Source organism: Lupinus angustifolius, chromosome LG12, assembly GCF_001865875.1.
Source record: "Lupinus angustifolius cultivar Tanjil chromosome LG12, LupAngTanjil_v1.0, whole genome shotgun sequence".
Lineage (NCBI taxonomy): Eukaryota > Viridiplantae > Streptophyta > Magnoliopsida > Fabales > Fabaceae > Lupinus > Lupinus angustifolius.
This window is the reverse complement of record NC_032020.1, coordinates 10,737,029-10,800,164: the sequence shown is the minus strand read 5'-3', so window position 1 is coordinate 10,800,164 and position 63,136 is coordinate 10,737,029. Positions and strand designations below refer to the sequence as shown.

The window sequence follows — 63,136 nt, the reverse complement described above, 5'->3', positions numbered from 1 at the left end:
CTTGTTGCTCTGGCAGATGATGATTGAGCATTAGATGTCTCAAATCCATCATTGCTTACCATTCTTTCTTCTTCTATCACTGACTGCATTCTTGATTCATCAAGTTGCATCATTGTCTTTGCTTCTGAACTCACACTTTATGTGTTCCAATTCCAGCTTTGTTTTTCATCAAACCTCAGATTTTTGCATATCATGAAGTTCTGAGTTATAGGGTTGAATACTCTATATGCTCCAGTGGTGTGATAGCCTAAGAAGATGAGCTTTTCTCCTCTATCATCAAGCTTACTCCTCTTAATGTCAAGTACATGAGCATAGCAAATTGAGTCAAATATCCTTAGGTGTTTTATGCTTGGTTTGATACCTGACCAAGCCTCCTTTGGTGTCTTCTTGCCTAGTCTTTTTGTTGGACATCTATTGATGATGTATGCTGCAGTTGATGCAGCAATTTCTTTGGCAAATTCTTGGTTCTCAACATGCTTCTTGTCATATTCATTATAGTTTCGTTTTCTCTTTCTGCGGCACCATTGTGTTGAGGTGTGTATGGAGCTATAACTTCATGAACTATTCCTTCCTTGCTGCAGAAAACATCAAACTCAGAGGACTTGTACTCACCTCCACCATCTGATCTAAGTTGCTTAAGTTTGAAGCCACTTTTCTTCTCAACTTGATTTTCTTCTCAACTTGAGCCTTGTATTTTCTGAAGTTTTCAAACACTTCACTCTTCTTCTTTAGTAGATAAATCCAAACCTTTCTTGTAAAGTCATCAATAAAGGTTAGGAAGTATCTGTTTCCACCAATTGAGTCCACTTCAAATGGACCACACACATCACTATACACCAGCTCAAGAGGATTCTTTGTTCTTGTAGGAATTATTGACTTAAATGTGCTTCTTGTTAACTTGCTAGCTAAGCAATCATCACACAAGGTTTCTGGAATTTTAATAGAGGGCAGCCCTGCAACAATTTCACCTTTGCTTAGCAACTCTAAACTTTTGAAATTTAAGTGTCCATACCTTAAATGCCACAACCAAGTTTCTTGATCTATCTCAGCATTGAGACTTGTTTGCTCATCCACTTGAATCTTGATCTTGAATGTTCTGTTTGATGAGAGAGGTGCTTTCAAGACCTTCTGTTCTGTTTTATCATACAAGATCAGTTCACCATCTTGCATGATCACCTTGTATCCCTTCTCCAAGAGCTGACCAAGACTCAATAGGTTGTTCTTCATTTTTGGTACATAGAGAACATTTGAAATTGATGCACTTTTTCCATCCAATCTTTGAATCAAGATTCTTCCAACTCCTTCTACAGAAATGGCATTGTGGTCTGCAAATTTCACCTTGCTCTTCACTGATTCATCAAGCTGTGCAAACCATTCTCTCCTAACAGTCATATGGTTTGAGCACCCAGTGTCAAGGTACCAGAACTCATTGCAATCTCCACTTCCTTGCTCAGTCACAGTAGTAGCCATCAGCAAGCAATGTTCTTCATCAGAACTGTTTGTGCTTTCTTCTTTTGCAAGTCTTGCCTCTTCTTCTCTTGAACTTTTCCACTTGTTGGATTTACACTCTGATGCAAAGTGGCCATAGTTCCTACAATTGTAACATTGTAGCTTTTTCTTATCTAATTTCTTTCTGCCATCAGAGTTTCTGTGAGAATGTTTTCCTTGCTCAAGATCACCATTTCTTGCACCCTTATGATCAAATTTTCTTGATGATTCTGATTCATTGGCTCTCCATCTACCGTTCTGACCTCTGCCTTTGGTTTTCTGATTCCATTTCTCAGAATTCTTCTTGGTATGTCTTGACATCAAAGCTTGATCACTGCCTCTACTCGAACTCTTTCCTTTTAGCCTCAATTCATGAGCATGCAGTGAGGCCTGCAACTCCTCAATATTTAATTCTTCTAGGTTCTTGGACTCCTCAATTGCAACTACTATATGATCATACTTGCAAGTGAGGGTCCTTAACACTTTTTCAACTATTGACTTCTCCTTCATTGCTTTGCCACATGACCTCATCTGGTTTGCAAGTGTTAGAATCTTGGTCATGTAGTCAGCAATTGAATCATTTTCTTCCATCTGCAAGACCTCATATTCCCTTTTAAGGTTCTGCAATTTTACCTTCTTGATTTTGTCAGCACCTTCATAGCTTTTCTCAAGATCTCCCAAGCTTGTTTTGCAGTCTCAACTCTATTTATTTTCTCATAGTTTGCTGCATCAACACCTTGGTAAATCAAGAATAGAGCCTTGCAATCCTTCTTCTTTGCTTCATTGTATATTGCTCTTTGAGCTTCAGTTGCACCATCTCCAATCTCCTGATAGCCTTTCTGCACTATCTCAAACACTTCTTGGAATACAAATATAGCCTTCATATGCTTCCTCCATCTATCATAATTCTTGCTATCTAAAATGGGAAGTGTCATAGAGAAACCACTGTTGTTTGCCATCTTCTAATTCCTTCTGTTTACCTTTGTCCCTTCCTTCCTTTCTTGTTCTCGAGTGCACTCACACACACACACAGGTCCCTACTTTGATTCACATTTAGAATCAAGCTTCACCAATGAGCTCTTGATACCACTGTCAGCTTTTGTTCTTCAACAAAGCAGTATGCACACCAAGTGCATATGCTTCAGCAGCAAGAAAGAAAGAATAGAAAAAGTAGAGTAATGAGAGTGAAGAAATGAGAAGTTTGAAGAATGTTTTGAAAAAAGAAGAAGAGAATAATGATTCAATGAATATGCATCAAGATTGTATTAAAAGATCAATAGAATTCTTCTTACAAAATACATCTCTTTAACTCAATACACAAAACTTACTATTTATAGCTATTCATCCTAACTAACTAGCTATATTAGGAAACTTAACTAATTACATCACAAAGCTGAATTATACTTCAATACTTTCATTCTTCAACTTTCAACAACATATGAACTAAAATCAACATGAACTATCAATATAGAAATGAAAGTCATAGTTAGGACTATTTAAAGCTGCTGGAATATAAGTCGGGCAGCAATTATTTCTTCCTAGCAGGATGAAGTGATGATTAAATCGTGGACTTATCTATGATCAAAACATAATAGTGTGGTTGTGATAATTTTTGGAACTGTAATTACTATAATTATAATGATACCGAATCACAATAATGTTATCACATCAAATTAAAAGTAGCTATATTAAACCTATTGAATCAAATTAATTCATATTAATTGACATCAAATTCAAAAATATTTTTTATCATAAAAATGTATCACTAACCTGCAATTTAAATTACTCATTACCACTCACAAGCGAAGTCCATCAAGTTTTTTTCCAGGTGTTGATGTGATCACCATAAGAATAGAATATAACGTACTTTATTTACAATGGTTACTAAATCATCTTATATCAAATGTCAACAAAATAAAGTTCTAGAAGGACATTGATTTGGTCATGAAATGGTTTAAAATCTTAAACTTGCCAGTTTTTTTTTATTTATCATTATTAGGTATAAAATGTTTTTTTAATGTGCAATGTCTACATGTTTTTAAATGTGGATATTCCTATTTGAGCCCTGTTTATGTCTATGTCAAGTTCAATGTGGCGTTTAAACATTAGAAGAATAATATTATGACGACGATGATTTACCATAAACCTTCACTAAGTCATGTTTAAAAAAAATCCAGAAAAGGACGTTCGACCTATCGTCAAACATTATGAACAATTGATAATAATAAAATATAGAACTATGTCATTCAAGGAAAGTGGAGAATAAGCTCTTAAAAAATCATTAATTTAGTAAAAGTATGATTAAACATCTAACTAAGTCTGTTACAGCTAATAAAACATGCATATTCAACATCAAAGGTATGGGGCCACCTGAGCGCGTAATCCTTGTTTATTTCTCACTAGTGATACCAATGCTTTCACACCATTATTAGTAATTTTAGTATAAACTAAGAATATAATTTAGAGAAATGTCTTACCAGTAAATAGCAATGATCTAAGATTGATGATGATCACAAATTAAAATTAAAATTAAAAAAAATGATAATGATGATATTTAGTTGGTGATTTTTTTAATCCAACGGGACAAAACGCCCAAGGAACGAGAAAAGAAATTACATTAAAGCAACATGTCTAGGTAAAGGTACCATACTGAAATCATTAAACAAAAAAGTGTTCCTCACATCAGGGTTTGCTTACATTTGAGAGTGAGTAACGATATATCATCCTATAAATCTTTCTACTAAAATGATACATTTCATTTATAAATTAATTATTAATAAATGTTTTATCATTTAATAACACGTGTCATTTTGTTTTAAGTATATAGCTACAAATGTTTTTGAAACAAAACATAATAATGGTCATATGTTCATGCATGAATGAGCTGATACGACTTTTGATTATGGACAGAGTCACTCTCAAGTCTCAACTATAATTTTCCCATAGCCATTTTCTTATTCAATTTTCAACCTAGTGAAAATTTCACATTGTTATGCCGTGAAGACATTAGTTTAATAGTGCAAAGTCTCATTAGATCTTTAAAGTTGTGAGTTTAATTTCTGTAAGTGACACTTGCTGGAAGAGGCAATCATAAACCTCAAAATGATTAGTTCTTTACCCAAAAAAGTGAGAAATACATTTGGTAATAAAAAAAAATGCATTTGTTTGATAAGCTAAAAATGGTTGTAGATTATAAGTTATAAAAATATTTTTACGGTCAAACTTATCTCTCAGTCTACCACGAAATGAATATTATTAATGTATTATAAAAATAATTTATATACGTTTTAGTAATTTAGGTAAAGTCATTTTTTTACACATCCAACAAATAACACTTAAAAGTACTTTTTAGCAAACCTGCCTAAATATTCGATTTATAAATATAATTTTTACTACTATACTAAATACATAATTTTAATATAAGATGGGATTTTTATTTTGTATAAGGATTAAAAAGTCAATTACAAACTAAAGATGAGTTTGGTTTTTAAAATGCGTTGTTCCCAATAATTATAAGTATGTTTTTATTCTATTTTTTCCTTTCATATATTTATACCAAAATAGTAAGAGAAACATAAAATTAATTTTGCATTGTTTTATGCACAAATATTTGTCAACAATAAATATGATTGAATTGTTTAATACAACATCAAGGGTTCAAATCCTACATATTTATAAATATGGAATGAGAAACGATTTATTATCAGATACAAAACTCACTTTTCTAATCTTTATACATTAAACAAAAATTAGTCTAAATATCAACTCGAGAACATTTTATCCTTTTACACACAAAAATTGTAAGAATTTTGCAAGAAAATACTCTTCAAAGAAAAGATAATGAGGTCAATTCAACTTGGTCCACGAATTGCAAATTACATAGGCCCAATATCTTATTTTTTTGTGAGAAACACCAGAAGAGTAACGGGCCTAGCCCAGAACGGAGAACGTTCACTTACAAAAAACTATCCAATATTCTAACGCCACGTATACACATTACATAGTTTTGACCAATCGCGAAGAACCCGTGACGTTAATTTTGTATTAACCCGAAATAGCCTATTTCTTAAAATAATTATAAATAAAAAAGTTCAACAATTCAGAGAGACTCGAAAATAAATAAGGTTGGGGAAGCAGTGCCGGAAAGGAACACATTATCATTTTCGTATTTTTTCCGGCGATCTTTTATTTCTCAATCACTTTTCCGGCGACCTATTCCGATCTCTCTGCAACAATGGTACTACATGTTTATCTTCACTTTCACTCTCGATTTAGATCTAATAGCTTCGTATTTTGTTTTTTTAGCTGCTGTTTATTTTTTTGTTCTTTATTGCGTGATTTTAAAATCTGATTTGTTGTGTTTGAAATTACTTTTATAGTATGTAGAATTGATTTCATTTAGAATTTGAATCTACTCGGATTTCACCTGATCTGTGCATAATTAAATCTAGACATGTCTCAACAAAATTAACTTAATTCTTATTTATAAATCAATGTGATTCATAGATTTCTTGTTTCTAAAAGGTGATAATTGTGAAATCTTTTATATATTATGGATCATTTGTTCTATGGCTCAATCTATGTTTTCGGATCTGATCCGGGTACCTTACAGTTCTTGTTTTTCAATTGTGTTAGCGGTTAGGGAAATGTTGCATTTACCTCAGTTTTCTATGACAAACAATTGTTGGAAAATTTGGTCAATGTGGCTGCAATTTGAGACTACGAAGTCCACAATATTGCAATTTCACTTTAAAATCCTGATATCATTCAATTATGCATTTGTGTCCTTCCTTTGCTATGCCAATACACCATGCACCTTGATTGTTTCATCACATTTATTGATTGATTGATTTAACTTTTATTTGCAATGTGAATTGAAATGAAAATGTGCAATATGGTGTATTGTTTAGACTACATCAAGGCGACTTGCGGACAGGAAGATAGTGAAGTTTGAGAAGAACATCACGAAAAGAGGACTTGTTCCAGAAACAACAGCTAAAAAAGGGAAAGACTACCCTGTTGGTCCCATACTGCTCGGTTTCTTCGTCTTCGTTGTCATTGGATCATGTAAGACTATCGTATCAATCCATCATCATCATTCTGATTCGTTTTACTGATTTTTGTATCTGTTTATCGCATCATTATTGTGTTGCTTCCCTGATTGAAATATTAGTACATTACATGCCTTTTTGTCTTCCCCGAAACATTGGTGCTCAACAAGAACATTCATATGCCTCCATAATATACGAGTGCATAATTTATGGCTGGATCTGCGGGTTGAAGAAGGAAAATTCGGTTGACCTCTGCAAATATGTGGAAATTATTTGGAGTGCAATACTTATTGTGATTCAAATGATCTTGTAGCCATAACTAAAATACTTGTGTTTTTTTAAAGGATTAGACATTGCATAGGGAGGGAAAGGGTTTGGTATGCCAAAGTGGGATTTCATCTTGGATTAAGCTATCACCAAAAGGACTTGGTGTCACTTGAGCTAAGGCTTTTTGAAGCATTTGTGGTTTTTAAACATCTTAAGGACTAAGATGACATTTGCTTTTGGATGTTCTAGATTGTATTTTTATGTTATCATGGCCTTTGATTTCAAGTTTCATTGACATATTTGTTTCATTTCCTTGCACAGCTCTCTTTCAGATAATCAGGACAGCAACTAGTGGAGGCTGGGCATAATTGGAGCTTTGCTTTGTGGATCATGTCGACTTATGTTTCATAGCCCTGGAGAACATGTCAATACTTTTCTACTCATACTTGTACTAGACCTAGTTCATGTTCATGTTTTGACAAACTTTAAGAAGTTTTAATTTAATTAAAAATATAACTATCGTGTTTCTTCTGTTTTATATATTTCTCATATGGGATTTTGCTCACTAAAGAATGATACTCATGAATTTGGAGTGACAATTGATTTAAAACAATGACAATAAACAATCCATCATTATGGATTTAATAGTGCATGTAGTAATAAATCAATTCGTCAACTCAAAACTGATATTTGAAGCAGTGTAGCTGTGGTTATAAGGAATTGATGTAGTTAAGACTTAAGAGAACGTTGCAGGCAAGGGTTAGGAGAGTTGTAAGCTCTCAAATTATAAAAAATGTCCATCGAGTGCACGGAGCTCTCCATTCACCTAGTAAGGATTTGAGGAGTGTAGATGTACAAAGACCAATGTTGAAGCTCACCTAATGGGTCTCTCACTCAGTCATAGCTGGAGAGGGCAGATCTATACACCCTTACCTTCTTTAACAAACAAGTTTTTCAATGTTTTCAAATTATAGTGCCAAAAAAGTCATTTTCTTAAGAAGTTGCTACATACATGATTTTGTTGGTTATCAATTGTAATGTTGTGATCCATGGTTTAGACCTTCATATGTAAGAGGAGCAGCAGTGAAAGGAAAGGGTGAAAATCAAGCGATATATTTTGGAAAGGCCTTCATGCTTCCAACATGAAACATGTTTTTGAAAGAATCTACCCATCGTTTAACTAGAAGACGTGGCTCTTTTTCCAAAACACCAAACTAAATAATTCGTAAAACAAGAGATTATTTGTTTCTATTACTTAAGAGTGATGAGATGACTTCGGCAAACTGAAATATGAAAACGGACTTATAAAGTACAACATTAATGAGTACTAGAGGCATCAAGATTGGAATCCAAACTTCTCCCTAGGATCAGGAACTGAGAACAGCCTTTGATGAAATCTACAGTTTGCAGACAGAAAAAGTATCCAACTAACATCACGTTTTCTGATGTTGGAAGGGCAGGGATTCAGAATGTGTAACACCACAGCAACTCCATATTTGTAGTTCCTATTGTTAAGGGAGAGGCCTAGTTAACAATGCTTATGGCTCTTAATTTGCCACTATCTTAGCTCAGGCAGCTTCAGTGTTGAATGAATCCCCAATTTGGAAATTCCAGCTTGAAAACATGAATGGACACTACCAGGACCTAAACAATAGTGACATCCTCGTAACATATAGAGAAAGAAAAGTCGTCAGAGCAAGACAATCGTGATCCATGCTTCATAGCATGGAGAAACAGAAATCACTAGAAACCCATGTCATTTTTCATCTACTTGGTTAAACCAGAAACAAACATCGTTATTACATCAGCACCAATAGCCAGCAGATTGAAAGAATTGGACGAGAAGTGTAAGGCCATTGTTGTATCATATAAGCTAAATCAAGCCGTTGAAGTTAGGGATGGATAGAATGCAGTACCATATGATACCCATTGCCTTTTTCTTCCACCTGGCACCTTACATGTAGGAACCTGCAGCCATTCCCTACTTGCCATGTTGTAACTAACCAAGCGATTCACTAATACTGATGTCATGGAGAATGTTGATCGCAAGGACAACATGAGCAAGCCACCTTTGTTCCCCAAGCACTTCATCATAACGGCCTTCCCATAAAAATCCAAGCACCATTCATTTGGCATTCTGTCAACCTCCTTCCACAAGAGTGTCATCTGCTGCAGCTCCCATATGCAAACACATGTGGCTGCATTCTTCCCAAGCAACCCCACGAGCATAATCCGGCCATTATACTCAGCCAGCGCGTGGTCAATCACATGAGATGGCAATGGGGTTATGTTCTGTTTCCAAACCTCAGTTGCCATATCATAGGATATAATCGCTTCTGGGTATGAACGTGTGAAGTAAATTGTGCTGTCAATCGAAACACGTGAACCAAAGTTGACTGTCATCGGGCGCTTGATACTAGCAGGCATGTTTCCTTGATGGCTCCAAGACTTTCTCAACGAGTCATAAATTTCATAATCTCCATTAGCATTTACCAATAGGATCTTGTAGCCTGCATCAGTTGAGTTCCCATTTACTGTCATCCCTACAGCACGGCAACACTGGGAATGGGACTTAATTGGCCGAATTGGTAACTCTGTGAATGATTGAGTTAATGGGTTACAGACACAGTAGTCTCGATGATCAAAGCCAGTAAAGCAAATGAGACCACCAGCAGAAGCCACTGGTATATCATACAATACAGGCCTGGTTGAAAAAGTGTGATGATGCCATTTTTTCACAGAAGGGTCATACATGACTCCAGAATTCAAACATTCACGAGTTACTGTGTAAAACCATGGGTTTTCTTGTGGGACTTCAGCACAGTGCTGGGAAAAACTTTTAGATGTCAGCAAGGAATTCCATCGCTGGCATACAGCGCGGAAACGAAAAAATGTGGCAATGGGAAGGCGTGCAATCACAGCCTCAAATAAATCTTCCGGAAAATCTTTCCATACTTGTTGATCCATAAACGGCCTACTAGATGATTTTCCTCTGCTCTGATTTCTTCGAGACTTCTTAGTAGATGGATGCTTTGGCAGCTCCATTACTCTGAAACTTCCAGCTGTCATTGATAGGTCACTGCAGCTATCTACAGAGTTATTATCAATGTCCAGGAAGAACTGCCTGTGAAAACATGACCAAAGATATTCATATACGGATATACCTCCTACTATGAAGGAGTACAACAAATATGCATACAAAGACCAGCAGGAAAAAAATGAAAAGTCAGATAGCATTAAGCAGACCATACATGATACACATATTGCAATCTAAATTTAAACCGAGCCTACGTGATGTTTCAAGGATCAAGAATATATTTCATTCTTCCAACTTGAATACATATGCAATGTAATTAAGGTGATAAGTTGCGAATAGTTTAATACAAAGCTTTTCCTTTGCATAGATCAAATGACACCATTATGTTTGGTCATAAACCAGTCTTCATAAATGTCGTATATATATCAAAGTCATATTTGAAAGGTTTGGTTCCTGTCCTAGTCTCCTTCTACCTGTAACTATTGAGATATCCTCCACAGCCCCATCTAATAAATGTTCCTTATTGGGATGTATGTTGATATTTTTCTCACGTGGCTGAGCCAACTTGGGTGAGATTCTACCATCTTTACATGAATAGGTATGACCCTTACTTTCTCTCTAGTAATTAATCCACTATAACATCATATCACAAAGTATCGCGGGTGTTATAGCTGTGTGATAAAATTTTCGTATAAGCTCAAGAGTCATCTTTCAATCACAAATAACACTTGAAACATTTGCCATGACTCCATTAATTCGTCCATGAAAATATATGGTTTGCATCCCCTCTATTTCTCCAACCCTACTATAACCCATCAAAAAAGAAAAACACACACACATCCAGATAATGTATTGTTTATCCAATAGTGACAGTCACAACACGCAGACACAAACACGCACTATAAACATTTGTCATGCATGTGTGTCGTGTGATAATAAAACCAAACAATTATATGGATGAACTTTAAGACATGTTTGCGAGTTGGTTTTTGAAGGGGAAGGGGAAGGCTTGGGAACCATGAAACAATAATACACTTGCTAGAGGGTTTCCAAGCCTTCGGTTTTCATTTCTTCCCCGGAAAAAAACCAACGTGCAGGAGGACAAGATTCTGAGTAGGCAGTGACTTTTGTAAGGATGATCCTTACTGCCAAGTTTGACGCACAGTCGATCAAGTCACTGATCCAGCTGCCATACATTGTACAAATATATAACCAAGATGATCCTTCCCTTCTTAAGGAACAATGAATAAAACTAAAATAAATAAATAAAAAGAAAACAAACAACAAATAGAGAATTAGATTATATAGCAAAAAGAACTAAAAACGCCTCAGGCATATCAGTTGGTACAATGAAGGGTAAAGACAAATGCATCCACAACTTATGCTCAAATAAATCTGAAGGCAGAGAATTATAACAACAACACACAAGGCAACCAAACCAACAGAAACGTTATATATATATATATATATATATATATATTATATATATAGGTTTTTATTTTGCAATTTGGGTTATGCTTCCACAAAGCATGATCAGAAACATGCCAAATTTTGTTTTGTTTTGCTGCAGTTTCAGAGCCCAAAAAAATGGGAAAAGGGTGATTTAAAAGGATAGTCAACAGAAATTGAAATAAAAAAAAATAAAAATAAAAGATGGATGAGAGAGAGGACCTGGGATGAAAGTGAGTGAGCAATGGCATATGTTGTTGTTGTTGTTCCATTGCCAAATTCAAACTCAACTAGTTTGCTTTGTTTGACCGATTCTTCTTCACTTCTCTCTCTCTCTCTCTCCCTCTCTCTCTCTCTCTCTCTCTGCAAAAAAGTCTTTAACTTTTGCTCTTAGCTTACAAACGTGTATTGATAGATGCCTAGATATCGTTGGACGCAGCAACTCCTTCACCCGTGGGCCACTTTTTCCAACCAAATCAATTCACCAATTTTCATTTTATAAATATCTTCAACTAAATATATCGGTTAAGATTATGGATTAATTTAAATTTAATATTAATTTATTTAATTTATTATATTCTAACATAATAAATGGATTTCAATATTCCATTAGTCCATTTTACTTGATGGATTGTCTAATGTTTTTCTTTTAATTGTAACCTAAAGGACTTTAAAAAGTCATATTTTTTTTCAAAAATTACTCGATAGTAGGTCTTTGCTGAAATTTTTTGAAGTCTCTTTTTTTAAAAATTATTTTTTTCACAAAATCACTTTTCTCTAAATCCTTTACTTTAAAAAATCAATTTTTAGAAAATCACTTTTTTGAATATTTTTTCTTAAATTCACTTTTTTTCTCAGAAAAAATCAGCTTTTCCCAAAAAAATTACTATTTACCAAAAGTTGCACAGATGTATGCACATTGCAGTTTATTCATACTTATGATTAACCATACATCTTAGAAGTGTATCTAGATGAAGGTTTATGCATACTTATGATGAATGACCGTACATCTTGATGTAAGTAATTACTTGTTAATTATCCGGCAAAAACACTTATTTCAATAAGTTCCAAGTTTCATTCTCACATTTGAATTTATAAGGTTTGGGCTTATTTCATTTATACCTATAATTGGTTTATTAGCTGATTTTATCAATTTGTTCTTACTTAATTAACTAGCTTATCAAGTTTAGGTTTTTGATATTATTGTTGTTGGCGAGTCAATTTGGTAAGTGGTAACAAAAGTGTGACTTAGAAGTAGGGTATTTAAAGGTACAGTCATCATCAAATGAGCTGGTAAGTATTTGCAGTATTCACAAGCTAACATGCATGTATACACTAGCATGATATTCCCAACTGTGTGGTGATGTATTTGTTTTAGAGTGTAATATTTATACATATATTATTCACTATTCATTTGTATTACTTTTATTGAAAATAAATAATGAAGTGATGCAAAGACATGCAAAAAAAACATTTTCAGGATAAGTGCATTAATATTTTTCTCTTGTTCTATCCTACATTTATCTTTTAGTATTGGACACTTTTTCTTAAAGAGAAAGGGAATGTGAATATGTAGTGATGAAAGATAGACTTAAAAGTGAGGAGGGAGTAATAGAAGGGGTTATAGTGGGGTGGGTTTGAATAGAATGATTAGGTTTGTGTGTACCAAAGGAAGATAGAATGCACATTTGCTGTGGGGTAATGATTTCATTTGCAGGGGAGGAAGAAAATATAAGTGGATTTGGTTAATGGTTATGCATTTTTCACCTTTGGTCATGATGATTATTATCATGGATTTCCTTCAATCACCCACGTGTCTTTGTGCGCACACAAATGCACCCATATCACCCATCTTGTTCGAAAGATTCCATGACGCTCAAAAGCAAGCAAATTTTTTTCCAATGACTAATACAACACATCACTTTTAAAAACAACTAATAGAATAATAACAACTCGTAAAAAAACTAAATTAATTAAATTTTAATGTGAAATAGATAAATAAAAACAAGTATTAATTTATAATCTCATAATATTCTCCCCACTTATCTCTTCCTTATCTGCCTTTCTTTTATGCAGCAACTCAGGTTTCATCTCCTTTTCTGTTTTTGTTTATCATCTTTTCTCATTTCAAATTCTCTTCTTTCTTCTTCTCCATGTATTTCTTCTTTCTTATAACTTAAAGTATAATATGGAGCATAATGAATCTCAATCACTAAAAAATGATGAACGCAAAGATATTTTTGTTGGTCAAATTGTAAATAATATGAATGAAGCTTACAATTTATATCAAGCACACACTTTCAAAATGGATTTCAGTGTAAGGAAAGGTTAGCAACAATTTTATGATAATGAAAGAAAGAATATGCAAATGAAGGAATATTACTTTTCTAAACAAGGGTTTAAGAATAATGAATTTCAAGGTGTTTTGGTTTTAGAGAGCAGATTCGAGAACAGGATGCCAAACTATGGTGCAATTTAATATGAGCAAGGAAGGACAATGGAAAATTACAAAACTAGTATTGAATCACAACCATGAGTTTGTCAAGCCCCATCAAAGACATTTGTTATGTTCTATGAAAAATATATCTGCTGCTAAAGATGTGATAAAGTCACTAGTAAATGCTGGTATGAGTGTTATAAATGCATGAAGCTATATTGGGGAAGAGGTCAGTAGATTTGATAAGGCTGATTCAACGGTGAAAGATATGCAAAATTTTGTCTACACTCAAAAGGTGAAATCCATTGAAGTCGGTGATGCTCAATCTTTAGTGAATCAATTACAAAAAACACAATCAGAAGATCCCATGTTCTACTACATAGTTCAATTTGACCAAGAGTCTCATTTAACCAATGTCTTCTAGAGAGATGGTAAATCGAAAGTTAATTATGATTGTTTTGGGGATGTTATGGTTTTTTATATCACTTATCGTACTAATAGATTTAATTTGATTTATGCACCCTTTGTTGGTGTAAATCATCATTGGCAAAATGTGATGTTTGATTGTGCCTTGCTAGCTGATGAAACAATAGTTTCTTTTAGGTGGTTGTTTAAAGTATTTTTGCAGAGCATGAGAAACCAACAACCACAAACAATCTTCACTGATCAAGGTGTAGACTAGAGATATATTTTCTGTATCAATGAGATTGGCTTTTGCCTCCTAAATTAGTAATGAGAATGAATGAATGGTATTTTAATCTAATGTTAAATGTTCAAGAAATAAAAATTTAGTCTGTTTAACAACAAAGCCTAATATAGATTGATAAATTGATGAATTTTTAAGTTGTTGGAGATTGATAATGTATACACATCATTCTCATTTACTTATTTTATTACATAGTTTTCTTTTTCTGTTTTCTAACATTTTCATAGTCATTCATATTCTCTAAAACATGATAATTTAAACATGTTTCAAGAATTGATGATCAACTTATACAACTATTTAGATGGAGGAAGAAAACCAAATACTACAATTTTAATATTGTAATCATTTTACAATAACATTATACCAATTCTGCTCTCCTATCTTGCTTGAATTTTTGTTAAACTTACATAATTGATGGAGAATAATCTATCACTTATGTGAGAGGATTCTATATCCAACATAACCTGCCTTTGAATGAAAGTTGGCTTTGGAGAATAATCTTAATTTTTGTTTATAAGAATTTCACATTGAGTACGTGGGAACCTATGAAGCACGGATTCGCCAAATACCCTCGTGTGTCGGGGTCCGACACGTATCCGACACGGATACGCTCAGATTCACGAAGGATACGTGTCCATAGAGTATCCAAAAATAAAAAAAAATAAAAAAATAAAAAATAAATATCAAGACACGTATCAAATTCGTTTTCAATAAAATATAGGATATATAGATTCGTTTTCAATAAAATATAAGATATATAGATTTGTTTTTATGATAAGATAGATTTGTTTTCAATAAATACTCACTTTCACATCATACCAACTTACCATCATACCACATTGACCATTGAATAGCTGGTATTTTCCGATCCATAACGTCGCCAGCAGGTGCTTAGTGTTACTGCCTCTACCGCTATAGGGTATGTTGTGAAGAGCAAACAGAAAAATGGGATACTAAGATGTGGGACATTGTTGGAGATGCGTGAGAAGACTTTGATAGTGCTGGAACTCTTCAAGTGGCCACACTATCTCTAGATGAACCAGAAATAGAAGTTGTCCTCTTTATAGATGATAGTCACGTAGGAGATGAAATTGATACTATTTCTGTTTCTAGGACTAGACAATAAGCAATTTTATGAATTATTCTACTATATTTTCTAGTTTTGATACTTTGAATTTTGGAGGACAATGATTTTCAATTTCCATTATATTTTTTACTTTGAATATTTTGATTTATACTTATAATTTTATCATATTTTATGTATTTTTTATTAATTTATACACGTATCTCTGAACGTATCGTATCCTACATTTTAGAAAAAATGCGTGTCGAGTATCGAATACGTATCGTATCCAATACACGTATCCGTATCTGTGCTTCATAGGTGGGAACTGATATATAGTATTCTCTAGCATACACTAGGACCTTCACATTAGCTTCTTTTCCCTCAATCTCATGTTCAATTGTGTTGTTCTTTCTTATCTCCATAATCAATTTTGTACATACATGCTATATTTAGTGTGGAACTGGAGTGTTCATTTTTGAATAATCTAACTTAATAATTAATAATATACACATGAAAGAACTCAAGTACTCAATAGATTGTGCACATTTGAAAAGCCATGTAACTTTAGTTTTCTTATATTGTAACATAAACTAAAAGTATAAAAACAAACACATCTTGCATATTTCAGAAGCCAAGTTACTTTAGTATTTTTATACTCCAACACAAATTAAGAAAAACATACGAAGAGAAGAATATATGAACAAATAATTGAGAAAAAAAAGAAATGCAAAAGGAAAGGAAGAATGAAGACGAAGAAAGAAGAAATATATGGAGAAGAAGAAAGAAGAAAATTTGAAATGAGAAAGGATGAAAAACAGGAATAGAAAAGGAAATGAAACGTGAGTTGCTGCAGAAAAGAATGGACAAATAAGGAAGATAGAAGTGAGAAGAAGATTAAGTGAGTTGCTGCGTAAAAATGATTTTTAGTTGGAGTAGGTTAGTGCACCAAGACTTTTGGACAAAATTAACCCTCCTATTTTAATTGTGATAAATTTAGTAATAGAGTTAGTAATAAAGGTAGTTTTATAATTTCCATTTAAAACAAATTATCCCTCATCCCTAACATGCTTTCTCCTCCCCCATTAACATAGTTATCTCAAAACACAAAAAACGCCTCCACCACCAGAACCGCTACACACTAACTGCCAGTATTGTGCCCCATCCCGAACTCACACCGTCGCACCACCTAGTACTTCCCCACATTGTTTCTTAAATTGATGAAATGATGCTATATTTTAAGTTGTACATTTGCCATTTTTTGTGCAAGTGGATCTTGGCCTTATGAAGAAAATTCCAATATGTCATCATAGATTATTTCAATCTCTGTGTGAAGGAGATGTTGGGCATACAACAGTGCAACAGTTCTTATAGTGGAGGTGTTTTCTGTGTTTCAGGGTTAAGAAACAACATGTGGCAGTCATGGGCGATCTAGTGGCGTGGGCTTGGGGTGGGACGCGATGCCAGCAATTGGTGTATGGCAGCCGCCAATGGATGGTTTTTTGTGTTTTGGGACAACTAGGTAAATAGGAGAAGGGAAGAAGGTTAGAGATGAGGGGTAATTTTTTGAAATGGAAATTATAAAACTATCCTTGTTACTAAATCCATTGCAATTTTGAATAGATGAGTTAATTTTGTCGAAAAGTCTTAGTGCATAATGCTAACCTACTCCAACTGAAAATTCTCTTTACCTAGGTTAGCAAAACCCATAAATTAATATTTATTTTTATTTATCTATTTCATATTAAAATTTAATTAATTTAGTTTTTGTGAGTTGTGATTATTTTATTGACTATCTTTAAAAGTGATGTGTTATGTTAGTCTCTAAAAAAGTTTTTCCCAAAAGAAATTAATTCAATTCTTTATTTATAGAAAGATGGAATAGAATAATTATGATGGAGCCTAATTTTTTGATTTCATTCTATTCAATTTAGGGTCCATGATGGTTTGGTTCAATTTTTCCAGTAGTTACTTACTTATGGTTCACACTTTGTGATATTATGAGTACTGAAAATTGGGGCTCAAAAACTAGTACTAGATATTAAATAATTCCACCAATGACACCACCACTTCTTCCCTTCATTCTTTTGTGTTATTGCCTCTTAACCATACAACTGCTTACACGACAAGCTTAATATCAAATGAGTTCCTTCCAGTTACCAATTGGACTGAGAAGCTCAATAATGCGTGAAACTTTATGTGGGTTGCTGTTCCACCAACTGCAGGCAAGAGACTCATTTATTTCATACATTAATATATCTTCATATAATTTCTATTGCATTTCATTATTATTTTTTCCTCAAATGAATATAGATTATATGGGATGAAGTTGGAGAAGATAAGTTTGAGAGGAAGAAGGTTATGTTGGATTTGGATTGGGAAGATTCTCAAAGTCATAATATTTCCTCAAATAGACATATATTATATAGATTTTTCCAGAACCAATTGTCACATTGTGAAGACTCAAACTCTAAATCATAATAGTGAGACAAACATTTTAATTATGGATAGATTTAAATTTGAATTGGGACATGCTTCCCACAGTTCTGTACCGTTCAATCAGATTATGACATTTATTAAAAAATTAAGTTGTAAACAGTAAAGTTTAAATTGTATATTATATTTAATTATATGTCAAAATCTAATTGGATGAATAAAATTAAGGAAATAATTTGATAAAAGTTGATCTGCATTCAATAACATCATACAAATAAGTTCACTTTAACTTTTCTTATCTTGTGTAAGTAAAATATAGTTATTTTTATATTAAAATAACGTGTATATATCATCAAATAATTAGTCTACTGATATTACCTACTCAAATCTTAAATAGGCAAAATAAAAATATGAATATGTTTATTTGGATGAGCAACAACATATCCTATAATCTATAATATTATTACTTATACAAAAAACGAATAAATTTTATTCTTAAAAAAAGTTATTATTATAATTATAAATTATTAAATAAATTAAAATTAAAGTATAAAATAAAAAACCCTATAACAACAGACTGAGGGTGACACTGGTAACTCCTAACCTAAAACCTCATTCTCCCACCGCCACCGTGCGCCGCTCTGCATCACAACCCATAATCCACACCCATCTCAATTCTGAAGGAGTAATAAATAATCAGAAGACATGACTCGAGGCATAAAACACCGTATGAAAGCCAAGAGAAAGAACAAGGTTGGTACTTTCCAATATTCTCTTTTAGCACTTCACTCCTAATAATTTCGTGGGCACCTCTCAAAATTTATTTTTTATTTATGGGGAATTAATAATTCAGGTATCGAAGAAAGGGGAAGGGTCTTCTTCTTTGGGGCCACAAGTTCCAGTGAAAGTGTGGCAACCAGGTGTTGATAAGTTGGAAGAAGGTGAAGAGCTTCAATGTGATCCTTCTGCTTATAACTCTCTTCATGCCTTCCATATTGGATGGCCATGCCTCAGGTTACTTCCCTTTTACTTATTTTGTTTTTGGTGTTGGTGCTTTTTACGAGTTTAATATCTATACATTGTCGGTATCCAAGATTTATACACAGTCAATACAACACCCCTAACTCATTTGTATTACTTTTTGGACGAGTCAATGATTATTAAAAATGAATAGTGAATGTCTGTTTCATACACTGATAGTATATAAAACAACTCATGTCAGTGCTTACATATTTTTTTCCCTCTTTTTTATATATATATTTTTTGGGTATAATCTGTTTAGCAACATAGAAGGACAAAAAATCTGTTTCTTTGTTAGTAGGAAAGAGGAATTGTTAATAATTCAATAATGTATGGTCATATAGTTGTTAAGTAGATTTCCTTCGATATTAACCAACATTGCAATTCAAGAATCTTGAATACTTTTTTTGGGGGTACTAGTTTTAATTTCTGCTTAGTTCCGGTGATCTTAAGTAAGAAATGTGTTTTTGACAGCTTCGATATTGTTCGTGACACTTTGGGCTTAGTTCGAACAGAGTTTCCCCACACGGTGTATTTCATGGCAGGGACTCAGGTTAGCTTTTACTTATAATGTTTGTTTTGTTTTTCTGGAGGTTGTTACTTTTCATTAGTGACAGGGAAGTTGATATTAGGCTTTCTTTGACAAATCACTGTGAGAAACTCCCCATTAAAGGACTTTTGATATTTGAATGCTGACTTTTGTTTTTCAAAATATTATAAAATATAAAAGCAACTATACCACTTAGCAGCTCATAATTTTTTCTTCCACTCATGCATTTTTCATGTTTTCGTTGTATTATTAACAATGTCGTATTGTTGTTATGGTGTGTGTGCTGCAGGCAGAGAAAGCTTCCTGGAATTCAATTGGAATTTTTAAAGTAACAAATATTTCTGGGAAGAAACGTGAACCGGTGCCTAAAATTCAAGGTGATGAATCTGGAATGGATGATGAGAGTGATAGTGAGGATGATAGTGAAGATGAAGATGAAAATGGTGCCAAGGGTCCCACTTTGCAGGCAATATCCTCTTCATCTGAATTGTTTATTTCACTTCTTAGCTGTTTTAGGTTTGATCTTACTCACATTGACATTCTTTTCACACCTGCAGCTGCGAAAGGTAACTCATGAGGGATGTGTCAATCGTATACGCTCCATGACACAAAATCCTCATATTTGTGCAGCTTGGTCAGATACTGGTTATGTACAGGTCAGAACCATATGATTTTGTTTTTAATTTGAGTTAAATTAAACTAAAAGAAACATTCCTATATCTTTAGAAATAAAAACCAGCGCAGATTCATGTTATATGGCAGTGTTCATTATGATAAAGTAAATTGAAGTGAAACTGGGTGGGTGATGGGAAATATTTAGTTAATGTCTAGTTTGTTCTGGGAGAAAATGTTTCTGGTAGATGTTCATGATACTATCTGTTTGAGCATGATGTGGTTAGTGTATTAATTAAATGATAGAAATTTAGGATTTTAATTAAGTTTTGTTTAGTCATTTAAAGTTTCAAGTGTTCCCTTTTTTTGCTACGGGGGAGGTTGTTAGAGGTTTCTAGGATTGGGAGGTTGTGCTTAACAAAGCAAAACAGGACAATGATCTTTTCATTTTGACTTGAGAAAAGCATTTAGATAAATACAACATGGTGCGGGCTTCAATTCACCTGTTTTAAAACTGGTGTTTGCATGCAAAATAATATTATCACCTCTAGTTAAATCACATAACATCTTCTCTTGAGTGTTTTTGGTGTGATGTACTTAAGCATGCACTGTACAACACAAAGACTGGACTTCACTGTTCTGGGTACAGTCTACAGTCATGCTCTTACACACCATGCAGACATAATTTTAAAACATGGAATCATAAAACTTTTGCTTGGCTTCATAAATCAATATTTGAAATAATAAGGCCCTAAGTTTGTTTACTATTTTTTTGGTTAGTGAGCCTATAACAATTCAGGGTGTAATTGTAATAAATAAATTAATAAGTACTTTTGGCAAACTTCGAAGGTAGTTAATAGTAGGATTGAATATGATAAATTTTAGCGCCATGTATAGTTTACTGGGGTACGAGTTGTTGGTCCCAAGTCCTGTAAAATATTTGAAAACTTAATTTGTTTTTTTCCAATTACTAGCAGCAAGCAGCAGCTAAGGTTAAATGGTGCATTTCTAATTTTCTACATCTCTCAATTAGAAAGTTTCCACTTCATTTTCTACCATCTTTTTAGTAGAGTCTGATACTCGATTAATCAACTTGTAGGTGTGGGACTTAAGCACTCATCTGAATGGCCTAGCTGAGTCAGAAACAGATGGTGCCCAAGGAGCTGCTGCAGTTTTTAATCAAGACCCGCTATTTAAATTTAAGCACAAAGATGAAGGCTTTGCTATAGACTGGAGTCCTCTTGTTCCTGGAAGGCTTGTATCTGGTAATCTTTGTTTATACCCTTTTCAGTTTAGCTTCATTTTTCTCTTGCACGCCTTCATATTTAGTTAGCACATAGATACAAGGATTGATTATGATCTTAATGTTTTCAGGGGATTGCAAGAATTGTATTTATCTGTGGGAGCCTACATCTGCTGCAACATGGAATGTTGACAATACTCCATTTATTGGACATACTGCTAGTGTTGAAGATATACAAGTATGTACTAATGCACAACACAGTAGTTGCTCTTGCGGTTAGAGTATATATTTGGTGCAGTCCAATCTCTGTTCCGAGTAATTTTCCTTCATTTATAAATCTGACGAGAATTGTATTGTTCAATTAATATATGCAGTGGAGTCCTACAGAACCTCATGTATTTGCTTCTTGTTCTGTGGATGGAAGCATTGCAATATGGGATATCCGTTTAGGAAAGTCACCAGCTGCGTCTTTCAAAGCACATAATGCAGATGTGAACGTAATGTCATGGAACAGGTATTGAAGCATTAATTTTGTGATGTGCTACCAAATTGATTGCCAGTGTATATTTGTTTCTTACTTTGTACTTCGTTGTACCGAGTAGGTTGGCTAGTTGTATGTTGGCCTCAGGAAGTGATGACGGGACTATTTCTATTCGTGATCTCAGATTGCTCAAGGTATGATTAACCTGACTTTAGTGGTTAATATCTCCCCTTGCTCCCCATGAGAAAAACAAAAAAGGGTACACTTCATTGGTAACTGGAAGATTACTGTCTCCTCGTGGTGTTCTCTCATGTCATGGGTGTTACAAGTTATTTCATATCTGGCTTCAATTTTCTGATTTTTACCCTTATGTTCCAGTAGCATATTACATTTCATTATTTGTAAATCTATCATAGTCAGATACTTTTGTTAATCCTTTTCGTTACCTTATTTTTCGTGTACCTTCACTTTTGCACCTGCAATTGTATATTTGTATTTCCTGTTAATCCATATCTGAAGGAACTTCTAGATGCATTAGTAAAGAATTATTATGGCATTATTGTGATATAGAAAGAAATTTTCACATTGTCTGATTTCTTTCTGCTGATAGTTTTTGCTGTTGTTAAAGCTGATGAGAAAACTACATTGATTTGTTTGTAGGAAGGAGATTCTGTGGTAGCACATTTCGAATACCATAAGCACCCAATAACATCCATTGAGTGGAGTCCACATGAAGCCTCTTCATTGGCTGTTTCGTCATCCGACAATCAACTTACGTAAGTAAATATGATATTGATAGCATTATCTACGGAATGTCCTTAATCGAATTCCAAACAAGTTTCGTGATTATATTTTTCAAAGGATCAAGCTACCTTTTTTTCTATATTATCTTTGCGATTTTCCAACTGATCTGTGATCTGTATCGGCTTCTACCGCAGAATATGGGACCTTTCTTTAGAAAAGGACGAGGAAGAGGAGGCTGAATTTAAAGCTAAAACGAAAGAAGAAGTAAATGCACCTCAAGATCTGCCTCCTCAACTATTGTTTATTCACCAGGTAGGTCAAAATGCTTCTTCACTCTCTATTTATCTGAATGGTTGTAGAACTTCATGATTAATCGTGTTCATTCATTTGTCTTCTTTTACCTAACAGGGACAAAAAGACCTGAAAGAGCTACATTGGCACACACAGATTCCTGGAATGATTGTGTCTACCGCTTCAGATGGATTCAATATCCTTATGCCTTCAAACATTCAGAGCACCCTACCATCAGATGGTGCTTGATAATACATGGCATCTGTGTTTAGTGGAAGACATGTTTCTGATAGATATTGTTATTATAGTTTGGATAAGCTCTGGTCCTGGTGCAAGGATCCTGAAGCTACATGGATGTTGAAGAAATTTTCCTTGTGTACTTGTTTCATTTTTGTTCTTGGTTCTTTTCATTTCTTTTTTCTCCCTTCAAGTTTGTTATAATTGAATATGGTGGCCTCATGCACTCTGGGTAGCACTTTTTAAGTTTTGTGATATTTGTGTAGAGCTTTTGCAGACATGATGGGAGCTATGCAAAAAACTTACATGCATACTTTGCTTGCATAATTTTTCTGTTGTGTTGAAGTCTCTTAATGTTATATGATATTGAGATAACCTTTTCAAGGCCAATTCCAATTTTAGACATAATCTCATGGCCAATTCCACATGCCAAGTATGATTTTTTATAATCTCATGGACAATTTGCATTTATTTTCATTCACCCTCTCTATCTTGCAAGAACTTATTATAAAAAATGTGTAATAAATTATAAGCTAACACCAATATTTAATATGGATCTCAATGTAAAATCCATAATTATGGTACACTCTAATTTCATTAACATCAGTAGAAAGTTATAATGTTTTGACTTTTCTAAGTAGTTCTTATATAGCGTCCTTTCCTCTCATTTTTTATTCCGCAGTGGTTTATATGGCCTTATTTTTCCACCTTATGTTTAATTCCCCCTAGTAAATGTTTCTTCTACGTTGACCATAAAAAAATAGGAATGAAAATCCTTTTATTATCTTTCAAGTGGAAATTTTAACTTAGAAAGCATAGTAAAAAAGTAAGAATTTACCTATTATTTGAAGGAAAAAACCAATAAAAACACTTTAAACATTAATGTTGACTCCTAAAAACTTTCTCAAAGCTCCATTAACTCTACCTGATTACTGCTCCACAATTAATTCGATGTGTTGGATATCAATCAGGATAAAAATAAATATGGTATTAATGAAGTAAAGTGTGTGATTAATGATGTGTTAGACATGTTTTAATCATTATAAGAGTGTAATATATATATACACATTCAATAAATTATTCATCATTCATTTGTTTTTAATATTGTGTCAGTAAAAAGTTAATAATAATTAAATATGAATAGTAGATGATATAATGATAATATATAAAACTTTTAAACCAAGAAAGAAGAGAGAGGAAGAGGCATTGTTGTAGTACACCACCTGTCCCTCTGCTACACTGTTTGTTGGCATGTGTCTGTTCCTTCTTCACACTCCAATTCTATTCATATTCCTCACCATTTTCATATAACTCATTATTCATTCCTCAATCACTATTCATCATTCCACTTCACTACAGTAAGCTCTCTTTCTTTGTTGTCTTCTACTCATTCTTTTTAGCACTAAAGATTTTTTAGCACTGTTAATGAATGAGATCACCCTTTTAATCCCCCTCTTACTATTTACAACCACAAATAATTAAGCATTATCTTTTCTTCAATTCCATTTTTGGTTTCTAAGCTTTTTCCTTTTTTTGTTTAAATAAAAACTTTTTATGATTATTATTTATTTTTTAGTACTGCTCTGCTGTGTTTCCTTTACTTTTTCAGTGTTTATTTCCATTTTTGGTAGAGTCAGATTGTAACTTCCTTTTTTCGAAGACTTTGATGATAATGCTAAGTAAATGCTGGACTTTTAACCTTACCCCAATCATCAAAAAATGTGTTTTTTTGTTCCCTTTTCATCTTACTCCTATTATCTCTGTGCCCTTTAAGGTTTATCATTTTCTCGGGAAAGTGGCATGCTAAGAAAGTTAGGTTTTCATGAAAGTTGTGTTTTTTCCTTCCCTCTCTTTCTGTGTTGTAAGATCTATAGTTGCTGTGCTTTTTAAGAGTAAAGGGACCTATAACTTTCCTTTGTACTAGCAAAAGAGTAACCTAATCAATTGGATTCCATTACATCTTAGAACTTTAGCTAAATAGAGTTCAATGATTGATATTTGATGAGTCCTATTACACTCGTGGCGAATCATACCAAACAAGATGGGTCATTTTCATAGGGTCCATGAAGTAGTATTGAGTATGAAACATGTTACTCTTGTATTTGTGTTGGGGGATTTCGGGCATTTATGATTAGGAAGGTTTGTTGCTGGCCTTGGTTTGAAGGAAAGCTAATATTGGTTTTGTTGTTGTAAAGATTTATACACAATGAATTCATCATTCATCTGAATTACTTTTTTTGAAGAGTGAATAATGATTAAAACATGAATGATAGATGATGTACTGACCATGTATAAAACTCATACACTGTCAATACATACGTTTTTTTTCTCTTGTTGTTAACTGTTTTATAGTTTTGGAAGTTCTGGTGTGTCTATATCATTTATATCTCATTCAACGGCTGCCTAGTTCTGACATTGCATAAGAATTATTGGAATTAAAGCTTCCAATGTTGTAAGGGAAGCTTTGGTAAGTATGGGCAATCCTTTGCAGGATTTTTTTAAATGGTAGTGCTTTCTGTTGATGCCATGAATTGTTGAAGTTTAGATTTGGGAAATGCTAGTAGCGCTAACCCCGTGTAGGAACTCTATTATTCAAGTGTCACAGATTGACTAGATGAGAAGTTTGTTTACATTAAAACTTTACCGATTCATGGATGTAATTTCAGAATACTTTCAACTTGATGTTGTCTTTGAAGATTAATCAAATTTTTGCCTTTAGCAATTAGTGATACATATTTAAGTGCAATTAGTGATACATTGATGATTTGAAATTTGTGGCAGATTCACAATTATTAGATGTCATATGTATTCTTATATATGTGTATCTCTATGAGTTGTCTATTGAGTTTATACAGGCATTCTTGGTGCCTTTTGCTTTTGCCAAATCATTAATGCAGTTTGTGTAGTGTCTTTGGCTAGTTAAATGTCTGCAAGAGCTTGCTTCATTTTTCCTTCCTTAAATAGAGAAACTAATATAGTAACATTTGAATCGTAGTTTTCAGATTACTGATTTTTTGAGCTCTTCTGATGGATTGGAATGCAAAATCTCCCTCACAGTGGGATTGGGAGCATCAACTCTTACTCAATGCAAAAGCAACTGAAATTTCCAAATCACTGCCACCAAATTGGAACGGTGAAACAAACCAAGAGATCAATGTTGGGTTGTTGGATATATCTGTCGGCAGTGGTTGTTCTGGGTCTGAGCTAATACATGCTTCGTCAAGGAGCTCAATATCAGCTTCCATCAATTCAACATCAAATAGGGATAGCAAAACATCTATGTACACTTTTGAAACTTCACTTGATGATTCCAGTGGTAAAAGAGAATTGTCTAAAGTTGAAATTTCTCATGGACTAGAGCATTCGTCTGCCTCTGGTGAACCACTGCTCTCTCTGAAACTTGGTAAGCGACTGTACTTTGAGGATGTCTACCCTGGAAGTATTTCAAAGAGCCCTTCTTTCTCTGGGGCACCTATGTCATCTTTGAGTACTGGTAAAAAATGCAAGTCCAATGGTCAGAATGTACAATTTCCACGCTGCCAGGTTGAAGGCTGTGGCCTTGATCTCTCATCAGCTAAAGAGTACCATTGCAAACATAGAGTTTGTGACAGTCATTCCAAATCCCCTAAGGTGCTAATAGGTGGTACGGTGTGTCGATTTTGCCAGCAATGTAGCAGGTAAAGCTTCTTAAGTCACATCGAGTTATTTTGAAAATGGATATGGTCTATGAGTATTAACTCTCAATCACATATCATTAAATTGGTTAATAAATCAGATTCATTTCTTGCCTTTTTGGGTCACGTTGATCACTTTGCTATAATTTTGAAGGTTCCATGGCCTGTCAGAGTTTGATGAGAAAAAGAGAAGCTGCAGACGACGCCTTTCAGATCACAATGCAAGGCGCCGTAAACCTCATCCAGTAGCCACCCGATTAAATCAACCATCATCACCCTATGGTATAAATCTTAAAGCTTTGTAATGTCCCCTTCTCCTGGAAATTTGTTAGTGTTGTATGCCATCGACGTAGTTTGCAGTTTATTTTAATTTATGTAGCATCTTAGCCTAAAATGATTTTTTCCATAATCATTGCTGGTTCTAGCTGGCTAAGATGACTTGTATTGCTTTCATTTGCAGTTTTCTTGAATTTCCTATCTTGTGGACCTTTTTGAAGTTCAATTTTCTTTAATTTTATGGATTTTATTGGATTTCCAATTGTTATATTTCTGAACTTCAAAGGTTCTTAATCTTCTATGACATGCACAAGTTAAGCACGTTCAAGAACTGTAGTTGCAACAGTTCCATGGGAACATTGATTTGAACTTCAGTATGTCCTTGCATTGAAAAAGATTTATGTAGTAAATGTGTATCACTGCATAGTGCATACAAGAATCTTAAGTTCTAGCTGTATAGCCATTTACAGTATACTTCAGGTATACCAATCACCCTTTCCATTATTATCAGGCTCAGAAGGGATGCTTCTATTACATCATGTGTAGTTTTTTAGTTATTGGCACTAGAAGTAGTCCTTAAATCCTGAGGAAAGTAGGGTAGCACGATCTTATCGCGGTTGTTTGGACTTATGTTTTGACATTTCATTAACACAATTTTTACATGTATGAGTATGAGATGAGACTCTTAGACATCTGATTCTGATTTAGTCAAACTATGAATTTTGCAGTGTGTCAGAACATAAACGAAAGAGTAGTCAATTTTAACTGCTCGAGTTATTAAGTAAACTGTTATCCATTTTTTCGTGATGATGCAATGCAACTATGCAAGCTTTACTATACCCTTCCATCTTCTAATTTATCTTTATTCTGCAGATGGGAGGCAACATATGAGCCCTTTGGCTCATTCAAGGACGGCTACAAATTTAGTTTGGCAAGACACACACAGCAGCAAGCTTCCCCAGACAAAAGATTTTCTATTCAATCCGGCCAAAGCCAATAATGAGATACCAAGTATTGGCACTACAGTTTCTTATGATTTCAACCCCCCTTTTACACTCAAAGGCATTGCAACCAACAGTGCTCATCCAGGTTATTTACCATCTTTAACAATTGAGCCTAATGATTTCACATTTAATTTAGAATGTTACTTTTATCATATATACTTAATATCATTAAGTTTTGCAATATTATTTACTTGGTAGAATACCTTTTGCAGGCTTAGAAGACTCGATTACCTCCTCCGATCATAATGTTACACAAGATTTTCACCATGCTCTCTCTCTTCTGTCAACCAACTCCTGGGGGGGTTCACATGAGCACAAGCTCATTTCTGTAGAACCACCCAACAATGCAATCGTAACCGGTCAGCCTGTAACACATGCTATGGGTCAGTGCTTACCTCCAGAATATTGGCATATTGGTCAACAACCAGTGAATTCCAGCATGTGGATCTCCTACTCAAATTGTGATGATAGCAATCGATTCCAAGAATTTCAACTGTTCAGAGAACCTTATGAGTCTGGTTTTCCTCACAACCAGTTGGGTTAACAAGAGTGTTATCACCCCAATAGTTTCAGCCAGATAAATTTACAGACACAAGGTCAGTTCCATCTCATACTCCTTAATTTGTAGTGCCTAATTTTTTTATACAATACTAGGATGATGTCTGGCTGTGTTTATTTTCTTTGTTTTGTTTTTTACATGAATGCCTCATCTCTCCACTCTAAAATATAAGGCTAATCCCGGCCTTACCCTGCGAAAAGACTGTTTGACTGTCTTTCTCCCCCTCTTTCAAGGGAAGTCCCTTCATCCCAGAAGTGACGTTTGACAAACCTTCCGAAAAGAGCTGAAGTAGCAATGTTTGCAGCGCTTATTGCCTGCAACGGAAAGAGCACCAACCAGAGAACCATAACTTGGAGTGATGTAGCACACTGAAAGAATGTCAATCTCTTTTCTTATTCATGGTTCACTATATGTTTGTTGAAAGTTAAATCTCCTTTAAGTTGCCTTGTGTAGATCTTTTTTCGTACTATCAAGGTATCCCTTGCCTTATGGGTCAGAAAGTAATCCCTTCTGAGGTGCGTAGCTACCCGTCCCAACAATTGTCCCTCCCTGGAATCGAACTAGTCATTTTGGTCCCCTCTTGGTCTTTCTGTAGATCTTTGATAATCAGTTAATAACCCCTTCATAGTTTCAATTTTGTTAAAAAATTAGAAATGAAATCTCGTTAACAGTGTTGGAGAATGAAATTGAACCGTGAGAGAAGAAGATGAATATGACAATTGCAGAGAATGAATGAATGTGTTTTCAATGAAGGAGAAGAAGGTGTTGTTATATTCAATGAATAAGAAACATATGTATTGATTGAGAGAATTGAGTTGAAGTATATGTGCAAACCTACTATTTATAGTTAGTTAACTAACAAGAAAAACAGACTTTCTACTTATAGAATGAATTAACTAACTCTAATACTCCCCTTAATTCATGTGTCCTTACCATGGTAGTTAAAATCGAGATTTTACTTAGGATCGGGAAGAGAGTCAAAGATCGTAAACGTAGGATCGTAACACGACTCGTAAGATCTTACTTATTAGTATATATATATATGCATAAAAGTTCACATATATATATATATATTCATAAAAATTTCTATATATAATACTATAGATATTCGTAAATATGCAGATATATTCATAAGTCATAATACTAAAGATAATTATAAATTAAAAAAATTATATAAATTACGAAGTAATATTATACATATAATAAATAAACTATAAGGTAATATTATATAAATTATGATGTAACATATATAAATTATGAAGTAAAATATATGCAAAATATAACATTTCATAGGTCATTCAAAATAATAAGCTCCACAAATTCCATCTAAAAAAATAGGGTTTTCGTGTTTTACAGCCACTGCTCACGTTTTATTAAGTTTATAGGGTTAAAAACAGACTGGGCTTAAAAAAACCCATCAGATCTGTTTTTATAAAAACATAAAAATTAGGGTTTCAACAAACCGGGTCACACATGACGTGTGACCCGGTTCCCCTTCTTCTCTACCCCTCTTCTCTACCCTTTTTCTCTTTCCATGACGGCGCAAGAGTTGAAGCTAAAGGCTGCTGGAGTTTCTGGTCGTGTATCTACCCTTAGCCTCTTCTCTACCCTTAGCTTCTTCTCTTGTGACTCCTAGAGTTGATGGTCATGCAGGCGTTGAGAGAGAGAGAGGACGTGAGGCATAGAGTGAGAGAGAGAGGAATGAGTGACAGAGATTTAGGGATCGGTGGGCTCGTCGATTCCACCGATTTTATGCACCTGCACGATGATCCCACCCGATCTCATGGAGGCGCACCCAAGACTGAGATCGAGCACGAGTCGAGGATCGTAAGATCGTGCGATCTCACGAGTAGTATTGCGATTTTGACTACCTTGGTCCTTACAAGTGTACAACCCTCAACAATTTCCTCAACTCTCTAAACCTCTCTACTCTCAAAGCCTTGGTCATTACGTCTGCAATTTGTATTTATGTTTTGCAGTGTTTAAGAGTAATCCTGCCTTTCCCAACTTGATCTCTTAGAAAGTGGTACTTCCTTTCTATGTGTTTGCTCTTGCTATGTGCAATTGGATTCTTTACAAGATTGATGGTTGATTTATTATCTACTTGCAATTCAATTATTCCATTAAAGCCTATCTTCCATTTTTCTAGCAGAGAACTAAGCCATAGTGTCTAGCATGCTACATGACAAGCTGAGATATACTCAACTTCACAGGTGGATAAAGCTACCACCTCCTGTTTCTTGGAGCACCATGAGATATGAGATCCATGTAGCAAGAAGACATAGCCCATTGTATTCTTTCTTTCCAATTGATCACCACACTCCAATCAGAGTATGCTACTAGTTGCAGGCTGTCTTTAGTTGTTTCACTTGAGAATAGAATTCCAAAATCACTTGTGCCTCTTAAGTATCTTAGAATTCTTTTAGCTGATGTAAAGTGTGACTTCCTTGGATCACTCATAAACCTATTTACTAAGCGAACACTATATGAGATTTCTGGCCTAGTTTGACATATAAACCTTAGACAACCAACCATTTGTCTATACACTGTGTTGTATATAGTAGGCTCATACTCACCCTTGTCAACCTTCAAATTCACCTCTGCTGTTATTTTAGTAGCATTGCAATTTAGCATGTTGAACTTACTCAAAACATCATGTATTTACTTTCTTTGTTGCATGAAGACACCACTTTCAAGCTGTTTGAATTCGATACCAAGAAAATATGTCAATTTTCTCATATCAGTCATCTCAAATTCTGATTTTAGCCTTACTTTTGCCTCTTCAATTTCTTTTGTATTGTTCCCTGTGATGAGTAAATCATCTACTTATAGGCAAATGATGAGGATACCACAATTGTTCATGATTTTGATATACACTTCATGCTCTACATCACACTTCTTGAAGCTTGATTTTGAGAAGAAACTATCAATTCTCTTGTTCCAGGCTATTTGGGTCTGCCTTAGGCAATACAATGCTTTCCTTAGCTTGTAGACCTTAATCTCACTGCCTTCTATTACGAAACGTGGTGGTTGTTGAACATATACCTTTTCTTCAAGGGGTCCATAGATGAACGCAGATTTTACATCAAGCTGCCACATCTCCCAATTGTTTTTACTTGCTAGAGCCACTATTAGTCTCGGTCTCTAGTTTTGCAACTGGTGCAAATACTTCAGAGAAATCAATCCCCTCCTTTTGCATAAAGCCTTTTGCAACAAGTCTGGTTTTGTGTTTAGTAGTGGTGCCATCAGGATTCATTTTAGTCTTAAAAACCCATTTTAGTGCTATGGGTTTCTTGTCCATTGGGGGCTACACCAACTCCCTTGTTTTGTTCTTGTCAATTGATCTCAATTCCTCCTGCATTGCCTCTTTCCACACCTTGTTATTCATTGCTTCTTCAATAGAAGTAGGTTATGCATCTGCAAACAGAGCAATGAACTGCACTAATTCCCCTTTACTATTGACAACATCATCATGTGATATTAGCCCATCTCTGAGTCTGGCAGGTTGGTTTCTCATCCTTGTAGGCCTTCCTACATCATTTCTATTAGTTGGTGCCTTTAGTTGAGTCTTAGTTTCATCCATTTTTTTAAGCTCCTCATCACTATGATCACTGTCCTTCCAGTCAAGAGAAATTTGAACACTGGATAATGACCCTAGTCTTTCTTCTTTCCAGGAGCTTGATTCAACAAAGTGCACATCTCTACTAAACATTACTTGATTTGTTCTTGGATTGAATAGCTTGTATGAGTCAGTAGGATGATAACCAACAAAAACCATTGCTTCACTCTTATCATCTAGTTTTCTTCTTTGATCAGGGATTTGCTTGTAGCATAGGGATCCAAAGATCCTGAAGTGCCTCACTGATGGTTTCACTCTTGTCCATACCTCTTCAGGAACCTTAAAGCAAGTCTCTTTGTTGGATAATAATTCAAGACATCGGTTGTTGTAGTTGCAACCTTTCCCTATAGGCCTTGTGGCAAGTCTCTACTCCTTAGCATGCTTCTAACCATGTTTAGGATGGTTCTGCTTCTTCTTTCAGCCACCACATTATGTTGAGGAGTGTATGGAGTTGTGACTTCATATATGATCCCATTCTCCTTGCAAAACACCTCAAATTCTTTGGAAGTATGTTCACCTCCTCCACGTGTCCTCAAGATTCTGATTGATTTCTCTAATTGTTTCTCAATCATGCACTTGAAGGTTTTAAAAGTAGCATACACATCACTTTTTGCTTTGCCTTGATCAGATATAGCCACAATTTTCTGCTATAGTCATCAACTAGTGTCATGCAGTATATGTTGCCACCTAGAGAGGGAACCTCAAGTGGTCCACATACATCTGAGTATACTATGTTCAATAAATTGTTGGCTCTTGATGAAGTGAATTGGCTGAAAGATTATCTTGGCTGGTTGCTAATTAAGCAATTGTCACATACTTCCTTAGGCAGATGTATTGTAGGCAAGCTAATGACCATTTCTTTAGTCTTCATGAGACTTAGATCCTTAAAGTTAAGGTGACCAAGTCTCATGTGCCACAACTATGCATTATTGGACAGTCTCCATATTAAAGCATTGAGACTCAATTGCATTAAGGTTTACCTGAAAGGTTCTATTCTGAGTCAGTGGAGCTCTCATTACCTTTCTTTGAGTGGAGTCAAAAACTTCCAAGCATCCTCCTTGCGTGTTCATTGAGAATCCTTTTTCAAGTAATTGTCCCAAGCTGATTAGGTTGTTCCTCATGTTAGGCCCAAATAGTACATCAGTTACCATAGCCTTTCTGTCATCTTTCTTTTCTATCATTACATCACCAGTTCCCTCAGCCTGAATCAATATGTTATTTGAAAATCTGACTTTGCTCTTCTTGCTTGGGTCAAAGTTAATCAACCAATCTTTATGTACCACATCTCCTCACCTTTTTCTTTTTGGTTTGTTGTCATCATCAATAGCACTGGACTATCATCCTTGTCTTCCCTTTCCTCCTTCACCATGTATGCCTCACTGTGATGTTTGCCATCAAACTGTCTTGACACTGCTTGACATTCAGCAGAAAAATGCCCAATTTTGTTGCAAATGAAACATTTAATTTTCTTACTATCAATATTCTTCTTACCACCCCTACCTACATTGAATCTTCCTCTTCTTGTGAAGCTAGTAGGTTGCTCTTGATCATGTCTTTCTTGATCTTGATTTGTATTCCTAGCCTTGAAATCTCTTCATCTACCTCGGTTTCTATTTCCACTTCTGTTATAGTAGCTTCATCTTCTGGAAGTTTGGGCTTGCAAGGCGTGATCAATTGGCTTTTTGTGGATCTTTCTATGTGCCTTTGCTCATGAGCCTCGAGGGATCCTTGAAGTTCTTCCACCCTTAGTTCTTCAAGCTTCTTGGACTCTTCAATATGATCGAAGCTAGGAGTCAATGGCCTTAATATCTTCTCTACTATAGTCTAATTAGTGATCAATTCACCACATGCTTTCATAGCATTTGTATGGCTAATGATCCTGATGCAGAATTGTGACACTCTTTCATTAGAATCTATCTGCATAAGTTCATATTGTCTCCCCATAGTCTGCAATCTGACTTTTTCAGTTGTTCTGCTCCTTTGTTACCCTTCTTCAGGATTCCCCAAACTTCTTGTGAATTCTTTGTTGCTGCAATTTTCTCAAAGTGTGCATCATCTACACATTGATGAAGTAGACACATTGCCTTGCAATTCTTTCTTTTGTTCTCCTTGAATGAACCCTTTGTTGTTCTGTTGCTTCTTCATTAATCTCAGGGTATCCCTCTTCCACAGTTTCTGTGATTTCTTGAAAGCTCAAGATTGCTTTCATCTGAATGCTCCATCGAGTTTAGTTCTTACCATCAAGAACAAGAAGATTTGTAGGAAAGTTTGTGCTTGAATGACCTATGCTTTGTAAGAAGAAAAGAACTCAGAACAGGATGGGAAGAATAGAAGAAGATGTTGTCCTCTTTGATCAACCTTATGCTCTTATACCAATTTGTTGGAGAATGAAATTGAACCGTGAGAGAAGAAGATGAATATGGCTATTGCAGAGAATGAATGAATGTGATTTCAGTGAAGGAGAATAAGGTGTTAGTATATTCAATGAATAAGAAACATATGTATTTTTTTTTATAAGGAAAATTGTATTAAAATGAGCACAAGGGGTGCACACCCAATACAAGAGAAAGATCAAAGAGAGATCTTTTTACTAGCTAAATTGATACAATTTTTTGGGTCAATACACCAATTAGTAAACAAAATAGAAGAGTTTACATATGATTAAAACCAAACTCACGATCTATTCTGGATTAAATCCGTAATATGAACATAGCTTAGGTCCTTTCCTGAGAAAACTGCTTCATTCCTCATCAACCAAATTGACCACACCACAGCAAACCACAACATTCTCCAAAGATTTAATCCTTTACCGGACACAAAAGAATTACGAAGAAGGAATAATTCTACTATTGATGCAGGAATATTAACCGGAGTTTGAAGCCAAGAGTGGAAGCCATGTCAAACACTCATAATGAAGCCATAAGAGATAAATAAATGATCCATAGATTCTACTTGATTCTTACATAAAACACAAATCATGTCATCAATCCCACAAATGATGTTCCTTTTGAACAACTCATCCGTGGTTGGAATCCTTTGTCTAACAAGTTTCCAAGCAAAACAACAAAGAGAAGAAGGCAGACAACTAATTCAATACTTTTTTAACACATTATCTAAAGAAGAGTTATTATGAATCACCTGAGCCAAGTGTGTGGTTTTAACCACACATGATCCTGATGTGTCTAGCCCCATCTCCAAGAATCTGAGACCTCCTTCCTACACGCATGATGATGAATCAAGTCAAGCAGGTTTCTCGCCAATGACTCTTGTCTGCCAAATAAATTCCTTCTCCACTGAATCTCCCAAGAGCAAACCTCATTAGACCAGAAACCATTATGAGCCACCAATGCCCTTTTATCCACATCAAGAGAAAATAGTCTAGGAAAAACTTCCTTGAGACTCTGCTGATCCACCCAAGTATCAAGCCAAAACAATGTTTGGTTACCATCACCGATTTCCTTCCACACATTCTCAGTAAGCTAGCCACCATTAACCCTGTTAAGTGAGCCCACTTTTCCCAAATCCTTCCACCATTTGGACGCGGAATTAGGAGTACAACAAAACAAATTAGTACCATACTTGAAATTAATTACCTTCACCCAAAACGCCTCATTGTCAATAATTCTCCGCCATTTCCATTTCCCCAACAAGGAATCGTTAAAAACCGAGAGATTTTGCAAACCTAAACCTCCTAACTCCTTAGGCTTACAAACATCATCCCAAACAATACCTCTATTACCATCCTTGTTACCCCAAAAGAAATTTCTCTGCAAAGAAACAATTTTTGCCAAGACCTTCTTAGGAGCTTTGTAGAGGGACAACATGTATGTAGGAATGTTTGAGAACACCGAATTGATGAGAATAATCCTTCCTCCAAAGGAAATATGCTTGCACTTCCGTGAGGTAAGCCTCTTTGACACCACCTCAATCAAGCACTGCCAAGTAGAAAGCCTCCTCGGATTAGCCCCAACTAGAATTTCCAAGAAAAGAAATGGAAAGGACCCAAGGTTACACGATAGGAAATTAGTTGCACCAGTAAGAAAAGAATCCGAAACCGAAATGCCAAACAAAGAACTCTTGTGGGAGTTCCCTTTTAATCCAGAAATTAGTTCAAAGCACCTGAGAATGGATTTGATACACCAAAGATTTTTGACATTAGGCTTACAAACAAGAATAGTGTCATCAACAAACTGAAGATCACACACCTCCACTCCACAACTTCCAATTTTGTAAACCTCAAATAACCCAGCACTTTTAGCATTGCGCATCAAACCTGCGAAACCTTCCGCCACCATAAGGAATAAGAAGGGTGCCATAGGATCCCCTTGACGAATGCCTCTCGAAACAGAGAAAAACCTCGCTGGGCTCCCATTTACCAACGCGGACATTGAGGTCGAAGAGAGACAACCTTTTATCCACTTCCTCCACTTATAAGAGAAACCAAACCTAGAAAGCATATAATCTAGGAAACTCCAATCAACAGAATCATAAGCCTTCTCAAAATCAATCTTGAACAACAAACATCCATCCTTATCCTTCTTAGCCGAATGAATGATTTCGTTAATCACGACCGTAGCATCCAGGATACTCCTATCATGGATAAAAGCTGACTGAGTAGGGGAGATTAGAGAACTGATAACTCTCTTAAGCCTTCCTGCCAAGATCTTTGCAAGAATCTTATACAAAGATCCAACAAGAGATATCGGTCTAAAATCTTGGATCTTATTAGGGTTTTTATTCTTCGGAATCAAAGTGATGAATGAAGAATTCAAACCCTGCAGAATCCTACCACTCAACTGGAATTCCTGAACAAAAAGGATAATATCCTTTTTAATCAAACCCCAAAACTCCTGGAAGAATTTGAAATTGAATCCATCAGGCCCCGGACTCTTGTCACTAACATAACTCCAAACCTCTTCTCTAATCTCCTCCTCCAAAATTTCGAAATCCAGGTACATGACTTGAGAAGAATTCAACCGGTTAAAATGCACTCCATCCAGTCTTGGCCTCACAAATTGAGTGCCGGAAAATAACCTTTTAAAGTAGGAGGTTATCCTTTTTCTAATAATAGGATCTTGTTCACACCAAACCCCATCTATCCACATACCATGAATTTGGTTTCTTCTTCTCCTATTGTTGATACAAGCATGAAAGTAACTAGTATTTGCATCCCCTTCCTTCAACCATTTACACCTGAACTTTTGTTACAAAAGATTATCCCTCCAATTAGCCGTTTTCCACCAATCCGCAGTCAACTTCTTCTTTAATGCAATTTGATTTGAGTCCAAATTAGAGCTCCCTCCCAGAAGGTCTAAATGTTGAATTTCCTTAACCAAGTTGCCCAATTTGGATTCAAGGCACCCGAAAGTCTCCTTATTCCAAACCTTTATAACTTCTTTCAAAGACTTTAATTTTTCCTTCACAATAAAAGCCTTCAATCCTGCATATCCATATTTAAGGCAACAATTTGAAACCAACTCCTGAAACATATGATGCTTTAGCCAACAATTATTAAATCTGAAAGGAATTGGACCCTTATCAACCTTCTTTTGTCTAAGAATGATAGGACAATGATGAGAAAAATCTTTGTTCGAAGCCCATTGAGTAGTATCTTTCCATAGAGACATCCAACCAGCTGAAACAAGGAATCTGTCCAACCTGCTCATTACACTATTTCCGGGTTGTTACCAAGTAAAATTTCTACCAATTAATGGCAAATCAACCAACTCCAGCTCCCTTAATCAATCATTAAACAATTGCGTCTCTTTTTTACAACTTCCCCCTATACCACCTTTCCTTTCAGAATCACTTCTGATTGCATTAAAATCACCAAAACAATACCAAATAACATCTCCTAAGCTCCTTTTCAAATTCACCATTTCCTCCCAAAGTTGTTTTTTATGGGCGAGTAAACAAGGCAAATAGATGTTTACCAAGCAACAAGAAACCTGACCGCTCAGCCAAACTCCAAACGTTGCTAGAAAGCCAGTACCGTGAAAAGTGTTATTCCTTTGAAATTTTCTACTATCCCATATGCTAAGGATCCCTCCTGATCTACCTGTCGAAGGATTAAAGTATTGAGAGAATTGAGTTGAAGTATATGTGCAAACCTATTATTTATAGTAGTTAGTTAACTAACAAGAAAAGCAGACTTTCTCCTTATAGAATGAAAGTTTTCAAAATAGCAGTTGAACAAAATAAGTTACTAGTTTTCTTTAGTTTGTTTTGGATTTTTCTTAGCCTTGAAAATATATCCATGAGTGTTTTTTTTTATAAATATTTTACTGACTATGTAGTAACTATAGACCTACTCACCTACCTCCATCTGGAAGTATTTTTTGGTATGCATTTCTCGTTCTTTCCCTGCCCCATATAGTATTTCACTGCCCCAAATGTATACACTACGAAAACATCCAGTCACAGAATTCCTCAAAATTTAAATGTAATTACTGTTTTGTTGAACTTGAACTGCTGGTTAATATTAACATAACATATCTCAGTAATATATCTATGCAGTTATATTTATATTCTGTCTCTTATATGATGAAGTGGATTTATTTCGATTCTTTTTAACAATCCAAATTGTTTGTTCTACTTGCAGGTTTATAGGTTTGCATCGGAAGATGCTAATTTGTTGTCTTTTGTTTATTTTTATTATTATTGCACTAATTTCCTCACTTATAAACGCTAAGGAGTAAGGACCAGATTATTTTGAGGATGTGTTGCTGGACAGATTGGTAGTTGACAAATTTAATATGATATAATTTATGGATAGGTGTATTCTAACTCTTGCTTTTTTTATTACGATATTTAATTCACTTATTTATTTCTTAAGTATCTTGTGTCATTAAATAGTTATTTCTTATTTCTAATGGAGTTAGTTATGAAAATCAGTGTTTCTAATAATTTGCTTGAGGTTATGAAAGTAAAGACAATGAATTAGAAATTTTTATAGATTGAATTTTATCTGGGGAAGTTAAATGTTTATGTTATGCAACTGTAGTTTTACTTTCTATCGTTATAAGATATAACATAAGCAATGGCTAAGACAAATATAAGAGAAAATATTTCAACAAATGCAAGTCAACCAAAATCAAATTCAACCTGCATGAACGATTTTCTGCCATCCCGTTCTGTAACATAATTTAAAATTACAAAATTTCTTCTTTTCCTCAAATCTATTATTGGAGATAATTCAACTTCAAAAAACATGGTTATGTCCTATGAAGTATGAATTCGCCAAATACCCTTGCGTGTCAGTGTTCGACATGGATACGCTCAGATTCGCAAATGACACATGTCCGTAGAGTATCCAAAAATAAAAAATAAAAATAAATATCAAGACACGTATCAGATTTGTTTTCAATAAAATATATGATATATAGATTCGTTTTCAATAAAATATAGGATATATAGATTTGTTTTTATAATAAGATAGATTTGTTTTCAATAAGCACTCACTTATTTAAAGGTCAAATCAAACCAACTTACCATCACACCACATTGACTCTCAAATAGCTGGTACTTTCCGATCCATTACGTCGCCGACCGGTGCCATATGTATGTTGTGAAGAGCAAACAGAAAAAAGGCTTACCTTTCTTGTTTCTTAGTTTCTTTTTGCTTAGTATGTTTATAAAGAGAAGAAGATGTGTGAGTATTAATAAGGACTTACCTTTATTTCTTAACAGAGAATAGAAGAAAGAGGGTAGGAGAGAAGAAGAAGATTTACACTTATAATTTTATCATATTTTATGTATTTTTTATTAATTTATACGCGTATCCCTGAACATATTGTATCCTACATTTTAGAAAAAATATATATCGACGTATCGGATATATATCGTATCTGACACACATATCCATATCTGTGCTTCATAGGTTATGTCCATGGGATTACTTGGGACGAGTTTAGCCATTTGTTTGAAGTCATACTTGATCTGATCAAGGCCTAATAATTCTAAGGTTCTTATCCATTAATTTCAATTGATTCCTTTTAAAGCAATAATTATTTAAGGCAAAGTCGATTATTATGCAATTATATTTATATTAAAAAACAATGAGATACTTGATTAGAATTTAGAACCAATTCAGTTTTAGATATCATGTTCTTAGTATATAAAAATCGATCCAAAAAGCTATTTATATCGATAAGTGAGGATTACTTTTTTAAAAGAGTCACAGTCATTGGCACCTCAGAATTATTAAATTTTCATTTAAACCAACAAAAGGGTCACAGTCACTGGTACATTTTTTAAACTGTTTCACAGGTATTGGTATTTAGTAATGATGGTCCACAGACCACAAGCATGAGAATACTACTTTACATTTAAACCAACAAGCAGTGCAGGCTCCAGCAAATGTTTCTTGAGACTTACTAATATCAAAAGTTCTGAATTAAAGAAATCTATTATCTACCAAAAATAATCTTACTTCATATAACCAAATGTCCCAACATTGCGAAAAAAAATGGTCTTTGCATGCCGCACTAAGGAGTAGGGGTAAGCAGAACTGGACCTTATCCGCTCATCCGATTTGGCTCAATCATGACAGAGTCTGAATATGGTTAGGTTTTATAAGGTCTAGGGTCACATTCGAATTCAAAAATTAGATCAATCAATATTTAGAATTGGATAAGGGACAAACATGACTCAACTCATGTCATTCGTCATGTTTGTATGTGCATATCTAATTGTCTATAAAGTAATGGCATCTCTTTAACCCCATACCATTGACTCTCTAAGTTTTTCATCACATATATGTATATTTTTAATAAAATATCAAATTGCACATCCACAATAACAAGTAAATATTAAGAAAATTTTATCTAAAAAGGTATGCATTATATTTAACTTAGTCTAAGTTTGGGGTTTAAAAATTGACCCGATCAACATTCGATGTTGGATTAACCTTGGGTCCAAAAAAATAATTCGACCAATATAGAGCCTATAAAGGACAAGTCTTACCCTATCCATTCTCACCAATGGGCAGAAGATAGACCACTTAATAGACACAAAACATGTTCCTACTAACCACTACTATAAATGTGACAACCAAAATTATCTAAGAACATGAAATCATATGCTTGAGTTATCTAATCATCTAAAGATACTTAACTAGACAGTTGAGGCAGGCAGGATAGGAGAGAGGACCTTTAGGTTTTTGTGAAAAGGTGCGCTTACCAGTTACCATGTGAAAAAATAAATCGACCAATATTTTATGTGATGTCAATCGATCCATAGTTTTATTGAACCAAAAGAAAACTAAATAGGAACCTGCAATAACCTTTCTTCCCACTGGTACCTCAACTAAAGGTATATGATAACACAACAACTAGAGCAATGAGTTGATTCTGAGAGTATGGTACCTATCTATAAAATACCATAACCAACTTGTAAAATCTTTGCCAGGGTAAGATGGCAGACACAGGCAACAACATAAAATTCAAAGTAACCAAATACCATCTCAGTTACTATAACATGACACGGATAATAATGAGAAAGTGAGTGACTTGACAACTGCAGCAACATAGATGACGACAAGACCAACAGTCAGACACCCAAATTGAGCAATGTTGGAGATAAATCTGGACCTTCTCAACCCAAACATGTCCTAGTACTCACTGGAACAGTAAATAATTGCAAATTAAAAGATGCAATGGACAAATATGAAAGAATTTAAAATGGTATAGCTGTAAGTTGTATGAGGATTCAAATTGGAAGAAAGCAAAACCAATTTTTTCCAACCAATCCACTTACACAGCTTCACGACTATCTGATATTTTATGAGGTTTATTATGTATAAAATTGCTCAAAAATAAATAGAAGTTGCAACAAACAATGCAGGCTATCGAAATGAATATATTTTTCACAACAAACCTGGTCATTTTGACCTGAAGCCGGTGATGGAGATTTACTGGACTCGGTTGGCTTTTCTGCACCACAATTCTGTCTGTTACACTTGGTTCTGAATGGATAGTTTACATTATTACATTTCTCACACTTCCAGCTTCCCTCAGGCATCTTTTGCTCTGAATGAAAAGTAGTAAGAAAGAAGCATAATTACTAACTAATGCTCTGTATCAGATAAGATAATTGCATTAATAAAGTGGAGATAGATGCAGTGTAACTTACTGGAATTTTTGTCAGATTTTGAGACCTGCAACTGAAAATTCAAATCAAACAACATTGAATATGAATGATAATGAATATGATCAAAAGATATGAAGGCAGCAAACCTGAGATACAGGCTTTGGGGTGTTGCACTTTCTCATGTTGCAAACATTTCTGAATGAGAAGTTGATATTGCCACAGTTTGGACACTTCCAGTCATCGTCACGAGTTGTATCTATAAGGAAAGTAAGAGTCAGGGTGAAAATTTTTGGCCAAGAAACATCCATTTCATCCAAACTACACATAAGCTAAATATGACAAACCTGTGCCTCTTTTCGGAGAATTTTCTTCAGGAAAAAATCCTGGCCTTAGGCCCTGCTCAGATAAACATTATTATTAAATTCCACCTTCGAATAAAACTCAGTAAATGACACAATTTTGTTTACAATTCTAACTTCTTCAACTCATTAACTAGTGATCTCACTAATTAATGTCCTATAATGGTGAAAATTTATATGTAACTTGACAAGGCTGCAGGGACACACAAAGATAGCATATATTATACTTGAAGTTAGCATGAACTGCTGCAATAACATATTGAAAGTGGAAAATACTGCAAATACACACACACAAAATTCATCACTTGTCATCATAAAATTAAAAGTTTGCACTTCGTAAAAATTGAAATCTTTATATCATACCAGGGGTCCAGGTCCGATAGGAATACCCACACCAAACCGATCCACCAGTGGGGGCAAGCCATAGATCCCACCTATTAAGAATTCCCAATAGAAAAGTTATATTAATTGCCACAAGAACATATCTAGAAAAGATAATATTGCAGAAGCATCAATCATTATAGCACTAAAATGAGAAAAAAATCAATACAAGATGTGGGCTTTCTTAATTGCTACTTTATCCCAACCACCTCACCCTTCATTATATAATACAAAGGAATAGTTTTATAAATCAGAAGATAAAAGAATAAAATACCGTTTCCCATCATTGATCCACTTGAGTATGGTGTCGGTCCTGATAAAAGCAAGGGTCTATGAGGACTACCGGTGGGAAGGCGGCTTCCATAATCATGATGATATGCTATCCTTCCAGAAAATGGATCATAGGGAAGAATAGGTGACCCATTGAATAGGGAGGATCCATATGGTGGTACCCCAAGATACATTGAAGAGGGAACATTAGATCCTAAATAAGATGCTGAGGTTGAAAATCCCTGTGGAGCTGGTAGAGGCTTGGGAGCAGACTTCTGGAAAGATACATATGAATACTTTAGAATTTCATTATAAGAATAGCTAGCTTTAAAGGAAAGAACATTATGTCAATGACTACGTCCGGTTAAATTGCATTAACCAAAACCCATTGAGAATACAATAAAAGTTATACAACAGTTTAAAAATATAGTACATAATACAACATAGTCATTGGCAAGTGTACACAACTTCTCATACATATGCTCAGCCTCTGCTACTGCCATTATACAAACAAAAACAATTCATTCCCACATGATTTATTTTCCCTCCATTTTGGAATGACAGTGGTGACAGGCACAGAAATTAACAGACAATAGGAATCTAAATAACACAGAACAAACAAGTACAACAAAAACATATACACAGAACAAATAACAGTTATTGATTTAATTAACGGGCCTTTGTAGATGATTTGCAAGATGCAAGTCACATTTTAAAACAGCGCATAATTAGATTTAATATCTTACTGAATTATGATCTGCGGGCCTCGGTTGAGTGCAATTACGCATATTGCAAGTTGTCCTGAAAGAGAAATTGACATTGCCACAGCTAGGGCATGTCCAATCATCTTCCCTACGACTACCTAGAAACAAAAAGAACAAGCACAGTTATAATTCACCACAGAACCAACTAAGAGTCAAATAAATAGCATTGTAGTTTTAAGGATTTATGCATTGTAATCACCATCAGTTCTAGCGCGCTTGGACGCTGAAGAATTTCTGTTATCAAACTGCAGATAAAAACAAAATGAAACTAATCACTATAATTGATGGTTTGACAGCAAAATCTGTGTAACAATTGATTCAAAACTACTAAAATTGATTTATGAATCGTGAATTGTTATAAATCTTACATCAACCAAAAAAAACGAATTCGTTGAGAAAGGAACGGGTCGATAAATAAACAATAACAGTTGGGAATTGAAATGCGAGATTAGATAGGTGGTTGAATAATTAGGGTTAAGTGAAGGAATGGGAGAGAGAGCGTTTACCTGAGACATGAAAACGAGAGAAATGAGTGGAGCGGTTGTCGTATGAGCAAACCAAAAACTTCGGTGGCTGCGCCTTTCAAACCAAATTAGAGAGACTCCACTCTTCACCCCGTTCCGTTCTACCTTCTAGGTCTGTTTGGGCCCGTAATATAAAAATATTACAACTCGTTAGCAAAACTATATGCAATTATATTTGTATATTCATTGATTTATTTTTAAAAGTATTTTATATGTTTTATTATTATTATTACTAGCGTGTCGAGTCGTACCGGTCACCCGCATTCTTATTTTTTGATATAGTATGTATGATCTTTATATTATACTAGTGTGTATAGACATTTCGTGTCTGCCGGTCAATATTACATAGTATTACGTATTCAATTTTTATATATTTTATTTTAGAATTAGAATGTATTTGTTATAATTTTTATGTATTTATGATAATGTTCAATTGTGAAATATATAGTTAATTAATGTGTTGATGATGTTTATTTATGATTATATGACTTTTTTGTAAAAATTAAATAATGTGAAGGGCAAAATAGGAAATAGAAATTACATCGTGGTGGAAGTTACACCATGTTTTGCCTTTATATATAAGTATAGTATTATATTATTTAAGAAAAACAATTTGAATATAAGAGTGTAGTATATAAGATCAATAAAGAGTGAAAATTTAAGAAAATAGTATGTGATAGTTGATATGATATACATAAAACTTATGTCAATTTCTCATTTTGTGCCTATTGGGTGGAGAAAGATAGAAAATAGAAATAAGAGAATGTGTGGAAGATTAATGATATTAAATTGTTAATATAAAAAATGAAAGTAATATGTGGAAGTTTATAGTAGTTATTAAAAATACAAAATAGAGTATAAAAATTATACCATGAGGTAGTTATTAATAAGTATAGATTTCATAGTCTATTCTAGTTATGGTGGATGGTATTTTTAAAATTGCTTGATTTCATTCTTTGGACGAGTACCAAAAACACATTATTGTTTTTTAAATTTAAAATAAATAATATTTAAATCATGATTAAAAGTGTTTGATTTAAAATATATGCTCTAATAGAGATGTAAATAATTTCGGTTTGAGCGGATTGATAATGTCAAACCAAATCAAATTAAAAATTAGATTTGATTTAAAGATGTGCTTCACTTTGATTTTTGTAAAATTGTTTAGCTATAAATCAATTCATAATTTCACACGTTCTAAACTTGTGAAAACCTAACTCAACCTAATCTAAAACATCTACTAATAAAAATACATCATCATTCAGGTAACTTATTCTCTCTAATTCTTTGTCTTTCGTACTATTTATGGTCCTTTTATAACAATATTTTTATTGTAAAGTTATTTATTATATATAAAATTTTGAAAATATAATATATACTGATATATAAAGTCAAAATATCTCTTATATTGTTAGTAATCATTATCATTTATATGGTGGATGGCGTAGAATTTAAACTCAATAAATAATTAAATATGTGTAATTTTTATATTTTAAGTTTGCTCTCTTTAAAATAAAGTATACATTTGCCATTAGTGTGTCTCATCTTTTTGTTTATTGTTAGTTTTTTTTTAATTTATCTTTTTAGCTATTGATAAAAAGCAATGTACAAAAAAATCATTATCATTATCAAGAATATATCATAACTCACCTTCAGCAACTTAAAATAGGTCATTATCCTTGTCAATTAGGGATTTCACCATTCCCTCCCTCTATATATCAAATTTTGTCATCATCACATTCTTCATATTCACTACTCTCATCTTTCATTATTTTCTCGAAGACAAAACATAACCAAGGGCATTATCTCAAGAAAAGCAAATCAATTGAACTTTTTGGACATTCAGTTATCTTATTTTTAATTTAATTGTATACATCTTTTCAACTTTGGAAAATTAATTTTAGATTTTTTTAACTAACTAATAATGTATTGTTTTTTATTCAATTATATCCATTTCCTTATGGTGTTCCTGTTTATTTGATTTTGCAGTAAAAGATAATTTCAGGAAAGTTTACACTTCTGTAAAAAAAAATATATATATAAAGAATGTACACTCAAATCAAATAATATGAGTGTGAATTGACAAACACAATAAATGTCAATTAACACATTGTTTTACTTTAATTTTTATATTATTTAATTTAAAAATCAATAAATATTTGCATTTTTAAATTTTTGTGTATATTAGTATATGTCAATGGACTCTGAGTATTAGACTCTTCTATATTGTAAAGGATTTCAACTATGTTCAATATCATAAAAGTCAAACTAAACCAAATTATCCTCTTTCATTTGGTTTGATTCTAGACGTGTTTCAAAACAGGGATAGAAGAACACTATTACACCCTAATAATATAAATGCTTAATAATTGTGTACCCATGCGAAACTTATTGCACTTTGCCATCTTCTTATTGAACACTGTGGTTGTGCATCGCTGGATCACGAACCAACATCGCCACTATGTCAACTATAGTGCTGCCATGTGCCGTCTATATAACTTCACCAACCTACTACTCAAGCTCTAAGGCTTTAATTGTCAAAGTGTCTCCATATCCACCGACAGCCATTAATTCAACTATCTATCTTCTAACTTTAGGTATGATATTTATTGATTATTAGTGTAAAATTTTATATAATTATTATATCATTTATTATTAATTTAGATTATATTTTTCAAAAAACAAATAATAAATGAATATGAATAGTATATGATGTACTAAAAATTTATAGAATACGCGATAAGTATATACATTTTCGCTCATATATTTTATGAGTAATGATATATTCATGGGTGACAAATATGTGGATTGAGTCTTAATGGATGAATGAAAAGTCATTCAAAAATCCATATAAATTCATTTAAACAATATTTTAAACAATCGTATACATTCATACCAAAACTTAATAGTTAGATTATAATTTATCCAATTTATATAACTATCTTATGGATATTTAATCCATGTGATTTTTTATTGAAATTAAAACGCTTGTGAATAAAATCATTCTTTTAAAAAAATACTTTCTCATTTTCTTTTGCAATTTCAAAAAGCACGCGACATTTAAGGTTCTACTATAAAGTTTTTAACATATATTTATATATTTTTTGTATTTAAGAATATACTTTTAATATTAATTATATCCACATGTTATATAATTGATCTCAATTTAATAAAAAAATTAAAGTGATAGTGAAAACCACTACAAAAAAAAGTAAGGGTTGAAATATCCAAATATATAAATCAATGGATATCAATTAAATATGATGAATGAATTTAAATTCATCAATGGCTAAAGTTATTTATTGAATTATTTAAATCCACTAGCTGTAATAAATGAATTTCATTTTTTGGATTTGGATGAATTGTTGATAATTTTATCATCTCAGATATATTCTCCTAATAAATGTAATTATTTAAAATTTTGAAGGCTAAGATTACAAAATGCATTATTGAAAACCACTTCACTTTCTAAACATTACTTAAAATAGTTTATGACTAGTAATTTATTGTCTGAGTCAAAAAAACTACAAGTGACCTAAAAAATTACAAGGTCATATTCTGAAATAATAACGGTAAAAGTATAATTTCATGCTAGTATTTTTACCCTTTTATATTGTTTATTAGTTTAGTAATCAAAGTCTGTTAATTTTGGTTTTCATTTTTACCTTTAGGGTTAGTTTGGAAGTTGGTTTTTGGAGGGGAAGGAATGGAAATGGAAGGTTTGAGAGTCATCTCACAAGTGTATTTCATGGCTCTCAAGCCTTCCTTTTCCCTTCCTTCCCCTCCAAAAGTCAACTCCCAAACTAACCCTATTGTATTTTAGTTATATTATCCTTTTTAAGCGTGGAAATAATTTTGATAATCTCTGTATTTAACACCTCCTATTATTACATGATATGTGTAAAATGGTTACGATTACAGTTTAAACTGCGAAACTGATAGAACTGAATCGAACCAAACTATAAAAGTGTATATAACCCTCAGAACTTTGCATTTTTTTAATAGGAACCATCAACTTTAATTTCATTCGATCAAACCTTAGGCTTATTTTATTCATACAATATGTCCTTCTATTAAGTCTCCGTTAAACTATTTAACGGTGAAAATCTAACCTTTCAATTTTTTTAATCTATATCGTTCATTTATTTTTAAAAATATAATAAAGAATAACAATAGTGAGAAACTATTCTTCTTCTTCATCAAACTTTGTGAGCAATCAAGAGTCCATCTTCTCTCATAATACCATCAACACTTACAACCATTTCCATTTTTATCTAAACTCATTCCCTATTTCACTTCTCTCATTCCACTCCCCATATTCACATTCCAGTGTCCATATGAGTTGAATGATTTCCTCAGCATAAACCTTCTCCACCTTATATGAGTTGAATGATTTCCTCAGAAATTGCAGCATAGTGATGCAGACCCACAAGAGTCTCTTCTTTCCCAAATTAATTTTTAATTAATAAATCAATGGTGTAGATCAGAAAATTTGAAAGGACGGATTTCACTCTTAAATAATTTAATAGATAACTTAATAGTATGACCTATTTTATGAATGAGAGAAGTTTAAAGATGTATTGGAAAGAAATTAAAGTTGATGGTCCTATTTGCAAAAATGTAAAGTTTAAGGGGGTTATATATATTTTTCGCTTATATATATGTGATACTTTCTCACTATCATGATGGTTTATAACATGTCTCCTAACTCTCGTGGTAGTGAATTTGAAATTAACATATACCATAAATTATTGTACATGTATTGTTATATATGTTATTGATTGTGAACTGTACTCTTGTATATGTGGTCATTTGCATTTTTCTTCCTAAATTACGTAAATGTTATACATGCTAGTAGCAAATAATTAAGAGTTTCAATTTTTTACAGATAATAATAATATTAATGTTTTTTCTTTTATGGAAAAACAATTATAGCACATTTTGAACTTTCAATTTATGCAAAAAAAAAATAAAAATCCTGAAAATGGTGGAACTGAATCAAACAATTCATGAGTAGTTCGGTCCAGTTCGACTCTTGCAATAAAATTTGATGTTAATTGAGTTGAATCGAATCATGTATTTATGTTTGGTTCGATTATTGAATTGCACCGAAAACCAAACTGAACCATATTTTTGTGTTCGGTTCGATCACTAAATTGCATTAAAAATCGAACTTCTACACCCTAGTAGTGGTGATTATATGGACATTCATCACACTCATGTATTTGAGTTCAAACAGTGTTATAAAACTCGGTTCAGATCGACTGGTCTGATCATTTCAATTGTGAACCGAACATTTGATCGGTTTGAGTCTACCATCTAAACAGTTTTGCATCAAAAATAGTACCAACTCAATCTATTTAAACCTAAAATCGGTGGCTCAGATGGTTGGACTGACCGAGTTAATAAAAAAATATTTCTTAAAAAACAACCAAAACAATATCCTTTTGAGAATAAAAAAATTGAATATTTTTAACTTAGTTATATTTTTCATTTGTTAACTTATGTTATAACAAAACTGTCGTTGTTTAATTAAACTTTAAATATATTGTGTGCTTTTGTTGCAGCTAAAACATGACACATATTTTTAAATTTTGAATATATAGTTATTAAATAATTTAAACTAATATTATAAAAAAATTAATGTAAATTGAGTCAATCAATTTGATTATTATCCCATTGATCAAACTAATGACTCATTCACTCATTCTCCTAATTGAATCATGGATCAATCTACTTTAGTACCACTCCTTCCCTAAATCATGATTATCAATATTGTACCACAATGATCGGTTTAACTTATAAATTGATCCATATCTATACTTCTATACTATATATAAAGGCAAAACTAAAAATAAAAATAACTATCATGACATAATTTTTCACATTCCAAGATTATCCTTTTGTAACCCCTCCATTAATAACTATCATAAATTTCTAAATATTACTTTTATTCTTTTTCATAATACATGACTATTCTTCTACACATTTTTTATTTTTTATTTTTCAATTCTAAATTTGATTAATCGTTTTATATCTTTGATCTCTATTAAGTTTCTATACAATATTTCTTATTTTAAATTATTTTTATTTAAAGAATGTAATACAAAAATGATACAAAAAAAATAGGAATACAGGTCAGACAATTAATATGCTAATATAGATAATTTGATAACTATTTCATATATGCAAATAATTTAGTAAAAGTTGTTAGAAACTGTATAGTGTAATTCAAAACTAGTTTGCCAATGAAAAGCTTATATCTCTTCAAAATAACACATAAATGATTTAACTAACTTTAAACATATTAGTTACATATAATATGATCTATTATTTGAGGTTTTTTTCTGTACAACGAAAATATAAAAAACAACAAAACTAAAACATAGGGTACAAATCCATATGTAGGATAGATGAAGCTCCTACAGGTGGTGTATCCCAGAACATCCAAGAGACATGAAGACTCAAACTAAGCTTGGCCAGGAAGTCAACCATCATGTTTTCTTCCCGAAAAATATGTTGTATACGAACCTGCCAATTTCTATTTACTAAATCAACAATGCTATGAATAACTGGTAGATGCTGAAGTTGAACCTGCAGCTTATTAGTGATAATGTGAATAGCCTCAAGACAATCACTCTCCAAGATTACACCTCGATGGCCCCAATCCCAAGCCAACCGAAGCCCATGATCAATAGCAAGCAGCTCAGCTAGGATGGGAGACTCATTTCCAAACTTACCAGAGAAACCTGAAAGCACAAATTCCATCATGGTTCCGGATAACTCCTCCTCCACCAATAATTTGATCACGAATAGTGCAACATCCATCAACATTAAGTTTTACCCAACCAAACTCTGGGCGACACCAGTGAGTACTAGCCAAAGCTACATCCATGGAAAGGGCATCAATAGAAAACCAATCCTTGAGATCGAGGTGAACATTCCTAGTGACATAGTTTGAATCTCATGGAGTAGTACCAAAAATTGAATTATTTCGCCACCGCCAAACCCACCAGAAGCCTGTCAAAAAAAGTCTCACATTGTGAGATCTTATATTTTTCACCAGCCACAACATAAAAGACTCAGTAGTCCAAAAGCCTTGATCATTAAAACCCAGACGACGCCATAGGAGTGCAGAATGAAAGCAATCTCTAAAAATATGGAGAAGATCCTCACTATCATTAATACATTGAGGGCACATAGGGGAGATGGTAATATATCTCTTGAAATTGAGAGAGTTAATAGACAAGGAATCATGATTAGAGAGCCAACAAAGAAATAATGGATATGATATTACTGGATATTACTGATCTATCATTTGAGGTTTTGACGCAATATAATAATGGATATGATATTACTGATACTGTCAAAGTAATAGCAATTAATTACCATCTGTGAGGATCAGTGTAGGACCACGTGGAGCTTTGTAAATGGGTAAAGTCTTCCCCACATTAAAAAATATCTCCTGACAAAAAGCCCTCGTCAATCACGACATTAGCTTTTCGAATTTCAAAAGGAACTAAAGCCAGATGCCGGTTAAAAAATATTCTCCAACCTCCCATTTCTAAATTTTAATTAAATAAAGTAGGTGTTATATTTCCATCAAAATTTAAAATAATGCATACAAGCACTGCATATTAAAAAATATATAAACACAGTCAACAACAAAATTAAACACAAAAATATAAAAAACTACAAACATAATTTTTTTTTTTGTATAACTAGTAATATTCCTCACAGCCTCTCCTAGTAAAGAATTTCCCTTTTCGACAATGAAAACATTGTTCTTTTAATATATTTTTAGATTTAGTGAAAACTTTATACCACTAAATCAATATTTTAATATTATACCAAATTAACTAATAATATTAATTATTATCCAATTGAAACATCCCACGATGTGCCAAGCACTTAGGAAACGACGTGAATGCCTGTAACATACCACTTGCCTAAAAAACCCATTATTTTCCCCAAATTCTTCAAACGCCAAGTGTCCCTTACAAATATCTTCTTTCCTCAATGTCCTTTATCTCTCTCTCTCCACAGCCAAGTGTTTTATTCCCATTTCTCAAAACCCACCGCACTTTTTTTAACATCTCCCTCATATAGCAAGAGGATATGCAAGTGAGTGAAAAAAAATGGTTCGTGAGTTTATTAGCCATAGTGGGCATAATAGGTGCATCACTCTTCATAGTAAGTTTGATTCAAACCCCAAACAACTCTTTCCTATGTTCCGTTAATTATTCCAACAAAAACGACAACGCCCCAACGTCGTTGCAACTCAAAGCAATACTCCACTACGCAACCTCATCCATTACCCCTCAACAATCCTTCTCAGAAATCTCCATAACATTCGATGTCTTGAAATCCCTAAATCGCCCCTGCAACTTCCTCGTGTTCGGGTTAGGCCTCGATTCGCTAATGTGGGCCAGCCTCAATCCACGTGGCAGGACATTATTCCTCGAGGAAGACCCTTCGTGGTTCCAGAAGGTGGTGAAGGACGCGCCGGAGCTCAACGCGCACACGGTTAAGTACCGAACGCAGCTGCGTGAGGCCGACGCGCTTTTATCCTCGTATCGAAAAGAACCGTTTTGTTCTCCGGTCGGGGCTATGCCGCTACGTGGCAACGAGAGGTGTAAACTGGCGCTGCATAATTTGCCTGATGAGGTTTATGATACGGAGTGGGATCTGATTATGGTTGATGCGCCGAAGGGGTATTTCGCGGAGGCGCCGGGGAGGATGGCGGCGATATTCACGGCGGCGGTGATGGGGAGGAATAGGAAGGGATCCGGTGTGACGCACGTGTTCTTGCACGATGTGGATCGGAAGGTGGAGAAGGTTTATGCTGAGGAGTTTCTATGTAGGAAGAATTTGGTTAAAGGTGTTGGAAGGCTTTGGCATTTTGAGATACCTTCTAAGGTTAATAGTACAATCTATGACACTGTTTTTTGCTAGAATCATTGTTATTTGATGCTTATTATTATCATTTTGCTTATGATCGATCCATTTCTTTCTTTTTTTCTGTATGATCCATGTTGAGTTATGATCACTATTGAGAAGCGGAGTTGTAGTGAATTTCTTACCTTTCATTACACTTTTACCATCTTTTTACCTTAAGAAGTACCGTAATTTCTTATTTTACTGCGTATTCATTTTATTTTTACTGCATAGGTGTAGTAGGATGAGTTGTTCTTAGTTCTGACACACTCGTATATGTTGATTAATTTTTTGCGTAATGGTTTCACCGTATAACTTTTAACTAATGTTTCGTGAGATTTTCTGCAGTTTTTTAGATGAATCCATGACGCAGTTTAAATTTTTACACCTAATAGTTAAAACACTCTTATCTCCAACAGATATTTAATCTAAATAAATGTTTAAAAACCCAACACCGTGTTATACGCACCTTGGTTTCTACTGTTCAATATTATAATTGAAACTGCTATGACGTTTGACAACTCTGGATATTACCTGTACAAGGACTAGTTCAATTGGTTTTACTTGTTCTTCGTGTAGTATTTTAAGAATTTTAAGTTGAGTTGCAGTGTGAATATACATTTATTGTCTTTAATGTTAACAATAATAATAAATCTTCAAGATTATATTTTTGTTAATGTGGGATAGTAGGAGACAAAATTTGGGATAATAAATATTTCTCCAATGAAGTTTGACAGCTGAACATGTCAAACGAGACTAGTTGAATGGCTACTTCAGTTTACTGATTCAAAAATTACAATAAGACGGATCAGACAAGGAAAATTATATTAAAATATACGACGTGACTGATAATGTGTAAGTAGAATTAACTTAGATAGTGGGTCGGCGCACGGAATTGCCGACACCAGTAGCATTACTTTTTTTATCGGAAAAAAATGTTCAGAACTTTCTTAATTAAACTTTATTTGGTAAAGATAAATATAACTGGCTTATCAATCTTTAACGGAAGTCCAATTCGACCAATAGGATGAAAAAATTATTCATAAAATATATAGTATTTATATATTCTTAATATAAATATTTAGAAATAGTAAATTCATTATTTACAAGTGTTGTTAAAACCGTACTGATTATCAAACCGGTCAGGGTACTGATATACTGGTATAGTGATTCAACTGTTGGTTTAATAATTTAACAGCATGTTGGTTAAACCGGACATACTTACTTATATTTATATATATATATATAAACCTCTAACAAAAAATTACAAATAGGTAGATACTCAAATTTACAATTCATATGTATAAACCGGCCGGTTTAGTGAAATACCGGCCAGTTCACCAGTTTTGATTGATTTTTGACTGATTTTGATACTTGATCGATTCAACATCTGTACCGTACTGGTTAGGAGACTGATTCACCGGTTTTCTGATTGAATCAGTCGGTACGATATGGTTTTTACATCATTGTTATTTACTATATGTTTATATTTCTTATATTTTAAAGTTATTGACAATTAACATATATCTTTTATATAACAATGATTAAATTCGAATAATAGTTGATACATCAATAGTATAAAAATCTTAACAAACCATTACATATATCTTTTTATTTTTGTTTTATCTAAAACAGAGTAAAATATTATTTCATTTTTTTGTTTTTTTATATATAAAGGATATTTCCTCACCATTTTATATTGTTAAGTTATTATATTATTTATTATTTATTATTTATATTTAATTATTATTGATATTTAAATATAAATAATGTAAATGAATAATTGATGATATATTTATTATATATAAATATTTTCTTTTTGAAGTTGGTAAACTTTCTGTCCATCTTAACATTATTAGATTCTTATTGGATTATCCCAAAATCTCATGGAATTTTCTTCTATCATAATTAGAATGGGATACTTATGGAAAGGTTGAATCAAGAAACATTACAATTTTAGAAGATTATAGTGAAACTTTTATTTAATAGATAACTAAATGATAAACAAGATAAACGACCAGATTTGTTTTTAACTTTTATTTATTTATGGTGCTAAATTATTCTGTACTATCAAATGTTTATCATCACTCTTTAGGTAATCTATTAATTCTTTCTAGGGTGTATGATTGTTCCTCCAACAAATATCATTTTCAAGAATCCAAGTTTTAACCTTTTGTTATTCTGAAAATTTAGCATAAATTTATATCATACTAACGTTATGGTGCTGAATTACAGATAACAGGTGAGAAGTAGAAACACACTAGGGAAGCAAGTGAAAGAATAAAAGGTAGAAATAGCGCTTTGGCAATTATAGATTTGAAATTCTTAACTAGGCCTTTTAGATATCAAATGACACTTGCTGTTTTTATAAAAATAGTTTTCACTGAACAATTATCAATTTAGTTATTTATGACATATGATTAATGATATGAGAATCAAATTGGATGGTAACTACTTATCAGGGTTAGAGGCATTGTGAACAGGTTAAATCATTTTGGAAAGTACATATTTTGGTTTGTTTGAGCTAAATACGACAATTTACCTAAAATTTAAAAAGATAGTATTATAATGTTCTATTTCATTTTAGGTCATTTTGAGACATATTACTCTAATATAATTATATATAATGATTGATTAGGCCAAAAGACTAGTCAATAATTATTTATCATAATTAACTCATCTGATTAAATGGTGGAACTAGTTAAATCAATTAAACCTTATATGAATCATCTTTATAGTGATTGTATAAAAAACTTTAGAGTGTAATACATATATATTAAACTATTCCACTTATTCCAAAACTAGACATACAATTTAGTAAATTTCATAACTAATATAAAAGATGAATACAATCTAATTAAAATAACTTAATTTAATATACATTGAAAACCGAATTCAAAAATCAAGAAATATGTAATTAAAAATTAATAAATAATAAATAAGAATATAATTGAACTATAAAAATATAAATGTGTATTACAACATAAAATAAGATAAAAAACCAAAACAAGGTTTTGGAACAAATGCAACATTTATTTAGGATTGAGAAAAAATATATGTGCTCATAACGTTACAATGTCACTACATTATTTATTATTAACATTTAATTATTATTGACTCTTACAAATAATATAAATGAATTATAAATGATATTATATAAATATTTATACTTATATTATATTGTATATATTATACACCCATAATGATCCCGTTGTGATAACTGATAGTTAACCTTTCTTTTTGGCGATTTTTTTTTGTACATAGCAAATGGAAAAAAAGAAACTAAAGTGCAAAGGAAACATCCAAGTCAATTAGATGAGAATAATCTGGTAGAGCCGAAGACCAAAGCGAGAAGATGGTAGAAGAGTGAGACCCTTTCTTAGCCAATCTGCCAGCTACCGTGTTAGCCTGCCTAACAACAAATCAAACCAGCACTACCCAATCACGGGACAACCAAGCGCACACCTTAGAGACAATGATGGAGATATTATTAATGCGGATATGAAAATCATCGAAGAGAATTTGGACAACCTCAAGACAATCACTCTCAAGAATGAGATTCTTCACACCCACATGTCAGGCCATATGCAAACCCTGATTTATAGCCAGCAATTTAGCAAGGATAGGAGAACCTTCTCCAAAGTTGGCAGAGAACCCCGAAATCCACATACATGTATGGTCACGAAGGACACCACCGCCTCCCATGATTTTGGAAGCACCAAGTCAGCTGCCATCGACATTAAGCTTTACCTGACCTTCCTCCGGGCAACACCGATGAAAGGACGGGGGATCAACATCCAGCACAGTACTACCCCTAAATGACATCAATCTCAATAGTCATGATGAATATAATCAGCAATAGTATGAATATCCCAGTGAATATCACCAAGAATGGAGTTATTTCTCCATCTCTAGGCCCACCAGACACCAGCAAGAAAGAGAAGACCATTAGGAGAGTTGTAATTCTCCAAAATCCATCCATGAAATGACTGAGCAACCCATAAATAAGGTGAGGTCCACCCAATTCTAGACCATAACAACTTAGATGCAGGACAATCTCTGAAAAGGTGCAGAAGATCCTCTGTGCTACCCTGACATCTCAGACAAGAGGGATCCGTAGCCATATTCCCGTTGAAGCGAAGATGATTAGAGGGTAAGGCGTCATGAAACCCCAACCAAATCATAAATTTCAGCTTTTCAGGAACTCGAAGATGCCAAACAGACCGCCAAACATTAGATACAGTACCACTGTCATCCTCAGAAGACATAAGCCACCAGTATCCTGATTTAGCAGAACAAGAACCTGTTGCATGGCCATCCCAAATCCAATCATCTTCAGCAATCAGAGGACCTGGAGACAAATTACTGCAAATAAACTCGGTCACCTCAGTAGACAGGATAGTGTAAAGCCTACTAAAGTCCTAGTTACCATCACTCCACAGATCCTTCACCTGAAGCTAGGTGTCCGATATGTTAACAAAGGTGACATAGTTGCATAGAGGACCAATCCCATCCCAATTAGAGTGCCAAATGGAATCCTCCCCATTACCCATATGAAGGGAGAAACTATTCCTAAGCTCAAGGGAGGCCTTCATCATACTCCTCCAAACATAAGAAACTGATGCGCGTATAAGAGAAAACAACATAGCCTTCTCTCCCAGATACTTGTCCTTTAGCACTCTACACCACATCTTGTCACTACCAGTTAACAAATTCTAGCACAACTTTCCCAGAAGAGAAATATTAACAGCTCTAGAATCCCGAAGACCAAGCCCACCTTTTGTTTTGGGCCTAGTAAGTGTCCCATAATTCACCAAATTAAGACTCTTGTTGTTGACGTCCTCACCCCAAACAAAGTTCCTAGTCATCATGTCAATACTATTACAAACATGTTGGGGCAGCCACATGACCTGCATGGTATAAACTGGGAGAGAAGAAATAACTGACTTAGCAAGACACAAACGACCAACCTTGTTAAGAAGATTAGCCTTCCAAGAAGCCATACGCGTTTGGATTTTTTTTCCAAAATAGAATGGAAAACAACTCTACTAACCTTCCCATGAATGAGAGGAATGCCCAAGTACTTCCCAAGATCACTAACCACTCTCATAGACCAAAAAGACATGAATTTATTTTTCCCCATGTAGACACCATTATTGAACAGGTAAATTTCGACTTCTTCATATTAACCTTCAAACCTGAAGCACAACAGAAATCTTTTAGGATGGAGGACACCAACTGAACTTTGTCATTGGAAGCCCTACAAAACTGAAGAACATTGTCGGAAAATAAGAGGTGAGAGATACGCGGGCCACCCCATGACAGCGTGATAGGCTTCCACTCATCCAACTCCACCTTCTGAGAGATAAGAAAAGACACTTTCTCCATGCACAGAACAAACAACTATGGAGACGTCGGATCCCCTTGGCGAAGACCCTGAGAGGGCTGGAACCCCTCAAGTCCCGAGTCATTCCATAAAAGAGACGCATTTCCTGATCGGACACACCACATAATAAGACTGACAGTAATAGTAGGGAAACCAAACTGCAGGAGAATATCTTGTAGAAAATCCAAGTTCACTATATCATACACCTTATCCAGATCCACCTTGAAGGCCATGAGACCCGCCTTAGTTTTGGATTTATGAATATGATGCATAACCTCTTAAGCCAAAACAATATTGTCAGTTGTTCCCCTTCCAGGAATGAAGCTACTCTGAAGGGGACCCACTAAGTCATGCAAAAAAGGACGCATTCTACCAACTAGAACTTTCATTATAAGCTTGTAGACGACATTATACAGACTGATTGGGTGCAGGTCTTTCAAAGAAGTCGGATTATTGACCTTGGGAATAAGAACAAGAAGAGTCTCAACAATGCGAGAATCCGAGAAACCAAACTTAAAAGCATCGGACACAAGCCTCCAAATATCATCACCCATCAACTGCCAATACTTTTTGAAAATGATTGGATGGAACCCATCCGAACCAGGAGCTTTAAATGATTGTATACTCATAACAACATGGGTCACCTCTTTCATAGTAACTGAGGTCCTTAAAGCCTCAACCCCAACTATAGAAAGACGTGGAATATCAACCACACACTGATCCAACTGAACCTAAGCATTATCACAAAACAAACCCCGAAAATACTGACGTGCCTCCCTACGAAGAGGCTCAAGATCAGTGCACCAAGAGCCATCCTCAAGGAATAGACCATGAATATTATTCCTTTTCCTCCTAATAATTGTCTGAGTGTGGAAAAATTTAGTATTTCTATCACCAAATTTAACCCACTGCTCTCTGGATTTCAGAAACCACAGTAATTCTTTCTGCTTGAGAATATTATTATACTCCCGCCTGAGCTGGATATCTAGTCTAACCAAATGTCGATCCACAAAGTCAAGGAGACGAAGTTGAACACCCCTGATCCTAGCTTTCACTCTTCTTTTACGCTGAAAAATGTTACCAAAAGTATTATTGTTGAACTGAATAGCATCCTCACGAACCCGATGAAGACCCTCAACAACATCAACATTACCCTTTAGCCAAGCCTCATGAACAACATTATGGCCACCACACCGAACAGAAGGGTCTATTGCGAATGCCATCAATATGGCCACCACACCGAACCAACATGGGACAATGATTTGAATGCAGCTGAATAAGATTCTCGACATACCCCTAGGGAAAGCAATACCCCAGGCGTTGTCACATAACCCTCTATCCAATTTCTTTGCAATGCTACAACCTATCACCTCTCTTCTAAACCAAGTGAACTGACTACCAATAGCACCAATATCCATAAGCCCACACCTTTCAAGAACCTGGGAAAATCTATGCGCGTGAGAGTGATTGAAAAAATCACCACGAACCTCCGACGATAGAAAGACTTCATTAAAATCACCCAACAAGAGCCAAGGCAGCTGCACACTGCTATGAAAGGACAACAAATAATCCCATAGAAGCTCACAATCACGACTAGACGAACTAGCATAAATAGCAGAAAAAATCCACTCCTTGGAACTGCATTGGAGCTTCAGCGAAATGGCCTGGTTGCATGAATTCACAACAATGGTACATAACACATTATCCATCGCTAAAAGAACCCAAATACCACGTGCATGCCCAACCGCTTCAACAATCCCACTTTTCACATAACCCAATGAATTCCAAAGATACTCAGCTCTACTAAATTGATAGTGAGTTTTCATAAGAACGATGATTAAAGGTTTAAACATCCTAACCAAATAACGAGCATGCTGACGACCATCCTTATTAATGGCACCCCGAATATTCCAGGACAATATTGAACAACCCTTAAAATCATTCATGAAAAAACCAAAATGAGAAAACTAACCAAACCAAACCACTAGTGGCACTCCATAGAGACATCACCATTATCCCTCATAACCTCCTCCTTGCTAGACCCAAGCTTTTGAGGCATAACCTCATACTCGTAGTCCTCTATAACCCTTTCTTCCTCAACTGAATGGCTTGGACCCTGCAGATGATTTGCATCGTGCACCAGCACCCTTTCCCATTGTAAGCAATTGGACATGTGCATGGTACTCAGCATGGGCGAGGCGTGTAGAGAATTGGAAGCCTTACCCATGGAGCCATGACAAATAGAGAGTTCTAGTGACCTAGCAGACACAGAATCAGCAACATGAGACTGGATGGATGTGTGCATGGAAGCACACAATTGCTCTTGCTCAGAGAAACCCGTTTTCCCACCCAAAGATGAGGCCTGGATGTTCATCCTGGCATCCTGCATGAGAGAAATTGGCAAACCCATTTTTTTGGAATAGTCCATACGGCAATCAATTTCCTTACCCAATAAAGTCGATCCAGCATTAAAATCCAAGGATGATTGGAATCTGGTACTACCATCATTAGCTGGTAATTTCTCTAGGACTTTGCTATTAAGATTCGTTTGAATTTTAATAGAATCTGTGCCACTACTATTAATGTCCACCTTGTTTTTAAATCTTGACCTCTTTTTATTCATCCCATTAATTCTCTTAACCGACTCATTAAAGAGAGGAGCCCCACCCACATTAAACACCTCCAAGGAATCTGCCCCAACCTCCAAAAGAACACCAAATTGATTTGCATTAACGTTGTGATTCTTTGCATCCTTGGCATTAACTCCCTTGGCCGTTTTACCACTCCTTTTCGTGTAACCACCAACCATTCCCCATGCACCTCATTATTAACGACTTCAATATTCATAATTGCACTATGAATATTTGACGAAGAGAGAGGTGGCACCTCTCCACTCACCTCACTTGGCGTAGTACAACCATTGGAAGAGGGGGGAGGGTACCTTCTCCTTAGAATCCATACGTGGTAAATCCTCATGTTGTACTGTGTAGTTCCTAGATAGATGCCCATAACAACCACATGAAGAGCATATTACATGAAGACCTTCATATTCCATTTTATTCAATGGCCTTGGACACAAACATTTCCTACAACTAGCTGATTAAGATCAATCTCCACACATATCCTCACGAATCTTCCCCTTGCACACCTTAATGTATTATTGTCAATCTTATAGGGACGCCCTATGGCAGATGTAATGGGAAGGATAAATTTTTTATCATAGAACAACAAATTGTGGCATGTCAACCGAATCCATATCAAGGTTTTTGAAACCTTGGCTGTTGTAGAGTCGAATTCAGATGTCCATGATGTGATTGCCACATAATGATCAAACACCATACAAGGGTCGCCTTGTAAAACCTTCTCTCTATCATAAGTATGATCAAACTTGACCATGAAATAACCATTCTCAATATCCATCATATCAAAGTCTCTCGTTAACCTCCACGCATTCTTCAGCGTGTCGCGCATAACCCTGTACCCCAGCCTCTTCCCGATCAGAGTAACAATCAAAGCATCCTGCCATTCCTTACTATATTCGGAAACAACACTATCCGAAAAGGTAACCGAAGGAAGAAGACGATTTCCCCCTATCAAATCCACCCGCACAAGACCTGTTGCCAAGAAGTCGACTTCCTCTCTTGTCGGGGCCAGTTGTCTATCTGCTAGCATCTTGTCATGAAAAGAGACCTTAAGACTCTCTTGCGGTATACCTTTCCTGATATTCGGTGGCTTGTCTGGTGATTTTGTTTTCTCATGGTTGGATTGAGCCATGAACACAAAAGTATCACTCATAACCTCTTTAGAGCTTTTCTTACTGGACCGGTACTAGGGAAGATGATTGACTTTCTTTTGACGATTTAATAGCATACGGCTATTTCTCTAGAATTTTCTTTTCTCACCGTTAATTTCGGGAAAGAATGAAGGGCCCTCTGCATTGTTGTCTTTTTTCAATTTATTCTTACCTAAAGAAATAGAAGAGTATGATGTGGTCAACCAAAACAGAACTGCCAAATCTTTAGAATGTAATACTAGGCTCAAATGCTTAATTCTTATTTATTTTCTTCGTATGAAGAAGTAAATCAAAATGCTTCATAAAATCAAATGATATGAAAAAACTGTGGAAAAAGAAAATGCCAAAACATAGCTGTTTCCTTGACTAATTACTAATTAGACGATAAT

General features: G+C 34.2%; 6 protein-coding genes across 13 annotated transcripts; 3 read left to right on the top strand and 3 right to left on the bottom strand.

The window, feature by feature from the left end:
• Nucleotides 8,547–11,660, bottom strand: LOC109362523 (F-box only protein 6-like). 2 transcript variants are annotated; one of them, XM_019608358.1, is made up of 2 exons: nt 11,515–11,660; nt 8,547–9,930 (listed from the first exon to the last, which is right to left on the bottom strand). In XM_019608358.1, the coding sequence occupies exons 1-2, from the start codon at nt 11,562–11,564 to the stop codon at nt 8,685–8,687; spliced, it is 1,296 nt and encodes a 431-aa protein (XP_019463903.1). In that variant the 5' UTR covers nt 11,565–11,660; the 3' UTR covers nt 8,547–8,684. The 2 variants fall into 2 exon arrangements, with proteins under 2 accessions (XP_019463903.1, XP_019463904.1); XM_019608359.1 differs by lacking the exon at nt 11,515–11,660 and adding an exon at nt 10,990–11,281.
• Nucleotides 18,547–23,471, top strand: LOC109362522 (glutamate-rich WD repeat-containing protein 1). 2 transcript variants are annotated; one of them, XR_002109412.1, is made up of 13 exons: nt 18,547–18,687; nt 18,788–18,948; nt 19,429–19,507; nt 19,794–19,970; nt 20,062–20,160; nt 21,216–21,381; nt 21,491–21,597; nt 21,734–21,873; nt 21,962–22,034; nt 22,501–22,616; nt 22,779–22,896; nt 22,993–23,309; nt 23,360–23,461. XR_002109412.1 is itself a non-coding variant. In XM_019608357.1 (12 exons), the coding sequence occupies exons 1-12, from the start codon at nt 18,640–18,642 to the stop codon at nt 23,122–23,124; spliced, it is 1,416 nt and encodes a 471-aa protein (XP_019463902.1). In that variant the 5' UTR covers nt 18,547–18,639; the 3' UTR covers nt 23,125–23,471. The 2 variants fall into 2 exon arrangements, 1 of the variants encoding a protein (XP_019463902.1); XM_019608357.1 differs by having other exon boundaries at nt 22,993–23,471.
• Nucleotides 24,314–39,030, top strand: LOC109363094 (squamosa promoter-binding-like protein 11). Of its 3 annotated transcripts, none has more exons than XM_019609276.1 (6): nt 24,314–24,470; nt 26,108–26,789; nt 26,941–27,068; nt 27,936–28,151; nt 28,279–28,662; nt 38,846–39,030. In XM_019609276.1, exons 2-5 carry the CDS (start codon nt 26,140–26,142, stop codon nt 28,608–28,610), a joined length of 1,326 nt encoding a protein of 441 aa, XP_019464821.1. In that variant the 5' UTR covers nt 24,314–24,470; nt 26,108–26,139; the 3' UTR covers nt 28,611–28,662; nt 38,846–39,030. The 3 variants fall into 3 exon arrangements, with proteins under 3 accessions (XP_019464821.1, XP_019464820.1, XP_019464822.1); XM_019609275.1 differs by having other exon boundaries at nt 28,279–28,663; nt 38,851–39,030; XM_019609277.1 differs by lacking the exon at nt 24,314–24,470 and adding an exon at nt 24,662–24,833 and having other exon boundaries at nt 28,279–28,663; nt 38,851–39,030.
• Nucleotides 41,426–44,763, bottom strand: LOC109362966 (ranBP2-type zinc finger protein At1g67325-like). Of its 4 annotated transcripts, none has more exons than XM_019609073.1 (10): nt 44,614–44,763; nt 44,307–44,352; nt 44,090–44,205; nt 43,348–43,618; nt 43,056–43,126; nt 42,678–42,729; nt 42,480–42,589; nt 42,376–42,406; nt 42,121–42,272; nt 41,426–41,864 (listed from the first exon to the last, which is right to left on the bottom strand). In XM_019609073.1, the coding sequence occupies exons 1-10, from the start codon at nt 44,620–44,622 to the stop codon at nt 41,862–41,864; spliced, it is 861 nt and encodes a 286-aa protein (XP_019464618.1). In that variant the 5' UTR covers nt 44,623–44,763; the 3' UTR covers nt 41,426–41,861. The 4 variants fall into 4 exon arrangements, with proteins under 4 accessions (XP_019464618.1, XP_019464619.1, XP_019464620.1 ...); XM_019609074.1 differs by having other exon boundaries at nt 42,376–42,400; XM_019609075.1 differs by having other exon boundaries at nt 42,684–42,729.
• On the top strand, nt 52,592–53,742 carry LOC109363008 (probable methyltransferase At1g27930). The gene has a single exon (XM_019609158.1). The coding sequence runs from the start codon at nt 52,750–52,752 to the stop codon at nt 53,584–53,586; it is 837 nt and encodes a 278-aa protein (XP_019464703.1). The 5' UTR covers nt 52,592–52,749; the 3' UTR covers nt 53,587–53,742.
• Nucleotides 59,233–60,900, bottom strand: LOC109361876. The gene is made up of 2 exons (XM_019607407.1): nt 59,728–60,900; nt 59,233–59,685 (listed from the first exon to the last, which is right to left on the bottom strand). Exons 1-2 carry the CDS (start codon nt 60,898–60,900, stop codon nt 59,233–59,235), a joined length of 1,626 nt encoding a protein of 541 aa, XP_019462952.1.

Coding starts and splice junctions, on each gene's coding strand:
- LOC109362523 (XM_019608358.1), bottom strand. CDS start 11,564: ATGGAACAACAACAACAACATATGCCATTGCTCACTCACTTTCATCCC. Junction 9,931..11,514: donor CTCACTCACTTTCATCCCAG/GTCCTCTCTCTC, acceptor ATGTTTTCACAG/GCAGTTCTTCCTGGACATTG.
- LOC109362522 (XM_019608357.1), top strand. CDS start 18,640: ATGACTCGAGGCATAAAACACCGTATGAAAGCCAAGAGAAAGAACAAG. Junction 19,508..19,793: donor ATTTCATGGCAGGGACTCAG/GTTAGCTTTTAC, acceptor TGTGTGCTGCAG/GCAGAGAAAGCTTCCTGGAA. Junction 22,617..22,778: donor TCATCCGACAATCAACTTAC/GTAAGTAAATAT, acceptor CTTCTACCGCAG/AATATGGGACCTTTCTTTAG.
- LOC109363094 (XM_019609276.1), top strand. CDS start 26,140: ATGGATTGGAATGCAAAATCTCCCTCACAGTGGGATTGGGAGCATCAA. Junction 27,069..27,935: donor TCAACCATCATCACCCTATG/GTATAAATCTTA, acceptor TTTATTCTGCAG/ATGGGAGGCAACATATGAGC. Junction 28,152..28,278: donor AACCAACAGTGCTCATCCAG/GTTATTTACCAT, acceptor TACCTTTTGCAG/GCTTAGAAGACTCGATTACC.
- LOC109362966 (XM_019609073.1), bottom strand. Junction 44,206..44,306: donor CAAGCGCGCTAGAACTGATG/GTGATTACAATG, acceptor TTTTGTTTCTAG/GTAGTCGTAGGGAAGATGAT. Junction 42,730..43,055: donor CTATCGGACCTGGACCCCTG/GTATGATATAAA, acceptor TTATCTGAGCAG/GGCCTAAGGCCAGGATTTTT.
- LOC109363008 (XM_019609158.1), top strand. CDS start 52,750: ATGCAAGTGAGTGAAAAAAAATGGTTCGTGAGTTTATTAGCCATAGTG.
- LOC109361876 (XM_019607407.1), bottom strand. CDS start 60,900: ATGAATGATTTTAAGGGTTGTTCAATATTGTCCTGGAATATTCGGGGT. Junction 59,686..59,727: donor TTGAGCCTCTTCGTAGGGAG/GCACGTCAGTAT, acceptor GATAATGCTTAG/GTTCAGTTGGATCAGTGTGT.